The following is a 63,966-nucleotide window of genomic DNA, read 5'->3' as shown; positions in this document are numbered from 1 at the left end:
TGGATTTCAAGTTTGTTCCCAAGATGTTGACTTAGACTACACCAAGACTGACATGCATACTGGAAAATAGGTAATAAATACGAGCGATAAAACATAGACCGGCATGTATTTGGCAAATGAAAACGATGAGGATATAGTATGCCGAGAACACTACTAGTTTTCTTGCAAATATAGTCTACATGAGGAGCCCATGTTAGACAGTCGTCAATAATTATACCACGGTGCTAATGTTCATGGACAATTTCTATGGTCAATGAGCTGCCAGGACACGAGAGAGCTTGGAAGCTCAGGGCCCTACGCTATGCTTTCATGCTTTTTTGCCTAGCTCATCGTACATGTTATAAGAACTGATGGAATTGTCTTTTTCCGTTCATTGGCCACATCACTGTATTGCAAAAACGTTTCAATCGGTTTGAATATTATGAGTTAGGCAAAAGTATTTGCAGAATTTATTGCGGATTGTTGTTTCTCTAATAATCATCTACTTTTGTTTTGCTCCTTCTTTAATTTTTATCTCCTTATATTGTAAATCAACAAATTTTGGCCGATGAGAAATAGAAACCTCTCGATGCACGTTATTTCCGACGTGACGCGCAGTTTCACGTCAAATTTGAAATCGATCGGTATTTTTGCTCTCACATGCATCCATTGCTCAATCATGCATCATTTGCCTATATGACAAACGTTGGCCTGCGATTTACTTTGTCCGGTTGGTACCAAGCGGCGAAATCAGGGAAATTAAATCGCCAGCGAACATTAGTTGATTTTAATACAGGAATCGGATTTTCTGGCCTTTTTGTAGTAATACATCTACATTGACCTGTTGAGCCAATGACGACGCCGAATGCATGGTTGCCTGAGGAGCACATTACATAACTTTACAGTCTCCTAAAATACGTATTCTGTCCGACGGCAAAAGAGGCTGCAGGTTTAGTTTTTTGCGCGTCGACGGGATGTCTGCGACGCGAAAGTTCAGCTCGCGTTATTTGGCTCGCACGTCGAAAAAATCAACGCGAGTGACCTGCTGCTCACGTCCAAATTTGGACATTACATAACTTTACAGTCTCCTATATAAATACGTATCCTGTTCGACGGCAAAAGAGGCTGCAGATTTTGTTTTTCTGCGCGTCGACGGGATGTCTGTCCTGACGTTTACTGGGACCGGCGCTGACTCTGCCGATCACGGCGTTCTGGACTCGACGGGATGTCTGTGCTGACGTTTCCTGGGACCGCCTTAGACTCTGCCGATCACGGGCGTTCTGGACTCAACGGGATGTCTGTCCTGACGTTGCCTGGTACCGCCGGACTCTACCGACCACGGGCGTTCTGGAGTCGACGGGATCTCTCTTCCGACGTTTCCTGTGACCGGCACTGAATCGCTCGTTCACGCTTATTTTGGAGACGACGGGATCTCTCTTCCAAAGTATGTTTATGCTGACGCATCCTATCACCTTATCGGCGTCTATTCTAATTTAATTTCCTCCTCGTCTCCCTATTTCTTTCCAAATCCCACTCTACATCAGGGAGTCGTATGCATAATACGACGAATATTGGTACGGTACGGGACAGATACAGGAGCCCGCAAATATTGTGGACAGCTGTTATGTACAATCCTGTAGAGCCTTTGTAGTCACAGATACGGGACAGATACGGGACAGATACGGGATAGCGCCAGGCGTGACACAAACAAACAAACAAACAAACACACAAACAAACAAATACCAAATTAAAGCTGTGTGGACCCTGGCTAGCGCCAGACGTTACTGAAGTAACGTCTTCTGCATAGCTACGGGAATTAAAGCTGTGTGGACCCTGGCTAGCGCCAGACGTTACTGAAGTAACGTCTTCTGCATAGCTACGGGAACGAGAGAGCTTGGAAGCTCAGGGCCCTACGCTATGCTTTTATGCTTTTTTGCCTAGCTCATCGTACATGTTATAAGAACTGATGGAATTGTCTTTTTCCGTTCATTGGCCACATCACTGTATTGCAAAAACGTTTCAATCGGTTTCAATATTATGATTTAGGGAAAAGTATTTGCAGAATTTATTGCGGATTGTTGTTTCTCTAATAATCATCTACTTTTGTTTTGCTCCTTCTTTAATTTTTATCTCCTTATATTGTAAATCAACAAATTTTGGCCAATGAGAAATAGAATCCTCTCGATTAGAGATGTTAAGATGCACGTTATTTCCGACGTGACGCGCAGTTTCACGTCAAATTTGAAATCGATCGGTATTTTTGCTCTCACATGCATCCATTGCTCAATCATGCATCATTTGCCTATATGACAAACGTTGGCCTGCGATTTACTTTGTCCGGTTGGTACCAAGCGGCGAAATCAGCGAAATTAAATCGCCAGCGAACATTAGTTGATTTTAATACAGGAATCGGATTTTCTGGCTTTTTTCTAGTAATACATCTACATTGACCTGTTGAGCCAATGACGACGCCGATTGCATGGTTGCCTGTGGAGCACATTACATAACTTTACAGTCTCCTAAAATACGTATCCTGTCCGACGGCAAAAGAGGCTGCAGATTTAGTTTTTCCGCGCGTCGACGGGATGTCTGCGACGCGAAAGTTCAGCTCGCGTTATTTGGCTCGCACGTCGAAAAAATCAACGCGAGTTGCCTGCTGCTCACGTCGAAATTTGGACATTACATAACTTTACAGTCTCCTATATAAATACGTATCCTGTTCGACGGCAAAAGAGGCTGCAGATTTAGTTTTTCTGCGCGTCGACGGGATGTCTGTCCTGACGTTTACTGGGACCGGCGCTGACTCTGCCGATCACGGCGTTCTGGACTCGACGGGATGTCTGTGCTGACGTTTCCTGGGACCGCCTTAGACTCTGCCGATCACGGGCGTTCTGGACTCAACGGGATGTCTGTCCTGACGTTGCCTGGTACCGCCGGACTCTACCGACCACGGGCGTTCTGGAGTCGACGGGATCTCTCTTCCGACGTTTCCTGTGACCGGCACTGAATCGCTCGTTCACGCTTATTTTGGAAACGACGGGATCTCTCTTCCAAAGTATGTTTATGCTGACGCATCCTATCACCTTATCGGCGTCTATTCTAATTTAATTTCCTCCTCGTCTCCCTATTTCTTTCCAAATCCTACTCTACATCAGGGAGTCTTATGCATAATACGATGAATATTGGTACGGTACGGGACAGATACAGGAGCCCGCAAATATTGTGGACAGCTGTTATGTACAATCCTGTAGAGCCTTTGTAGTCACAGATACGGGACAGATACGGGACAGATACGGGATAGCGCCAGGCGTGACACAAACAAACACACAAACAAACAAATACCAAATTAAAGCTGTGTGGACCCTGGCTAGCGCCAGACGTTACTGAAGTAACGTTTTCTGCATAGCTACGGGAATAATATATATTACTTACTGCAATCATATTTCTGGAACTCGCACACAACCACATACGGGCGACTCTGGTCTCCGGGGTTCGCTGTACTCGAAAGAAGCTGTGGGGGGACAGTTACGCTACCAGGGTCTGATGTCCAGAACATTGTGTCCGATTCCACGCCGATCGCCTTGAAATGGTTGAGAACGCACGGTTTACTGTCCAAGGAAACAACCTTAGCATCTTTATGGTATGCAAGTTTTCTCCCTTGACAAATCTTTTGTGCGCTCGTGGCGTTGGCATATACTACGGGAAGTGCACTGATTTCGGTGCAGGCATCGTCACATTTGGTCGCTCCTACAATGAAAGGATTGAGAAAAATAGGGCACAGATGTGGTACCAGTAACAGAACACAAAAGTGAGAAATTGGACGGAGAAACATTCATCCTTAGAGATACACTCGGAGCATCTACAGATGATATTTCGACTGCAGAGAGGTACTCGGAGCACGACAGTAGCATTTCAGTGTTGGGGACCAGACTGGAGAGGTTTTTCTTCTACTGACTCTTGGGAACTTGGGTAATATACCGGTACATGTAAATCCACTCTCTCTCTCTCTCCATCATACCAGCCTGCCTGGTTCGAAAACACCACTGTACAACTCCAGAATAATTATTTACGTTTTTAGCACTGAGCATCGATCATTCATGACTGGATTCAGCTGGATCATTACCAGGATTGCAGTTGATGTTCTCAACAACCTGCCACCGCATTATATATGTATTAATACTTGAAACTGGTACGTCCTGAAGATCACTATCCCCAAGTACTTGAAACGAGAAGCCAGTGGAACACAGTTATCATCTCAACTCAGAGTTTCATTCAATCATCAGGAGCCTCCCCCCCCCCCCCGTACTTCCTCCGCCTAGGGCTTGCCAACCTTCAGACTTCCATGGATATGTAGCTCTCAACTCTGTCCAGGGGAATGACTGTCGTTCATTCATGTCAATGACTAGAAACTAATACGCATGCTTTCGAGGCCGACTATACAACTGGGATTATAAAATTGATATACATGCAGGCATCAGCTGACTTTTGACTGAATCAACATGCTTATCATCCATGTCCACAGTTTTCCAATTAAATCGGTGAATCGCAGGACTGACAACACACTGTTATTTCCCTTTAACTTGGCTACATAGGCATACATAGTGGGATGACCAAGATGTTTGCTAAACTTTGTTTTACTGCGCAAAATCCAAACGGAAATTTCTTCCCAATGACAAGGTAGCGAAGGGGGAAGAAGAAAGAGAGAGAAAAAAAACGATTGAGAAACAGAGTGTGCCAGGTTTAAGTCCGGCTTGGAAGCGGAAGGATTTTTTTAGGCGTTGTGACCCATGGAACTCGTGGCGTGGCACGAGGGAAATATGGACGCAGGGAATGAGATTTTCGGTCTTTGACCAATTGGATGGCGGGCTAGTCTACTCGGCTCCCACCGCTTTAGGAGCTGTACCTGCACCTTTAATCTTTGCAGGGTGGTGGCGTTCGAACGGATGCTGAAGACTCAGTCTAACTGCGTCTTAAGCGAACCGTGCATTTTTGTTTGGCTATGTAACCATTTTTGGTAGCAGCGTTGAGGCTTCCTGCAGCTTCATTCATAGGAAAACAGATTTCAGAACAGACTCGCTCTCTTGCCATTCACTCAACCATTTTGGGCGAAAGAAAAGTAGCAAAACACAGCGGCTGGTCGTCTCATAATAATTACTACGAGGTGAAATTTGAGGTCACAGCACGATCTTAAAACCCACCTTTGCATGTGTTGTTATGGTAATGGAAACCAAGTTTGCAAGTACATGTGAATGATGCAAATGTGTTTGCACAGGTTGCGGATGGAACGCAGGAGCTACCATTGTTGCATTCATTGATATCTGCAAGTAGACAGGCGCATAGACAAAATTGACAAACAATTAAAATCAACCACAACAACAACAACAACAACAACAACAACAACAACAAAAACAGCAACATACACTCTTCGCACATTCTCTGCACCACAACAATGCCCCACCAAATACTCTCGCTTCCTACCCCTCGCAGCGGTCAGCCCTCGTATGATTTATGCGGCTCTCGAACGTGGCACTTGCCAACTCCAAGGACTGCTGGCTGTCTAAATTCACCCCTGTACAAGGCCCTTCATGACTTTAATTGCTTGCCCATCCAGCTTCGCGAAATCCCTTCTCGAACTAATCCCTGCCCACCCAATTCTTCCGCACTATTTCTCCCCACTCACACTATTATTTCATGCGGGCTACTGGCTATCGTGAGAATAAAGATTTGAAACAACAACAACAACAACAACCATCTCACCTTCTCATAAATTTATCTCTTATTGGCGATGGTGGAATCGTGAGAATAAAGAATTCAAAAATTCAAACAGCGTGAGAATAAAAGATTTCAAACAACAACAACAACAACAACAACAACAACAACATCGACGACGACGACGACGACGACAACAACAACAACAACAACAACAACGACGGGAAACACGTCAATGCCTGCTTTTTCGATCTAAGCAAGGCCTTCGATCGTGTGTGGCATGCAGGCCTTCTAGCAAAACTCTCCCACTATGGTGTCCAGGGCAACGCCCTGGAGTGGTTCCGACGGTACCTGTTGGGGCGTCGGCAAAGGGTCCAGGTGGATGGCGACCTATCGCCTTTCCTCGAGATCCCTGCCGGCGTCCCTCAGGGATCTGTTCTTGGGCCGCTTCTATTCCTCGTCTACACCATAGACCTTCCACATGCATGTGAGAATCCCGGCACCACCTGTAGCCAGTTTGCAGATGACACCGCTCTGATTTCCATAGCGAGAACTCTTCAAGACTGCACCCGAAACCTACAACAGAGTGTCACAGCAGCTGGAGACTGGCTTCAAAGATGGCACCTGCTGGTTAACACAAAGAAAACAGTCATCCTCCCGTTCTACCACAATAACCGCCCCCCTGAACAGCTACCCCAGATCACCCTCAGGAATAGTCCGCTTACCGTAGCACAAAAACACAAACACCTCGGAATAATCTTTCAGCATGACCTCCGTTGGACGGAGCATGTTGAATACATAGTCAAAAAATCACTCAAGTCTTTCAATATTCTTTTTAGACTAAGGTCTACACTCACCAGTGATTCTTTATCTCACATCTATCAGACATACATACTACCTATATTCTCATATGCGAGCACTGCTCTCACACCGTTGTCCCACACTTCCCTTGACAGGCTAGAACGACTCCAGCGGAAAGCCGCCAGAATATGTCTCCACCTTCCCCTTTACACACACTTAGAACACTCCCACCTTTTGCATCGCATCAAATGGCCAACATTATTTTCACGTTTTAAAGTTAAACATATACTCTTCTCGCATTCTCTGCGCCACAATTATGCCCCACCACATATACTCTCGCTGCATACTGCTAGCAACGTGCAACCTTCGTATAATTTACGTCGCTCTCGTACTTGGCACTTGCCAACTCCGCGGACTGACCGCTGTCTCCATTCTCCCCTGTACAAGGCCCTTCATTACTTTAATTGCCTGCCCACCCAGCTTCGCGAAAACCCTTCTCGTACTCCCTTCAAATCCGAGATATCCCTGCTGTTGCACAACTCTGTATGCTCGTGTAGCGACCACCCCTGCCCGTACACTTAAGTACGCAACTCTGTATGCTCGTGTGGCGACCACCCCTGCCCGTACACTTAAGTAGTCATTAACCCCTAGGCCCTGCCCACCCAATTCTTCCTCACTCTTTCTCCTTTCTTACACTATTATCTCTTATTGGCCACTGGCTATCGTGAGAATAAAGATTTGAAACAACAACAACAACGTGAGAATAAAAGATTTCAAACAACAAACAACAAAAACTTGGTCGCCCTGTAACAAAACCTTAGGGTCTGTTGGAAATGCCCAAGGAAAAAAAATTATAATACAAAACAAAATTGAACTACGGCATTTGTTGTAGCGCTCACGTCAAAAAAAATAGTGAAGCGAACAGGGAAGGAGAGGTCTTTCAGCGCTATGGAACTCACCATCGCATTTCGTTTTGCCATCTCCGGTCAGACCAGGATTACACGCACAGGTGAATGAACCCACAGTGTTTGTGCAAACCGCTGATGAGAGACAGTTATGGCCGCCGCTGCTACACTCATCGATCTCTGCAGTAACATAAAAGGGAAAGGAATGGAACAAATATTGTAGCAGTGTTCGCATCGTGATCTCTTGTCTCGATCCCTAAGCATAGCCACAACACTCACACATGATTACTGGTTAGTAATCAAATGATTGGTCCCTTGATTCAACACGTTCGAATTGTTCCCTAATTTCGCGAGTTCTGCGTAACAATTGTTCATCACTTTCAAGTTTCCGCAGTTTGGCAAACAATGTGCAGGGATTTAACCCGCATAAAACGTAGCCGTATCATAGGTACAACACTGCTGGCTCTTGGTTCCACTTGGATCAAGCGAATGAATGGGTCAATACGGGATCTAGAAGTTTTCTGTCACAGTATTGTGACACATCGACCATTCATGACTGGCCGTTTTTATCGCTATGTCATGATAAAAAAACAATGAGGAATCCAGCCCCAAAGCCTGCACACAATACATAACACATGAATAATAAAGTTTAGTGACTGGGCGAGAGAGCTTGGAAGCTCAGGGCCCTACGCTATGCTTGTTTGCCTTGATGACCTAGACAAAAAAAGCATAGGGATGTTATAAATTCTTTAAAAAATTCCTTTTTTTAAAGACATACTGTAACCTGGGATTCGAACCCGCAGTATCGCGCGCCCTGCATGCATCCCCCGATACACTTAGCATACACACTAATTCTTCCAAGTTGCTTCACGTTATGATCTTGCATTTGAAAGCCCTCTTTGAATATGCATTGTGGCCAGCCGTCTTTGATGGTACGGTACGGTACGGGATAGGTACGGGACAGGTACGATCGAGGGTAATACGACACCGTCTACCGCCTTGATGACGGCAAAAAAAGCATAGGGATGTTATAAATTTTTCAATTCTCCTATTTTTTTTTTCAGGCATATCCTAGGATTCGAACCCGCACTATCGCCCTACATGCATTCCCCCATACACTTCGCATTCATACCCATTCTTCCAAGTTGCTTCACGTTATGATCTTGCGTTTGAAAGCCCTATTTGAATAGTGCGGCCAGCTGTATGTGGCCAGCTGTGTTTGATGGTACGGTACGGTACGGGACAGATACGGGATAGCGCCAGGCGTGACACAAACAAACAAACAAACACACAAATACCAAATTAAAGCTGTGTGGACCCTGGCTAGCGCCAGACGTTACTGAAGTAACGTCTTCTGCATAGCTACGGGAATTAAACCCTATTTGTCACTGACCCCTCTCAGTACAGGACACATGCCGACCTGCATGAAACTCCATGGCCGTGTTCACCCCACACTGTACGTAGCACACTGTGCTTTGCTAATGGCCGGCTCTCACTGACTGACTTTATACACGTCGTGTAATGAGCAGGGCGCTGGAGCTGTATTGCACGTTTGCAGGTTAAATTGACTTCGTGTGTGCATTGGATGGCTGTGGTGAGTCGGTCAAGGGTGAATTCAAGTGCGGCCAGAAAAGCCCCCACCTCCCAATACACTATTCCCCAACTATCGCCGAAGTCGCAATAACCTTTTCTTCTCATACAAATGATCGACCATTCATTTGTATGAGAAGAAAGGTTTGTTGCGACTTCGGCGGAAAATTTCGGTGGAAAATTAATTGATGTTATTTCTCGAATACCGACATCATCCTCAGGTGCCATTTCAACAATACTACAATGCACACGTAGCAGAGTTTGCGCTACCTGAAGCGCTATGAAACTCACCTACGCAAGTTTTGCCATCTCCGGAAAATCCAGCTTTACACGCACATGTGAATGAACCCTTGGTGTTTGTACATACTGCTGATGAATGACAGTCATGAGTAGAATTGACACATTCATTGAAATCTGATATCGAACAAGGAGAGGAAAGAAACGAACACCAGCTGAAAGATGCATACCACAGGGTGCAGAGCCCTGCTATTCGTGATAGCCAGGATCAGGCAAGAGCAAACCGGCAGTGTACAGGACAGGGATTGTCATGCAAACCTATCCCCTGTTTTGCCTCATTGATCTGCTCACCTCAACGAATATGAAATACCCTATTCTTTCCCAGTTGTCCTCTTGGCCGTCTTATTTCTCCTTCTCTGCTCACTTTGTATTCTCATATCCTCATCCGAACTGGACAGAAATGGAGACCCCCTCGATAGGCCTAAACGGCCTCTGAAGAATCCTTGAAATAGAATACATTATACATTTGTTTCACCAGGAGACTTTAAAAACGTCCTTTTCTATCAATGAGATTATCGCTTTAGGTGACAACTGACAGGTTTATGATCGAACTAGTGTCTTTGCAGAAATTGCTCCAAACAGGCTTGGAATACACTGCATTCTACTGTTTGGTCATGCTTATCTTCCTCCTCTACTTCCTTTCGCGTTTTGAAGTAGGATTGAGAAGGCACTATTGAGAAGTATTAAAGTAGTCGGCGAGCTGCTCTACTGTACGTTCACGAAAGCAATCATGTCAACTGTGTACATGTGTTGGTGATTTCCCGTTCCAAATGTCCAAGTTTTCTGTCTGATTGGAATGATACTAGCACCCAGCACATCCTTACGCATTTCCTTTGCGTGTGCCATAAGGTAGAGAACCTCATCTCCGTGTAGACATCAGGACCCAAAATAGGCAAAGCTACTCTCTAACCAGCAGAATCGTACTCATATTTGAGTCTCTAGATCCAGAAAGGGGGCTTATGTCCTTTTCGAGCAGTTTAACGAGAGAGCTTGGAAGCTCAGGGCCCTACGCTATGCTTTTTTGCCTTAATGACCTAGACAAAAAAAAGCATAGGGATGTTATAAAATTCTTTAAAGAATCCTTTTTTTTTAAGACATAACCTGGGATTCAAACCCGCACTATCGTGCGCCCTGCATGCATCCCCGATACACTTCGCATACATACTAATTCTTCTAAGTTGTTTCAGATTGTGATCTTGCATTTGAAATCCCTATTTGAAAATGCATTGTGGCCAGCCGTCTTTGATGGCACGGTACGGTAGGGGATAGGTACGGGACAGGTACGATCGAGGGTAATACGACACCGTCTCCCGTACCGTACCGTACCATCAAACACAGCTGGCCACATACAGCTGGCCGCAATATTCAAATAGGGCTTTCAAACGCAAGATCATAACATGAAGCAACTTGGAAGAATGGGTATGAATGCGAAGTGTATGGGGGGATGCATGTAGGGCGATAGTGCGGGTTTGAATCCCAGGATATGCCTGAAAAAAAAATAGGAGAATTTGAAAAATTTATAACATCCTATGCTTTTTTGCCGTCAGATACGGATAGCGCCAGGCGTGACACAAACAAACAAACAAACACACAAACAAATACCAAACGAGAGAGCTTGGAAGCTCAGGGCCCTGCGCTATGCTTTGTTGCCTAGCTCATCGTGCATGTTGTTGGAACTGATGGAAATGCTTTTTCCTTTGATTAGCTACATCATTGTATTGCAAAAACGTTTCAATCAGATACTGAAGTAATGTCTTCTGCATAGCTATGGGACCGGCGCTGACTCTGCCGATCCCGGGCGTTCTGGAGTCGACGGGATGTCTGTCCTGACGTTTCCTGGGACCGGCGCTGACTCTGCCGATCACGGTCGTCCTTCTTCTTCTTCTTATTATTATACTGACGGCAACTAACATCCATTCTGATTGCATTTACTCGTCTCCCTACTTCGTATTTCTTTCCAGAAAATCTCCCCTTACAGGAGGGATTCGTTTACATAATATGACTTCCTGCTATACATCTACATGACTGTATATAAGTACGTTATAATTATTATGCTATCAGCCTACATGCGATTCCCAGGCTGGTCGACAGGCGGGCCAGCCAGCCTGCTAGTGGGATCTCGGCCTCGCACACAAATCCACACAAAATGTTAATGCACTGAATGCATTCCCCCGATACACTTCGCATATATACTCATTCTCTTGATGGTACCGTACTCTTGATGGTACGGGACAGGTACGGGATAGCGCCAGGCATGTCGATGGCACACACAAACAAAAATATTGTGGCCAGCTGTCTTTGCTGGTACGGTACAGTACGGGACAGATACGGGATAGCGCCAGGCGTGACACAAACAAACAAACAAACAAACAAACAAACACACACACAAATACCAAATTAAAGCTGTGTGGACCCTGGCTAGCGCCAGACGTTACTGAAGTAACGTCTTCTGCATAGCTACGGGAATTAAAGCTGTGTGGACCCTGGCTAGCGCCAGACGTTACTGAAGTAACGTCTTCTGCATAGCTACGGGAATTAAGTTATCTATACCATGGCATTGCCATATACCCCAGGAGATCACTCTGAAAAAAAAGCTAGGTCTAAAATCCTTATTTTTCTCAGAGGTATGGGTGTTTCAAATAATATAATTTTAAACATCTCTTAATACGGAAAACTCAACTTTCAAATGCATTATTCTCAAAAAACGGCCAAAACGGCATAAGCCCCTTTTTCGGATCTAGAGGCTCTTTACTGATGGGAGAAAAGTAGACAGAGCAATGAGCGAAGGGAGATGTTTTGGGTGGTCAATATAGCTCACATTCACTCAGTTACACTCGGACACACACACACCTCAGACCTCAGACCTGCCCATCGCGGAAGCGATGATAGCGAACAGCTATGTTAGACATATCAACTTGTGCTGCTTGTACACACGCACACACGCACACACACGCGCGCACACACACTAGGCCCCAGCGGCAGATGCTAGCAAAATGTTGCCAAGATGCTTTTTGGGATGCTAGCTGACAACTCAGAAAGATGCTAGTTTGGATGCTAGACAACACGAATTATGCTACCTATTAATGGTAATGGTGAAACATTTGGGTTGAAAACGGTGTTCCGTGCTATTTATGAATTCTCACAAAGCAGGTATGTAAAAAGAATTTTTAAAGGTGCGATGTTGGCATCATGTTGCTATGGAAATATTTGCAATACAAAAGAGCAAATACCAAGAAGTACCAATGGCAATGTGGGTCTTGCTCGTGGCAACTTACTCGTGATGCAGAGGTAGACTTCCCCCCGCTTACTTTCTTACGCTTGTTATCACCTCCACTTTTACTGCTTCCCGTCAGTGACCGTTTCCTAGCCACTGCAGCTTCTTCAGCGACGGAAAGACGTTTCAATACGCGGTTTACCTCTTCGTCTTCAGACTCAGAGGAATTGCTGGGAACAAATTCTGGGGAGTCATCTGAATGCTGAGCAGAATCAGATAAGTCGCCACACTCCGCTTGATTGCTGTTCTCCATATTTCGCCTTCAAAATAACTACCGGCATCTCCACGGAAGTGGAAAGGCAGTTCTTGACCTGCCCGGTACGCGAACCGTACTATTTATTTATTTATTTTATCTCCACTCAAGGCAAAACGGCAATCCCTACACCATCGCAGACCACAGGCAACAGTGAACACGAGTCCGAGGCTGATGGCGAGTCGCTTTGGTGACGTTTCCAACCAAAGACTACATAAGGCTCAGTAATCCTAATACTAGTTTCATAGTGTAATCTAGACCGAATTCCACATCCAGAATGCCAAAATTGGCAAAAATGTATCGGATGCCGGTAAAAACTGCTGTTTATGCTAGCATCGTGTGGAGTCACAAAAAGGCCCTTTTATGCTACTTTGGGTGCTAGCATTTGCCGCTGGGGCCTAACACACACACACACACGCACACACACACAAACACACACACATGCGCACACACACACACGCACACACACACACGCACACACACACACCCATGCACACACACACACGCACACACAAAAACACTCACACACACATACACAAGAACACTCACACACACACACACATACACATACACACATACATGTCCACAGGCAAGCACACATGCATTCAAGCAAACACTGAACACTTGCATGCTCACACACACACACACACACACACACACACACACACACACACACACACACACACACACGTGTAAACATACCCCGCACAAAACGCGCATCAAAGAGATGAATGTGTGTGGTGAGAGGGAGGGGGGGGGGCAGGGCGGGGACAGCAGGCCTATCAACCAGTACGAATCAGCGAGAACCTTACCTTCACACTCTCCAATGTTTTTCCAAAAGCCAGTTTCCGAGAAGGTTTGGCATTCTTTGGTCAAATGAGTTGGTATATACTTAAACCCAGTTTTGCAAGAGACAGGTACTGCTTTCCAGTGATGTAATGTTACAATGTTAGACTCGGGGTCGACTTTGCATTCTGAATCAAAACAATAAATAAAAATAAAGAAAGAAATTATCGTGTCCGTTCCCGAAGGGAACTCACGACGGCCGCTAACACCCGGTAAACCCCGGTAAACCTTAGCGGCAGATGCAGCGCCTAACGGTGCCTAACAATGGTGCAGTGAAAAATTACATAATTTTTATTATTACTCAATCTGCGGACAGCATGCTGTTTCGTTCTTTGCAAACTCTTCAGCGCAGCACAGATTTATCATTAGTTTTTACGTACATGTATATCAAGGCCCTAGACCCAGACATAGATCTAGACCTTTGTCTCCCCTGTTCGTGCGCAGTCAAGCACGTGTAGATTGGTTCTCTACATCGCATTGTCAAACACTAGATGGTTAATTCTTGTTGACTACCCCGTTGCTTTCTCTCCCCTGTCCTCCAGCTCTCACCGACGCCATTCAGAGTAAGGAAAGCTGTGGACTCAGCACAGACTTCTGCAACACTTCAACGCGGGAATGCTTATAACAATAAATAATTGAACGAACAGAAAAAGCCCAAATACGAAGGACAGAGACACGCTTTACGGCAGCAATAAATATCAGTCCATATTTGGCCTGGAACACAACACTCAAGCATTCAACTAACATTACGCGTGGCGTAAAACAAACTCACCGTTACATGTTGCACCGTTCCCGTGGTAACCCATACGACACGTGCATGTATAAGACCCATAGGTGTTTGTGCATTTGGCGAATGGAGAACAGTTGTTAGCAGGGCTGATACATTCATTGATATCTGCAATACAAAGGGAGGGCAAAAGAAACGAAGGTGGTGGGACAATATGCACCCCGAGAAAGACAAAACGAGAGAGCTTGGAAGCTCAGGGCCCTACACTATGCTTTTTTGCCTTGATGACCTAGACAAAAAAGTAAGTAGTTGCAGACATCACGCAGCTACGTTACTTGTTTGACATGTATTTACTGTGTATTTTATTTACAAGTGTGAATTTTAACAATCAAAGCGAGAACTGAACAAAGGAGAAAGGAAGGAAAGACAACGTGATAACACATAACAGCAGTACATTACACCTAGAACATTAACGGCCAAGCTTGGCCGCACTAAACACGACACGTTACTTGAACAATTTCAACCCAATTATACTATCTTTCTGTACACACAAATTAGCCTTGTACAGACGCTGATAGATAGCTTCCAACACTTTTAACTGTAGTCCATAACCATGACGACCACGGCACAATACAGTGAACGAAGAGTCGGAATACGCACCGCAACAATCAGGACTAGCCAGCAGATGATTGTACACTGAAGACTTGCTACCACGAAACCTACGCACAACACTAACACTCTCACCGGCACTCTCACCATCACTCCCATCACTGCTCTCCGACTCACTGCTCCCTCCGCCGTCCGTTCCATCCTCCGCTTCTTCTGTACTCTCTCTGTCTCGTCCATCCCGCCTGACCGGGTCCATTGAACTCAACTCGGCCGTCCCCCCCGCAATCACGTCCCTCCTTTCGCCCTCGTCCGCTGAGTGCGTAGCTTCTGTTGTAGTTGGCTGTTGATCGTCTTGGTCTTTCAATTATGGGCTTGGATGGTGGATTAGTTGTGGTTGCTGTAGATTGCGTTGTTGGTGTTGGTCTGGGAGTTACTGATATGCAAGGTGGGTTTTTTTGAGTCGGCATTTGTAGTGTTAATGCAGCTGTCAGTGTTGCTCGCGGTCTGCCACTGGCGGTGGAGCTTGCCAGTGGCAGACCGCGAGCAACACTGACAGCTGCATTAACACTACAAATGCCGACTCAAAAAGACCCACCTTGCATATCAGTAACTCCCAGACCAACACCAACAACGCAATCTACAGCAACCACAACTAATCCACCATCCAAGCCCATAATTGAAAGACCAAGACGATCAACAGCCAACTACAACAGAAGCTACGCACTCAGCGGACGAGGGCGAAAGGAGGGACGTGATTGCGGGGGGACGGCCGAGTTGAGTTCAATGGACCCGGTCAGGCGGGATGGACGAGACAGAGAGAGTACAGAAGAAGCGGAGGATGGAACGGACGGCGGAGGGAGCAGTGAGTCGGAGAGCAGTGATGGGAGTGATGGTGAGAGTGCCGGTGAGAGTGTTAGTGTTGTGCGTAGGTTTCGTGGTAGCAAGTCTTCAGTGTACAATCATCTGCTGGCTAGTCCTGATTGTTGCGGTGCGTATTCCGACTCTTCGTTCACTGTATTGTACCGTGGTCGTCATGGTTATGGACTACAGTTAAAAGTGTTGGAAGCTATCTATCAGCGTCTGTACAAGGCTAATTTGTGTGTACAGAAAGATAGTATAATTGGGTTGAAATTGTTCAAGTAACGCGTCGTGTTTAGTGCGGCCAAGCTTGGCCGTTAATGTTCTAGGTGTAATGTACTGCTGTTATGTGTTATCACGTTGTCTTTCCTTCCTTTCTCCTTTGTTCAGTTCTCGCTTTGATTGTTAAAATTCACACTTGTAAATTTCACTGTTGTTGCTCTTAGTGTTATTTCTCTAACTTAGATTGTGTATTTTATAACAAAAATATTATTGAAAACCCATAATCGATTTTCTTGTTCCTATCATCAGTGGGAAAAAATACGGAACTAAGGATACAACCAAAGAAACTGAATTCTAACACCTTTCTATTTACAGTACTTAACTTCAGCTTCTTTGGTTGTATCCTTAGTTCCGTATTTTTTTCCCACTGATGATAGGAACAAGAAAATCGATTATGGGTTTTCAATAATATTTTTGTTATAAATACACAGTAAATACATGTCAAACAAGTAACGTAGTTGCGTGACGTCTGCGGCCTTCATCCTATTCATAGCTATATTAAAATAATAATAAACGTCATTATGCAGCTGTGTAAGCAGTAGATGCACAGTAGATGCACAGTGTGACTGACATGTACAGTGGCTTCCCATAATGTGCCCACTGACCACATGAGGGAAACTCCACTCAACCTCCGCATTTATGGATCATGCTTCGTCGGCCATGTTGGCTCCGCTGTCCGCATGGCCGATAAAATCGGTGCTGCACACCAGCCCGAAAAACAGGGCTCGGACTTCAATTGCCACCACAGTGAGTGTTCAATAGTAAAAAAAATAAAATAAAATAAATAAAAAACTGCCATGTTATCTCATCAGTGGAAATACACAAAAGAACACGGCGTAGGTGGAGCTTGACATCAGCCTGTTTTTACAACGTCCATGGGAAGCTACACAATTGCGATGCAAAACAGAGCCACTCAGATTGAGAGTTTCGCTGGCGTTGAGTGGCATGATAATCGTTTTTTAAGTGTTTAGAGAAATAAAGTTACTAAATACAATTCCCAGGAATACCAGCATACAAATACGCACGTGGCCTTACCATCGGTCCACGTAGGTGGGCATTCCTGACAGCAATGCGTCGTGCCGTTACAGGGGCTATCAGTGCACGGTTTCGAATTTGGGCACCCACCCACTCCATTCTGTGGATATGAAACGAAGAACGAGAAAGGAACTAAGTTAGAAGAGTAAAATGAACAGCGCAGGAAGTTGTCCGGTTACTGCCACTCGCATACGTCTTGCTACTTCTAACCGAATGTAGGGTATTATAGCAGGGCTTATTCCTGTAGAAGCAGAAGTCTATTCACATCAGATATTTCTATTCACACCAGGTATTTCTATGTATATCAACACTAAAACCAGGCTTATATGCTGACAGTGTATCTTAGGCTTCTATTCAAAACAGGCTTCTATGTGAGGCCGGCTTTAATACAAGACACTACAGTGATAATAATATCAAGAGAACGACCAGTGAAGAGGATAAAGGACCGGCGACCGTTCCTGCGTGTATGAAACGGTAACAGTATACAGGTATAGCAGATGTTCACTTACGTTACACGTGCAATCGCTGCCGAATGCACAGTTATCCGTGTACTGCCCGCCGTCTGGATAGGACTGTCCCATATAGCTGCACATCCCTGCAGCGATGGAATCAAATACATCACGAGTACGGTCACCCTGACCTAGCATTATAACAACAGCGAATCGTCGCTAGCACCTACATCTACTGGTGATCAATATTGCGGGTACCATCATCGTTACAATGGACGTGGTCGCTCTCTACCCAAGTATCCCTATCGCTGAAGGGGTGGAGGCGGTCGCTAGAGTCCTGCAGCAGCACACCGAGTCTGTCGACACATTTGGTTTCAGCGTGGAGCAGATCGAAGAGCTGTTAACCTTCTTTCTAACATCCAATTATTTCAGATTTGGTGAGGTCTACCACCAGAGGGAAGGCATCGCCATGGATAACAACCTGGCACCCCCGTTTGCGATTATCTTCAAGCATGACCTTGAAACCTCGCTGTTGCATTACGCACCTGGTGCCCCCGTACTCTACAATTGCTATATTGATGACATCTTTATGCTGTGGACACTGGGGGCCGCGCATCTCTGCCAACTTATTGCATTCCTCAACACCGCCAATGCGAACATCAAATTCACATATCAATCTTCGGAGGAAACTGGGTCGGTTGAATTTATGGACACAACTATTCATGTCTCCTCCGAGGGCGCAATATCATTCGAGCTGTTCTGCAAAGCTTGCCATAGTGGTTTCGTCTCAGATTTCAACTCGTGCATTCCGCAACAGCAAAATCTCGCCATCGCGTCTTCGGCATTCCTCCGCGCCTTTCCTCTGATCCTGTAGCCCGCCAGCAAAGTCCATCTTGTCGCCTGGCCGAGTCGCCTGCTTTGTTTCGCGCTCACACAAAGTCTCATTTAGGGTTCCCAGTAAAAAGGCAACATTGCCTGTTGGGAAATCCCTACCAAAATAAGAAAAAAATAATAATAATAATAATAATAAGTGAGCAAAAGGTTATTGACACATTAAATTCAACATTTTTCCTGACAACGTTATCGCGACTGCTCATGAACGAGCCAGACGACCTGCTAAAAAAAAGAAAGACAATCTATCCACGTTGAAGTTATCATTCAAAACGGATGCCATCCACTACAGAGCCCAACGTCTTCTGAACAAATACAACCTAAATGTGCAGATAATCTACAAGAATGCAAGGCTTTCCAACAGCGTCACTAAGCCCAGCCTCACTGGACCTTGCTGCCGTGAGTGGGTGGATCCCGCTGCCCCGAGGCGACGAGGAAGGCCTAAAGCCGCTTGCGTTGCATGCCAGTCGAGCGAGCTAGAATGCACAAGACGCAACGTGGTATATCGTCTGACCTGCAAATGCTCGGAAAAGTTTCTTGGGGAGACTGGCCATAGTGTAGCAACGCGAACAAAAGAACACAATGATAACTCACGCAACAAGACGTCTGGAAAAGCCCTCGGCGAGCACTACCGACTTCACCATGGCAGCGAGGTACTGCCGCTTGGTGAGTCGGCATTCACAGAGGTTCGCGTCCTTGCCACTGAGTCGGATCGGGCCAGGAGGAGAATACGCGAAGCAATACAAATTCGCGACACGAGCCCCAGCATAAACAATAACGCAGGGTGGAACCTCCTGTGAAGTCTCCGGTGAAGTATTGCAGATATTTCTGGCCCTGATACTAAAGTAATGCCTTGTACATATTTCTGGCCCTGATACTTTTTGGCCCTGATACTCGCTTTTCCTGGATAGTGGTGGTTTTGCACCCCATGCACTGTTACTACTACTGTTGTTGCTAGCATCTGCAATTACATGTATGCACGGACCTACTGTACAATCATGTACATTCTGTTTGGTGCCTGTACCGGTGCCATATTTAGAGTTGTCGCGTATTGTGTTATTTCTACACCAGTTTATTTGTGATGTTTTGTCTTTTTTTCTCTCTCCTAATAGTGCATGCAAGTGTGATAAATTATCAGTTCGCAGCGCTCCTCATTTATTAACCCATCCTAACCGGTGTGCCCACTTCATTCCTTATGATGGTTATTTCAGAGCCGAAACGTTGAAATAAAATATTTTTCTGGTGAAAAGCAGTGATTTGAGTGTGAGCCAGTGTTGCTCACAAACCAATTTTTTACTTATGAAGCTGCGTGATGCGTCCTACAAGATTTTAAATATCAATTGTGTAAGCTTAATATGTGGATGGTGGCACAATGCACACAGGATTGACCTCAAGATCCTGCCAACCTATGTGCAAGGTGGTACAATTTCCGGTCCAGTCTGCAGACGTTCTGGAGAATTGTGTTTGCCTAGGAAATCCTGAGCTTACCTCCAATATGGAAAGACACTGCCATTGATGGAAAAGCAACTGAGCCCGAAGCCGCGCGGCTGGAAACGCGGATCTGATATTGGCGACTCAGGGCGAGGTCGACATAATGTGATACCGTGCTCTCGGACGTGTTGACCGCTGCCAATATATGTTTTGAGTCGCCAATTTCGACTTGCAGATCGGGCGATCCTTCAATAGTTGGTAGAGAAATGGTCACCATGGCTTGTGTGTTGTTGCGGACGTCCGTCGCCGAAATGAGGTACGGAAAGTTGGGAAAGCGGTAGGTTGGATGCCCTGAGGTTCATAGACAACACAAGAGAAGAGAGCAATGCATAGAATATGAACATGATGGACACAATTTTCTGATGATGATCATTTTCACTTTTGACCTATAGCTACAGGCCTACTGCATCTGATCATTTCAACTCATCTCCCTCAGCTAGTCTTTTCACTCGCGTCATCCATAGTCTATCGCCATACAACACCACATTGTGAAGTATGGCTAGTGCCGTGTGTGTCTTTTTGCCAACCATTTTTTTTCATCTTCTACAAAATATGCGAGAATGAGGGCAACACCGTCCGATATCTGCCCAAAAGGCGTAAGCCGGGAGAACAGAGTATTATAATATCAAGAGTACATAACTCCCAGAGTGTGCAACGCCTGATCCAGCTCTGCATAGGGTCTTGGTCGAGCGTAATCGGATCTTTGCATCATAATACCGTACACATCTGAGGGGAACCCGGGGAATTTCGGGTACTCTCGGATCAAAAACACCGGTGCCCTGCCTCGAGACCGGCCTTGCGCTGGTGTGGAGTGTACGCATGATATCAGAAGATCCGATTACGCTCGGCCAAGACCCAATGCAGAGTTGGATCAGGTGTTGCACATTCCTGGGGGTTATGTACTCTTGGTAATATTCATGAGCTGGAAACACATCGTGATAGGCTGAGAAGATTCAATCCGACCCTATGCAGAGTTGGATCATGTGTTGCACATTCTTGGGGTTATGTACTCTTGATAAAATTCATGAGCTGGAAACACATCGCGATAGGCTGAGAAGATTCAATCCGTTTGTTATTTTTCCCATCTTGATCGGTAGTATAGTTGCCACATCACGTCCCCCCCCCCCCCCTCCAGTTCAAGGGTGTGTTGCACGCGTATTGTCTTACTGTAGCATGACAGCAACCCCCTTCCCCTGTCTTGAATAGTACTAGAAGTATGTAGTAATCCTGATGCTCTGATACATGCCGAGGCTAGCTGTATGCTCAGTCTCCGGCTAGCTGTATGCTCAGTCTCCGGCTAGCTGTATGCTCAGTCTCCGGCTAGCTGTATGCTCAGTCTCCGGCTAGCTGTATGCCCAGTCTCCGGCTAGCTGTATGCCCAGTCTCCGGCTAGCTGTATGCTCAGTCTCCGGCTAGCTGTATGCCCAGTCTCCGGCTAGCTGTATGCTCAGTCTCCGGCTAGCTGTATGCTCAGTCTCCGGCTAGCTGTATGCTCAGTCTCCGGCTAGCTGTATGCTCAGTCTCCGGCTAGCTGTATGCTCAGTCTCCGGCTAGCTGTATGCTCAGTCTCCGGCTAGCTGTATGCCCAGTCTCCGGCTAGCTGTATGCTCAGTCTCCGGCTAGCTGTATGCTCAGTCTCCGGCTAGCTGTATGCTCAGTCTCCGGCTAGCTGTATGCCCAGTCTCCGGCTAGCTGTATGCCCAGTCTCCGGCTAGCTGTATGCCCAGTCTCTACATTCTTGATCTTATCTTCTTTTTCTTTTTTTTTCCTTTCTCTTTTCTTTAAAATGCCAGAAGTAGTCTTCGTATAAGGAGGCAGATATGCCTGTTTGTTGTACGACTTTAAATAAATCCAACCAACGAACCAAGCATCACATTACTGCCGTACAATTTCCGCCAAGTGGTTCATTGGCACAAGTGTCCCTTCGGGGCACACTCTCCCATACGTTTCATACTGCCACAGTCAGTCGAGTATGAACTATGGCTAACATAATGCATGTCTGTTGGAACAAAGTTTTCAGTCCAACAAGCACGTCCTGGAAGCATTTCCTCACAAATGACAGTATTGATCATGAAAAAAAATGTGAATGGAACAATAGTTATTTCTAGCAATTTGCTTCACGTGAAAGCTAACCTGTTGGGGGCGCGCCGATGGTTACAACAGAGATCGTGTAGAGCTGTGGTGTTTTCATGTTGAGCCGTGATCGGAAGTACGTCCCCTTGTGCTTGTCGGCCATGACAACACTAAACGGTAGGCCATTGAGTTGCGCTGTGAAGTTGCTCGTCTCTACCCACCTGCCTATGCATTCGTCGTAATACTCCACCTCGAATTGCAGGGCCTGGATGGAGTACGTGGAGGATATGCTGGTCACGTTGGGATTGTGAACCATAACGTCTAAATCGCGGGATACAAGAGCAAGACACATGACGGTTTTAACGCACACATACCGACACAGCTATACGCACTAACTCGCACGCACACAACACACACACACACACACACACACAGATACATAAGCACGCACACGCACATTCAGACACATATGGACACAACCATATCCACTAACTCGCGTACACATACACGCACACACACTCACGCACGCACACACACACACACACACACACACACAGACACACACACACACACACAAACAAACAATGGTCACGTGCGTCTCTCATTCCGAGAGTGCGGAACGCTTCGGATGAAACAATTCTTAGAAAAGAGAGCAATTGGCTACTGAAAAACGTTGAGAGGCAGTTCTATATGAGGCTTGAGCTCTATTAGCTATGAGTACTACGTGTATTTGTTCACTCACATCTGCTTCTCTTTGTCCGGCCCCGTCTCAGTTCGTGCCTCTTATAATGTTTTCTATTTAGCCATTTTGCATTGCGTCTACCTGCTGCCATGGCTGCCTATTGCCCCCTCCCTCCATGTTGGCCTCTATTCCCTCTGGCCACTAGCAGGTGAAATAAATAAATGAATAAATCGGACGTAGCACTTTGTAATTGCATGCATGAGCACACGAATAGCACAGCAAAATGCATGCACATGCATATAATTATGGTGTTTGGGCGCCTGCTCAATCTGGGCCGCGGAGGTCGAAGGCGCGATGGGCCTGCTCCATGCCATCCATACAGCAACTCCAACCCAGCGCAGTGTCAGTGGTCACCAATTATGGTGTTTAACGTCAACCATGACGGCTACAATGGCCAACCAGACCACAACGAAGTTGGGGCCAAAGAGAAAGTTTATTTCTTTCACGTGAAAATATATACAGGGGCCATTTTTATAAAAAATGATTTATGTATACAAAAATGCATGTACGGGGTCACTACACCCACAAACATGCACAAAACAATGTCCCAACGCGGATTCCCATATGAACGCAAACCTGCCATCACGCAGCCCAGGTAGTCAAAGAACTCGAGCCACGATGATACGCAAAGGTGAGCAGAAGAACCCAAAGTCAACGCCTGCTCACGTAGCTCAGGTCGGACAGCAATAACACGACTTACATTTGCAGCTACTTGATGTTGGTCCTTGCAGACATGTTTCTCCCGACTTGCAGCCTGGACTGCAGGGGTCTTGAAAACCTTCCACAGTAACACAATGATCAGGGCAGGTAAAGAGACACGTGTGACCGCCCTGGAAGACGCCGCCCAAAATTAAAATTATGTACACACATACCATAAATCCATTTCTGTGCGATAAAAAAAAAACCCAAAGGGGTTAAATCCTGCATCTGCTGCTAGGCTTTACCGGGTGCCAGCGGGCCTTTTGAGTTGCCTTCGGGAACGGACAAGATAATTTACTTTTACTCTGGAAAATGCTAAATTGGCAGCACACTGGAACTCATCGCGCTGATCGTTCTCCATTCTTTTAAATAGTGCGATGTAGTGCGACACGGTGAGAGGCTGGAGCACAAAGTGCTACATCTGAGCGGAAAATGTTGACAAATAAAATGAGGTAGACCTCCTTACCTGTTACAGTGGCGTATGTAAAATTCAACAGAAGAAGCATCCAAACGGATGTCTGTATCGCCACCCTCATCGTTATCCGTGACTGCAGACAAGAACAGAATAGTGTTCAACAATACTGAGAATATTCACTGGCTGGAGGGAAGGATACAAACAGAAAAGGCTGAAGGAAAATTGACTGTCACCACCAGGACTCGAACCAGGGAACTTCGCTTGAGGCCAGCGATGCTCCTACCACAGAGCTGGAATCCCAGCAGAGACCGTTCAACACCCTGTTTAGACTTCGTAACTCACATTTCCCGTGAATCCACAGAGGCTGGTGGGATACTGAAAAATCAAATGGATCATCTTCCTCCTGTTTAGCTTGATATGGAACGCGTGCGATTTGTGCGCCTGGAGCACTATGTTTTCAATGTCTATCACAGGTGGGCACCATTCCAAAAAGGGGACCGTGTTTTAAATACTGGTACAAAAACGTCATCCAGCAATAAAGCAAAGAAAGAAAGAGCCTAAAGTTTAGCACAATTCACTAGCACGATATCAAAATCAAAATATTTGCTGGGTTAGAAGGTGGGATCAGAAAAAAAAGAAAAAAAACCGGATTCAACAGAAACTGCAACAGGAACTACGATTGTGATCATGAAACAACCAGTGAAGTGACATCGGCAAGACAAGTAGCAAAATAACACCAAACCTGCACATGCTGGAGAGGGGATGGTGGGCATTACTCAAGAGAGGGCTCTAATCGTGCGAGCACGATTGAATAATTATATCCAAAGCCACCCTCCACCCCTCTACCGCTGACGATTCCCATTACTGGTCGCTACAGAGCTGGAGTTGATGAGAATGAACACCTGACCCACATGGTTCCGCATCTGCCTGACCGTATAGTAACTTATAAGTATTGAATGTGGTTCACATTATGTCACTACATGTAAAATCTTTCTCCAACAGTACGAGTATCTACATGGAAAGGATACGGGAGGACTAGAGCGTGAAAAGTGGCTATTTCTGCTGGTTTTTTTTTTGTTTTTTTTTAGGTTTTGGCCAGTCGGCTACTATTGCGTCGCCTTGGGGGTTAGACAAGGGGACGTAACCATGTAGGGGCATGCGACGGCCCTTCGGCCCATCTGCTGGTTTGCCTTCCACTGCTATTGAAATGCGTTCGTGTTACTTCGGCATTTGGAGAGAGCTTTGCAAAGCTGTGTTTGGCCTACCTAGCCCTTCTTCGTAGTATTTATGTCTATAATTAATTATTGATTATTAATTTTATGTTGTGTGCGTGTGTGTGTGTGTGTTTGGTGTGCGTGCGTACCGGTATGTGTGTATGTGTGTGTGTGTTTTGTTTGTGTGTGTTGTGTGTGTATGTATGTGTATGTATGTATGCGTATGTGTGTAGGTGTGTGTATGGCTGTTTGCATTTGGGTATGTACGTGTGTATGTGTGTGACTGCCCTTCACCACTTTCGTGTGATCTGTTGTGTGTGTGTACACACACACACACACACACACACACACACACACACACACACACACACACACACACACACACACACACACACACACACACACACACACACACACACACACACATGCACATAATGCCTTCCTAGGGGCGTGCACAAACGAACAAGGGAAAAATTAATCGCTTCTACCAAAAACGAATCGGAGTTTGTCTCTTGTGGATTGGTTGTGAGATTGAAGTTGGTAATAGCACCGAAGCTGTACGGATGATTGGTTCATATGGTGATACTTACACGCTTGGGAATATGTATTGGTTAGGCTTCTTGAAATTGCTTTCTTGTAGTAGACTTTATAATTATTACCACTAATCTTTTTTTGCAACGTTTAATGTCCGCCTTGGCCAATCCACTTACTCTAGCTTGCCTAACAGGTACAATGTTCCTTTTGAAATTGGTGACTAAGGGCCTGGTCAGACTGCGCCAAAATTTGGTTTCCTGACGAAAACAGAAAAGCGTCCAGAATTAGAATCGCGATCACACTACACATGTGGGAAGAATGAAAATTCAAACTTCATTTCGAGCGTCAAGTGGTAATCTCCACGAACTACCTCAAATTCCTTCACCTTGGGGATCGCCAACACCTTCAGTGCAATCCTTGCAACCATCCTTATGAGTCTTGTTGTCGTCCATGGCCAATTAGCTCCTCGATATCGAGATGAAAAAGTAAGTGAATATCAGCGTCAATGGCGTATCAGCGCCAAACTCCTGTTGGAGCGGAAAAGCGTGGTCCGTTCTTGCTTTTTTTGGAGCGTCAACTCCCGCTTTTGCCGCTCTGGCGGCAAGTTACTATGGAGATTCGCATTATAATCCTAGGATTATTTCGATTTTGCCGCAGTCTGACCAGGCCCTAACAGAAGTGACCTGGCTGTAACAGCACTGTGAAGAAAGTGACGGAACAGTGAGGTGTGACGAGTAGGAGGGTGGGGGGAGGCATTAGGGAGGTTTAGTTCCCACGTAACGGAAACGCGTACGTGGGTGATCCACGTAAAGTGGATGAAGGGCACCCACGTTGCAATGTTGTGTTTAGTCACACGGAACAAACAAAAGCATGAAGCGAAAGGCCAAAACCTGGTCAAAGACGAAGCTACCCCGGCCTAAGAAGCTCATCCAATATTTTGATTTCGTGCTTCGGAAACTTATTCAGCTGAGCACCCTCACAGCTCGCACAATGCGCTCCATTCTGATTTTCACCCACGTTCTGGCGGAACGTGGGTGAGCCTCCATACACGGTATGTCGTGAATCAGAAAACGTCTGTACGTGGGTCACTGAGTATCACGTGGTGCACCCACGTAAAGTACCCACGGATTACGTGGGACTAAGGGGCCTATTATATGTGCAACTCCAGCCCGGGCTGGAGCGAGCGGGCCAGCCCGCCAAGGGTGTTTACATGTGCAAAGCCGGGCTGGTCGCCCGCCCGCAGTGAGTTTATATGCACTGAGCACACGCCAGCCCGTTGTGAGTATGCAGCAAACCCACTACGACTGTAGTGTGCTGCCCCGGGCTGAAACGCAGGGCTGCAAGCCATACTCAGGTTATAAACCTAACAACTTTTTTTCTCACACATTGTATTCTTCTGCTGATTTATTTTCGTGCTGTGGCACATGTTTGGTGTGTTGTATCACCTCGTTTCTTTTCCCTGTTTTTCACATTTTTAGCTGTCCATATCAAAGTATTTTGCAAGTAGTTCCCCTTCCATTTTAATGTAAATCCTGCATGTCGACAAATAAACAGTGCTCACTGCACGTCCTTCTTGTTGCTGTACAAAAAGCTTCATAGATTTTCAAGACAATATCGGGAATCCTCTTTATAACTTCCCTCAAAAGGTAAAAGTACCTATTTTGTAGTATGAACGCAGTGTCGACACTATAATAATACAACTCTGGCCCGGGCTGGTCTGTTTATATGTGCTTTTTCTGGCCCGCCTAGCCGGGATCCCGGGTGCCTCGAGGCGGGATGCCGCCTCGCCGGGCCAGCCCGCTTGCCATGTAAACGCACCACACAGGGCCGTAGCAGGCGGTCCGGCAGGTCCGGCAGCTGCCGGACCAATATTCGGCCAAAAAAAAAAAAAAAAAAAAAAAAAAAAAAAAAAAAAAAAAAAGCAGGAGCTCACACATGTAAGCAGCTCAGGATGTCCACCCATGATATGTGCAATAAGTAAAAGTAGTACATGGTAATAGCAAGAGGATATACTTTGAAGTTTGAACTCTAGTAGTATTCATGTACATGACTGTCATGTACATGACATTGTTGCGAATACCATGTACATAGATCCATGTGGGTGTTGTCCTGTACTTTATGACCTCCTGCCATTCCTCCATTGCAATGTCCTTTCTCCTCCTCCAAGGGACCAAAGGTCCATTTTTGGTTCTTTTATCACATTCATTTAGATACTGTTGCTATGCCTTCATAGGCTTAACAAGTTCTGTTTGGACGGACACAACATGCTCGGATGCCCTTTTCCCTGACTCATGCAGAACATCCTTCTTCCTTTTCTCGCCCTATGTCACTCTGCATGGTCACAATTACATGCATGTACATACACGTACAATCATGTACATTTTGTACCTGTACACCGGCATATGTCACGGTAGGACTACTACTAGGAGTGTGGGCTCGGGGGGGGGGGGGGGGCATCGAGGTCGGATCTTGCCGGACCAACCAAAATGGGGCTGCTACGGGCCTGCCACAGGTTTTGTGTGGATTTGTGGACAACCCCGAGATCCCGTTGCAGGCGGGCTGGCCCGCCTGTCGACCAGCCCGGGCTGGAGCTGCACATATAATCACCCCCTAAACCTCCCTATTATTCACTCCAACAGATACTGAATATACATTCTCTGGAACACAAAGCTTCTTGGCATCTGATCTCTATAAACAATGGAACAAGTCCGCGTCCTCGAAATGAACCCACGCCTATCCGTGGCCTACCAGTCTTATATACATGCTTTAGAACTTACATTTGTCATCAGCCGACTTCCACTGAATATCTCTGCCACTATCCTCTACCAGAAACAAACACTGCCTTTGTGGGTCTCACTTGTGAACTGTCAGATAACAATGCCATGTAACCTGCTTGTAGGTGATACTTTGTGTGGCAGTCAAGTTTATGTAGACCCTACACTGATACTACGCCTTGTCTTTCACTGAAGTGAGTACGCTGGCCGCCACAAGTATTCCTTCGCCTTGGAAAGGTTAAAGGTCCATATGCCCGTACATGTGCCTGTAAATGTTCATGTACATAACACATGGACCCCAGGCAACGATATGATGTAGTACGTTGTAGGTGAACCCCAGGGGAACTTTTGTACCATTATCCTTCAATGCGACGGACCCCACGATAGGCGGTCAGCCTTTGGGTCATCCTTATAAAGTTATTATTTAGAAAAGCGATCCTGTCAGCTTTTCTATTATTGTGTTCACATGGCGCTACCTAACGACACCGCTATTCAGACACGTTGTCTACGTAGCTACGTAAGTTTCTACGTAAGATGCTCGGTACCTGGTCCTGGACCAGGGAGCTACTGCATGGCTCCTAGATCCTACCGTCGCGCGGCCGGCTGGCCGCATGCGTGGGCATTGCAGACTTTTTGTTGTTGCCTTTTCGGATGTGCATGCACGAGGAACTTCCTTCTTTGGAACTGCTTCTTGCATGAGCTGTTTCGGATATTTCGTCTCCTGGCCTGGCTTATTTCGTTTCGGCGCTGCTGAGACCTGCTTTCGCGGAATATTACTCAATGACAGGTGAGTTGACCTGTTCCCTTTGATTCATTTGCTTGTGTTGACTCTTTCATTTACGAAAAGTGTGCTGATTTTGGGCGGAATGCAATAAATAATGGAAAAGCTGACAGGATCTCCTTGCTAAATTTAGCTTTTCCGCTGCCGAGGCCTCCTTTTACGGAATACTCAATGACAGTTGATCTCTGAGTTGACCAGTTTCCTTCGATTCATTTGCTTATGCTCACCCTTTCATTTACGGAAACGTGTGCTGATTTTATTCGGATTTAGATCCATTTCTATCTCTTTGTCCTTGTCTACAGTGTGCGAAGAACGCGAGTTCACCTTCTTGACGGTAAGGCTTATGTTAGATGTGTTGTCGAATTACTCATATTCATTGCACATTAGTACGTTACAAGTAAGGCACTGGTCAGTGGCATACTATCGTTGGCATTTCCCAATCTGGAGGAAAGGTTCAAGGACTCATTGACCGAGTTTGCCAAAATGAATTCGCATATCAAGGAACATCTCCATTGTGGAGAGGTTCAGTAACTTGTTTGCTTCATACGAAACAAGCCAATGGGTGCAGTCTCGTCTCGTGAAAATCTCGTACTTGTATGATTGGATTTGTTTACTCGAGTCTGGGCTGTTTGATTTGTGAGTACCGCCGAGATTGCACTGCCCCAAATAAAGTTTCGTGCCGCCAAAGCAAGAATTACGATCTGCAATCTGTTTGTAGTACCTGCAAGAATGTGCAGTACATGTATCGTACTTTCTCTGTTGCTGTTTCAGTTGCCGTCATGTTGCTAAAGAAAGGTTCAGAGTCGGTGTGGCTTAGAATCTTTCGCTGTAGAAGAAATCTATTCGTATGTCTATTGGAGAAATAATTGTATTCACTGGTTATAAAATAGGTTAAGACAAACTCACAGAATAAATACCATCGGTCCCTTGGTGTTGGTCCTAAAGAGGTTCGACTGGATATCATTCATACTCACCAAAAGATGTGTAAGATTTTATTATCATGGAGTGCCTTGTTTATCTCTCAGTATCAGTACCTCCAACCATAGCCTTGACCCTTTTATCCTCAGGATCAGTGCAGTTGTTGGAACGAGGTGTCGGACTCAGCAATGTATTTGTTTACATTTTAATACATGTTTATTGTTCCTCCTTTGCTGTGTTGTTTTAGAAAATCGTGGACTAACAGTTTGAAGTCATTGAACTACTTCCAAAAGTTGTATCGACATGAACAGGATTACGATTTCAGTGCAATATGATGCTGGATGACCTTATCACGATAACCCATGATTATAAACCATTATAAACACAGAATCAACAAAAACATCTGCGACACGCACCTGGCGCATGGCTACATTTCTCAAATAAATCTGATCGAGGGTGGGGAAATCTGAAATATCTGAAAGGCAAGACAAATTTATGACAGTCATGAAATTCTGCAACAGCAACATTCACAGAATGACCTCCGTATAAAAACCACCACTACTCACATGTTTCCCCGCAGAAGAACATGCATTATGCTAGTGCCATTTTCTGCAAGAAAAGGCTTGCACATCAATGCGTATAATACGGTATTGCTATGATCAAGAGTACATAAACCTCTTGATATGATGTGAAGGCCATCATTTACATAATTATTGATATTCCATTGATTGGTGACAGAAAAAACAAAAGAAATTATAGCAATAAAAACTGCTTTATGGCAGTTTTCTAAAAAAAGTTATTGTGTTCTAGTCCATGGACCCCGTCTAAAAAGTAAGAAATTACCGAAATGTGATAGCTGAAAATTAAAATTTCACACAAAACCTCACAATAATCACACACAGAATTAAAGGCTACATGTAGAAGACCTTTCCCCTCGTGATCCTCTTTCCTATGCATGCATGTTGCCAATTGTTGGTGCAGTACAAGTTAAAGTTGAAAGCAGCATTTCAATTGTTGTGATTATTGTGAGGTTTTGTGTGAAATTTTAATTTTCAGCTATCACATTTCGGTAATTTCTTACTTTTTAGACGGGGTCCATGGACTAGAACACAATAACTTTTTTTAGAAAACTGCCATAAAGCAGTTTTTATTGCTATAATTATTATTAGACACCCTTAGCAAACAACGGTAACGCTATTTTTTACGGTACTCGTACCTTGATCACCCAAATAGCGTTGAAGCTGCAGCGCATAAACGTTATGGGGGCTGATTTATCGTTGTGACCAACGGTACGTGTTTTGGCCAAATATTGCATAGTCCGTACGCATTTCACCTTGTATCGCGTATATGGTGACAAAAATAGTTGTACCGCGCGAAATCAAAGCTACTCTCGTGGCAACAGCGTACTAAAAATAGCGTGCATCTTGCTAAAGGTCGAACCCAAATCACGGTATTTTCCCCCTTACGATAATACCAAGAGTAGATAAACAAGAGTGTGCAACTCCGGATCTCTCCTGCACAATCTGCAGATACCCCGCGCCCACGGCGGAATTTTTTGTTTACGTCACCTTTTTTCAGAGAAACGCGGCTTTGCCGCAGAGCAGTGTGAGAGCACGTGCTGGGCACCGACCTTGCAGTGTAAAGCCCAGCCAAGTGCACGAGGGAAAACTCTCCAAAAGGCTCGCAGCGCGTGCGTCGTCGAAAAGATTACGTCAACAAAAAATTCCGCCGTGGGCCAACCCATGCGGAGTTGCACACTCTTGTTTATCTACTCTTGATAATACCGTTACAACATAACGTTTTTTGCTAAGGGTGTCTATTATTAAACTACGAGTGCAAGCAAGAGTACATTATAGCAATAAAAACTGCTTAATGGCAGTTTTCTAAAAAAAGTTATTGTGTTCTATTCCATGGACCCCGTCTAAAAAGTAAGAAATTAACGAAATGTGATAGCCGAAAATTAAAATTTCACACAAAACCTCACAATAATCACAACACTTGAGGATCTTAGTTTTAAAAAAATACTGCTTTCAACACGTGTTTAGTCTGACCAAGAGTCCATCTTGGTCTGACACTTCACGGGTGACTTGTACGAGTACTGCGCCAACATGCATGAATAGGAAAGAGGACCACGAGGGGAAAAGGTCTTCTCACTTTTCATCCTGTGTGTGATTATTGTGAGGTTTTGTGTGAAATTTTAATTTTCGGCTATCCCATTTCGTTAATTTCTTACTTTTTAGACGGGGTCCATGGAATAGAACACAATAACTTTTTTTAGTAATGTACTCTTGCTTGCACTCGTAGTTTAATAATAGGGAGGTTTCGCTCTACGGAATTACGTATGAAAATAACGTATGAACTGCACGGAATTTTCATACGTAAAAATCAGAGCTGTTGGGTTTCGCTCTACGTGATTTCTCCACGACTGCTCAACATGCGTTGTTGCTTTGGAGATGCGTTGGCTGCATGCGCCCACCGTATGCACCATGAACCGAAACCCCGTTTTCCATTATATTTTGCACGTGGTGTACAGTGTGTGTACCTTGTCACTTGTGTTTCGCGCGGCTTGAATGTTGCCATGGACAAATGCGGAATATGCGAAAAAATATTTCAAAAAGTCCTACGGAGGACCCAACGTAGGAAAGAGCTTTCCTACGGAAATCCGTAGAGAGGTTTACGTATGAAAGTTGCCCTCGCTCCCCGGCGCGTACGACATACGGATTTTCATACGTAATTACGTAGAGCGAAACCTCCCTATTAATAACTTTATAAGGATGACCCAAAGGCTGACCGCCTATCGTGGGGTCCGTCGCATTGAAGGATAATGGTACAAAAGTTCCCCTGGGGTTCACCTACAACGTACTACATCATATCGTTGCCTGGGGTCCATGTGTTATGTACATGAACATTTACAGGCACATGTACGGGCATATGGACCTTTAACCTTTCCAAGGCGAAGGAATACTTTCTTACTTTTTAGACGGGGTCCATGGACTAGAACACAATAACTTTTTTTAGAAAACTGCCATAAGGGGTCGTCCACAATTATCGAACTTTTTTCACGAAACGAAATAATTTCGTTATGGGGTGGGAGGGGGTTGACCAATTTCGTTTCAGAAAAGTTCGATACATGTACATGGCCATAGGAGCAGTTACACACTTGCGGGTTTTGTTGTATATGCATGTATATGTCAACAATTTTTACGTTCCGAGGGGGAGGGAGGGAGGGGTTGGGTCTAAACTAAAATAATTCGTTTGGTGAAAAAAGTTCGATATTTGCGGACGGCCCCTAAAGCAGTTTTTATTGCTATAATTTCTTTTGTTTTTTTAGCTAAGGATATTATCAAGACTACAATATTATATCTGTAGACAAGGGTCCATAAACAAGAGTGTGCAACTGTGATCTCTTTTCTATGGGCCAGATGCGCGGCGCGCTGCCTTCATTACATCATTCAGCTGCAGTCCGCGCACTGCGGAAAATCAAACACCGCACTTTCCCTCTGATCTGAAATGAACTTTCGTACGGAACTGGAGTTCACGGCCTTCACGCGCCAGAATTCAGAGATCGCGTAGATACTGGTTTATGCACTCTTGATAATTATTATATAAGGCCACACTGAAGAAGGTCTGTGGTTCGACTCACCCGACCGACCGTACATTTTTCAGCCCGACCGTAACTTTTTTTCGGCGGGCTGTCGTGTTACTGACGTACGTGGACTGAACACGTCCACGTCTACGTGCTGTGCAGCGTGAGTCTGCGGACGCAGGCGGCTCCTTTTGGACTTGACTTGTACTAAGTTGTAGTTGTACTGCAGTGCAGTGCAGTGAGTGGTACGACTGCTGCCTTGTGCTGGTAGTAGAGTCTACTCGATACGACCACCGGCAGACTGGCGAGACTTATTTTAAAGGACGGCCTTCTGTTTTGGGATGAAGGACAGACGAGATTGCACTTTCCTCGTGTATTGGGAACGATATTTCACCTGTACCGGTAAGTTGCTGCTCCATGCGTGCAAGCACAGGAAGCGTCGATGGAAAAAGCCCATGTATTCGTGCACGCCGACACCAAACTAGCAATACATGTACATGTACCGGTACATTGTACAATTTGTACTTCGATTGAGTTCGAAGTAGTTCCCGAACTTAAGGAGGCTCCGAACAGTTGCGCAGCGCAGTGTAAAAAGGGCACCTCCGAAATCTGTTTTTTGCAGCGAGATTCGAAAAATGTTGTGTTCCATGCGGAAATAAGCTGTTGTTCAGAAAGAAGTTTTTTGATTTCTCTGTGCTCGCAGTTGTTCCAGGATGTAGTTCTACTCGTTACAGTGTTTCTGTAGCCGTGGCTGTTTCTACGCTGGAAAGAATCACTGGCCATGGCTAATGCTAAACAAAGGCAGTTCCTGCGCTGCTTGATTTTTTGTGAAAACTTTGTTGAAGCGGTACGATGTGGCCACGAAGAACAAATATATTACTGACGAAGAAGGGTGAGAAAAGCAGGCTGAAGTCAGTGAAGACATCGATGTCGAACGTAGTGATACTAGTACTGGCACTGGAATTTAGCATGGACTACCTGTGGAGCGTGAAGTGGCTGTCCACTCGCTGGTAAGTGGACCCACTTGCAGCTCCAGTCGCACGAGTGCCGTTTGAAACTGTTTCTGTGGATCCTAGAGTATCCTGAGCTCAGTGGACGACGCATCTCAGAGCTGCTGAACTTGGGCTACTGTCCCTGTAGGAATGAGGTTCGTGTCAACCACTGTACTGCACTGATGGTGTAAGGAAAACGCTGGCCAGAGGCTTGTGTTCTGAACCAGGGACGAACTTCTAAATCCTGCTTTTGTAAAAATGGGGATGCCACAACTAAGATGTGCACACTCAGGTGTGTATTGGGTAAATGCCTGTGGTTGATTATTTTGAATCCTTTTCTATGCGCAAGTACATGCGTTTGTGTGTGTGTGTGTACGCGCGCATGTGTGTGTGTGTGTGTGTGTGTATGCGCGCATGTGTGTGTGTGTACGCGCGCATGTGTGTGTGTGTACTCGCGCGCGCGAGTGTGTGTGTGTACGCGCGCGCATGCGCGTGTGTGTGTGCAAGCTGTTGAAAGGTGTAATCCGAGCACAAGTTGCTATGTCTAACGTAGTTTGTTCGCTATCCTCGCTTCAGCGTTGGGCAGGTGTACGAGTGTGTGTGTACGCACGTGTGTGTGTGCGCGCGTGCTCGTGCCCGCATGTGTGGGTTCGCACGCAATGTTGATCTGGGTTATGCACATGTCCCCACGAGTGCACTGTGTGCATGTGCATGCAAAATGTCTGTGTACATGTATGTGTGTATGCACGTGCATGTGTGCGTGCGTGTGCAAAGCTAGGTGTGGAAGGGGGGGGGGGGGCTCACGGTGCTGGTTCTGTATGCCTCTCTGGTGTCCGCAAGGACAGTGTGGTAATGGCTTTACAGTACAGGAGTTGCATGTGAATGCGCATTTGTGAACCGTATTTGAGACACAAAAAGAATTGCCGAGAGAGCATGACAGTACATTACATGTATATCGTATATGTGCACGCCAGCGTGTGTAGATGCATATTGCCCTTCATGCGATGTTTTTCTGGAGTCTGCTGCTATCAACGCAAGTGACAACCAGCAAATGCACGCCCAGTGCAGTGGCTGGTCTTCAGGCTTTTATTTACACTAAGCCCTGCTATGGACTAGTAGTGTTACAATGATGCGTGCATGAGAGTGCGTGCATGTGGGTGGGTGTTTATGTGCGTGCGCACGCGTGTGAGTGTTTAGTGTGCCTTATTTTGAATGCCTGCTTTCACATTATTCATGTGCCAGTTTCATGGTCGAGGTTGTTATGAAACCTCGCTGCCTTACATGTACATGTACACTACTCGTATATCAATGTGATAGGACTGAAGGCTACATGACATACATGTACATGTAATGATACATGTACCTTTCCAAGCACAGACTGTCTGGTTTGTCCAAAGGAGGTTGCAGCATGAAAATAACTTCTTCTAAAATAATATTACCATACTACCATGTCATTGGTAGTGATATTTAGTCAAGAAGGCTAGAATGGTCAGATTTTCTAAAAATGCTATTTTCAGAATTGGCCTAAAAATACCATATTTTGATACCTATATTGTTTGGTAGGGGCCTAAAGTGCCTGGTGACACCATCAAAACTGTCCATTATCGGTTTCCTTTGGGCTCAAGGATCACAGAAAGCCACAAAAATCAATATGTCCATGGACAAAATGTTGCAGGCTGAACCATTTCACAATTCAGCACCCGATGGAAATTTCGGTACCCGTAATTTCGAAAAAGTGGCTCCCCAAGGGCAAAACCAAGACGCAGTCTATCTTGTGTAGCCAAGATACCTCCAAATGTGGTTCTTAAAAATATGATGAAGAAAATGCTTAGTATCCTCCTTCCAGGAGGCTTCTTTGGGTCAAAAACCAAATTTTTTTACCATTTTTTTACCGAAAATCAAGAAATTGTACACTCACTAAATACACCAAAATACCTCTTATATGCCTGGTGACCCTACCTAAAAACTATACCAAATTGAAGAAGAGACATCACTCCACCATTCTATGCATAAAAAACAGGGTGTCCATGGACCTTTTATTTTTACTTCTTTAGGTGGGAGCCTCCTTAAGGCAGTTCACATTCGACGCAACGCCGACGGTACGGGACGTAAGGGCTTGTCGGGAGGGCTGGGGTGAGCTGTAAAATCCTGTACGATTGGTACGACACGACATGCAGCAGTCGTTGCGACGTTCAACGTCGAACGGCGCGAGTCATAAGGCACGGTCCGTGACGGGGTGACTTTCGGACCTAATTAATTATTTCTCGTTTTTCGGGACTTCTTTTCCATTATTTCTCCTTGAAAGAAGCGGAATCAAGTTCACAATACCAGTTTCTCATGAAGACCAAAAAATTAGCCCTGAAAGTTGTGGCATTCAATAATAGCCCCAAGAAATGATAGAATAGTTCGTCTGTCACGCTTCTGAACTATCCCTAAATACAATAGGTGACATGAGATTTTATGTTGCTAAAATTCAACTCAAGTCGTGCTAGCCATTCTGTGACTTATCATGGGAAGCGCAGTGTTCGAAATGCTAAAAATTTCCAAGTACGAATCGGGAGTAGTCGGCGCACGACGCCGTCTCCTGTTCACACTCGAATTGCAGCCGTTGTTGAACTAAAAAAAAAATGGGCTTTCGGCTTTTACTCCGATGATCAAATTAACCGGTGCTAAATACTACTAGGGAAGATGTCTGTATTTCCTCGCAAAAAATGGGGAGTGCGGCTTATACTCCTGAGAGTACGGTATATCAGATCCACTCTGATTTAGCCACCCGCTCTAGTAGCAAGTATTACCTTCACTGGGGCAGATATGAATGCAGTTGGATCCCGGGACGGATACCTTGATGCAGTCAATTCCTTTCCTGCACCTTCTCCTCGACCACTTACTGAGGTGTGGGGAGCCCATACGTGGGATCATTTCCAATTCCACTCATAATTTGAGGATTTCAGTTGGTGTCAGCGGTCGGGTAGTTCAATAGCCAATCGAGTCATCTTTCCAAGATTCCTTTCAGGCTCTCTCCCCTCTCCCGGGGAAACCCAAGTGACTAGTTTTTGGCAGTGAGCATGTGTGTGTGTGTGTGTGTTTGTGTGTGTGTGTGTGTGTGTGTGTGTGTGTGTGTGTGTGTGTATGTGTGTGTGTGTGTGTGTGTGTGTGTGTGTGTGTGTGTGTGTGTGTTTGTGTGTGTGTGTGTGTGTGTGTGTGTGTGTGTGTGTGTGTGTGTGTGTGTGTGTGTGTGTGTGTGTGTGTGTGTGTGTGTGTGTGTGTGTGTGTGTGTGTGTGTGTGTGTGTGTGTGTGTGTGTGTGTGTGTGTGTGTGTGTGTGTGTGTGTGTGTGTGTGTGTGTGTGTGTGTGTGTGTGTGTGTGTGTGTGTGTGTGTGTGTGTGTGTGTGTGTGTGTGTGTGTGTGTGTGTGTGTGTGTGTGTGTGTGTGTGTGTGTGTGTGTGTGTGTGTGTGTGTGTGTGTGTGTGTGTGTGTGTGTGTGTGTGTGTGTGTGTGTGTGTGTGTGTGTGTGTGTGTGTGTGTGTGTGTGTGTGTGTGTGTGTGTGTGTGTGTGTGTGTGTGTGTGTGTGTGTGTGTGTGTGTGTGTGTGTGTGTGTGTGTGTGTGTGTGTGTGTGTGTGTGTGTGTGTGTGTGTGTGTGTGTGTGTGTGTGTGTGTGTGTGTGTGTGTGTGTGTGTGTGTGTGTGTGTGTGTGTGTGTGTGTGTGTGTGTGTGTGTGTGTGTGTGTGTGTGTGTGTGTGTGTGTGTGTGTGTGTGTGTGTGTGTGTGTGTGTGTGTGTGTGTGTGTGTGTGTGTGTGTGTGTGTGTGTGTGTGTGTGTGTGTGTGTGTGTGTGTGTGTGTGTGTGTGTGTGTGTGTGTGTGTGTGTGTGTGTGTGTGTGTGTGTGTGTGTGTGTGTGTGTGTGTGTGTGTGTGTGTGTGTGTGTGTGTGTGTGTGTGTGTGTGTGTGTGTGTGTGTGTGTGTGTGTGTGTGTGTTCACAAGAACATTTGTAAACTGACTACATTAATTAACATCGTTAGGTGGAGGGAGGCAAAATACTAGTACTATTACATGATCTTCACTTTCGTTTTTCTCTTGTTGTTTCTTGTATTTAGACTGCAAGCGCAAAGCGGGTGATCACATAACCAGCATATCAGATGATGGAAATGTCACATGTGAACCAGGGTATGTGTACAATCATCCTCAGCCAGTCTGCCAGGGAACTACAGGGGTTCAAGCATGTACCTGCGGCTTTGGTAAGTTTGGTAGAGCGTAGTGCAGTGCTGTAGTAATCACGCTGTGATGTAATGCAGTGCTGTGTCAATCACGCTATGATGTAGTACAGTGCTGTATCAATCACCCTTTGATGTAATGCAGTGCTATATCAATCACGCTATGATGTAATGCAGGGCTGTATCGATCACGCTATGATGTAATGCAGTGCTGTATCAAATCACGCTATGATGTAATGCAGGGCTGTATCGATCACGCTATGATGTACATATAGTGCAGTGCTGTATCAATCACGCTACGATGTAATGCAGTGCTGTATCAATCACGCTACGATGCAGTGCAGTGCTGTATCAATCACGCTATGATGTAGTGCAGTGCTGTATCAATCACGCTATGATGTAATGCAGTGCTGTATCAATCACGCTATGATGTGATGCAGTGCTGTATCAATCACGCTATGATGCAGTGCAGTGCTGTATCAATCACGCTATGATGTAGTGCAGTGCTGTATCAATCACGCTATGATGTAATGCAGTGCTGTATCAATCGCGTTATGATGTAGTGCAGTGCTGTATCAATCACGCTATGATGTAGTGCAGTGCTGTGATTCACACGTTTACTTTGTGGGTAACCAGCATCTAGACTAGTTTATCTCATTGTTGTCTGATGATGGGCTGGCGCATGAAAGTTACAACAAACCTTTTCTTCCTCTACTTCTTGCTAGTATGTAGTATGATGGGTGTTTTTCACGTGACTATATTCGTGCTTTTCTCCTTGCAGAATTCGTCAAGTACCACTACTGCGCTAAAACAGGTGTGGTGCTCAGGCGAACACGTGATCACAAGATCTACAGCCATCCGAAGAGCGTGGCTCTGTGTACCAACGCAGCCACCAGCATTCTCAGCCAGAAGGCGTTTGCCAGCGGATGCACAGCGGGCATAGTAAGCCAGGACATCCTAGCCTGGGTGGGTGGCAGCGCGGTCAGCGGTTATCTGTCCGACACCCGGGAACTTGTGATCAGCGTCAACGACACGGCTGTGAAGCGCTACGCCGTGTGCGAATAGACCAATCCCGAAAAGATTGTCTGGGTTCGAAAGGGGGCATGTCAACTGAGAGTACACTGTACAACACATACATGGCACTACCTGATCAGCATGCGGCACAGGACGTGTTTGATAGTTCGCGTGTGAATGCGAGGGTAAGTACACGGTTTTCTCGTTAGTTGCATGCAAGAGAGACGATGCGACAGAAAGCAAAGCCCTTTGTAGTTTTCTCTCTCGCACTGGTAATGGTCTGCTGTTGGAGTGGAAATGCTAAGACATAATTCTTGTTCCGCTCTTCTGTGTAGTGTGAAGAGGTCAACGAACATGTAGAGCTCACTTTGATGAAGTAGGCAAGGCTGTGAGCGCTGTGGCTCAAAGCGATAGGCCCTAAATCTTACGAGATATTTCGAGTGCTATTGTTTGTTGCGAGCGCTTCGTCTTCGATGAGTCCCTGCCTCTTTCCTGGCAGCTGCCCTCCTATAGGATCAACCACGAAGTGACTGTACTCATCTGCAGCCGATCAATGTTATATTGCACAAGAAGATATCGTTTTCGCCAAGCCAGTGCCCCGCCAAAGACCATCGCCGTGTCACACCGTCGGAACGAGTTCATGATGAGAAACATCATTCGCGCGAGCGTGATGAAGAACTATTTCGAAAGACAACATAGTCTTTACCCCCGGGACGACAACTATGTGCACGTCCTGCAAGGGGAGAATGTCACCAGCGCCATCAACGAAGACGACGGCAGTATTTCGGAAACCTGGAGTCAGCGGAGGTCGTCAAGCTCCTCCGCGACCCGGTACATGTACAGTATAGGTGACATGTCGACACGAGCGTGCGGAAACACTGCATACACTGTAGTAATGTTGCGAGAGTTTGCGGAAGGAGTCCAAGTCGGGAAATCCATCAGCTCCAAAAGCTACCTGTAGAGTGTAGGTGGGCGATGAGACTCCAGCTTCAGACTACAACAGTCAGGACTTGTAAATAGTTGAACTTTGTGAAACAGCAGATCGAGAAGTAAGTTAGCTGAAATCGTAGCTGTTGCAGTATGTCGGCGCTATGTAGCCTGCATTTTTTACGGAGAGTCGATCGCCACGCGAATGTTTCTCTCCTCACCGAGAGCTATCTGGCCTCCAAACTCCGTCAGGGTCTGCCTAAGGTACCGAAGGTCCTTTGACTAGCTGCTGGCAGGACTCCATCAAATCCTTTAGCTTCAGCTCGGCGAGCAAAAGTCTCTCTCTCCTCCGCCATGAGCTGACACACACAAACTGAATACAAAACGATGCACTTCACACGTGCTGGCTTGCACGCGTGCCCCCTTTCACGAACCCAGACAATCTTTTCGGGATTGGTCTATTCAGTAAGTCTTCCTGCAGCTTGATAAGCCAATGTAATGTGTTCTAACATAATACTCTGGCTGTTTGCAAGCATGACTTGCGCGGGGCTACACGTAAAAAAATCATGGTTCGCGTGAGAGTCGGTTTCTCTATATAGAGGCCGAGTTTTCCGCATCCGTAGGAACGCCACCACCCTTCAAGGATCAAGGCGCAGATGCAGCTCCTAATGCGGTGGGAGGTGAGTAGATCAGCTCACCAGCATGTGGTCAAAGACCGAGAATCCCATTCACTGCATCCATGTTTTCCTCGTGTTTTCCTCATGCCAGGCCACGAGTTCCCAATTAAGTGTGGGTCGCAGCACGGCTACGCGTTTGACATCATCAAATATACCGTCCTGTTCAATGAAATCCAGTTACGTTAGGCCGCGGTCACACATGAAAAGCTTGCACCGCTTTTGCGGAGGCGGAAAGCGGAACTACCGCAGCCGCTTTGGTGGACCACACCATGCAGCGGTCACACATACATGTAGACTACTGTGCTCCTCAACGCTACGCTTTGGCGGAGAGAATGCAAATGCAGCACGTCCTATGAAATTTTAGATGTTCTTGTCCGAGTTGAAGCGACCTTCGCTTGTACAAGTAGAGCTATCGTGGATCGCTGACAGGCTAGGCTGCTGAATGTCTCCTGTCAAGTACACTCGTGGATTTGGGGCGCATTCACTGCGGCCCAGTACAGGTGTATTTTGAATATTACTAGTTTGGTTTACATCAATATCAAATTCAAATAGTGGATAGTAGGGTGTCGTTGCCTCCTTCTTGTCCGAGTTGAAGCGACCTTCGCTTGTACAAGTAGAGCTATCGTGCATCGCTGACAGGCTGCTGAATGTCTCCTGTCAAGTACACTCGTGGATTCGGGGCACATTCACTGCGGCCCAGCACGGGTGTATTTGATATTAGTTTAGTTTACATCAATATCAAATTCAAATTGTTTTATAGCAGGGTGTCGTTGCTTCCTCCATGATCCATCATCGACCCAGCGACTGCGTGGATGCCTGCAGTTGCAGTGAGGGTGTGGCAGAGTACTCTACTACTCCCTGGTTGCAGTCCTAGTGTTGCATACTCTGGTGGACGTATTGCTTGGAGAGAGTTGGAGATCGTCCGCGATCGGGGCCAATGAGTTGGGAGACGGATTCCCTCACCAATTATCCACTCATAGCGATGCAGTATTGTTTGCGAGATCTCCAGAACGTACAGTTCATTGGCAAAGAAGAACAATATGAAAACTGAATACCAAGCGGCAACCAAACAACACCAGAACTCAGTGCAGAAGTAGCACACCAAACTCCAAAGCCATCACCAAGCAGGTTCCGCCAAAGCGGATCCGCGAAAGCGGAGGGTCCGCTCGCATTTTTTTGGCGTAGCGAAATCCAAACTTTCCGCCAAAGCGTAACTTACGCCTCCGCCGTTGCCGAGGCAACGGCGGAAGCGTAAGTTACGCTTTGGCGGAACCGCCAAAAAAAGTGCATGTGTGACCGAGGCCTTACTGGCATTTGCGCCAATTTTGCACCACAGCCCAGAATTCGCTAACACCCTTGTTGCAGTGCGATTTCCTGTCATTTCGTGGAGACAACTCTAGAACTTAGAAGACTGTATTCGCTTATTAGTTTCAACCATACTCTCAAATCAACAAGAAACAACCCAGAACAACGATCGCCAAATCGCTGTCCTCAGCAAAACATGCCCGCGTGCGTGCATTTGGCTTGCGCCGCATGCATGCACACAACGTACATGGCACAGAGAGAAAATGCAGGGCACAGAAAAGCGAAGGACTAAAGGGACCCTCACTTAATTTTTTGCCGACTACCCGCCAAAAAACACATTTCGACACGCGTGTGTGCTGGACGTCTGCGCTTGCACGACAAGACGTGTGAGCTGGCTGACAAGTGAGAGCCAGGGAGTCGTCAAGTACCGGCATTTGACGCCTCCCGGCCTGGTGAGAGCATGCATGCATGCATGTCCAGCTGTTGTGGATCTATTGTGGATCTACACGAGGTTTGTTTTGATGTTCTGATACTTGTTGTAATGGTTAGTGATCTTGCAAACTGTTACTGTGACTTTTCCAAGTCCTACTGATATACCTTGTGAAATCAGATGCCCTGTAGTAGTCTTGGTGGAAGCAGACTGGAATGCGTTGAATTCGTAGCTTCTGAAATTGAAATTTATTTTTTCTGGAGTGACACTGACAAGCGATGGCATTGGCGACAGGAGAACTTTGCTTCCTTCCAGGAGAGCTGCATCGCAGTCGGATCCTGTCCATGCACATGCGATCATGCTGTGTTGTAGACAGTGGAGAGCTGATTTTCACCCGAGAAAATAGTTTTGAACATTCATGAAGAGGATGTTGCTGTAGCTAGCTGACAGACATAACCTGTGGCAGTGGTGTATGGAATCAGCATGCAAGGTCTGTAGCAACTTGATCATGGCAGAGAACGAGCTGAAGCGAGATGTGAAGGGTGCCATGCAGCTTACACTTGTGCATGTTCTACGTTACTCTGCGGCGAGGAACTACACACGCACTCACTACTGCTCTCGCAAGGTGATTGGCTTCTCTCCAGTGATTCAGGCCGCGTCAAAGCATGGATCCACTGCACTTTGTCGCGTAACACATCAACATGCCTGTTGACGTACACTGGAAAAGATACGACTCCACGATGAGGACCTGTGTAGCAACTTGATCATGGCAGAGAAGGAGCTGAAGCAACTTCCATTGGCGCATGTTTTTTAGTTTTAACAGTACTCCACGATGAGGAACAGCACACGCACTCTCTACTGCTCTTGCCAGGTGATTGGCTTCTCTCCCGTGATACAGGCTGCCGCAATGCATGACTTATCTGCACATCAATACGCCTGACGTAGATATAACTGGAAAAAGGTGTCACTCCACGATGAGGAGCACACAGCACTCGTGAAGGCTTGTACAGAGTGAGGGGCTTCTCCCCAGTGATGCAGGCTACCTTGAAGCATGATGAGCTACGTGAAAAATACCGCGCGGTGTGTTGAAGCGAGGCATGGAGCATGCCAATCAGCTTGCACTGGTGATTGTTTTACTCAACAATGATGAACTGCACGTGGCATTTGATAGGGCTTGTGCAGGGTGAGTGTCTTCTCTCCAGTGATGCAGGCCACCTTGAAGCGTGAATCCACTGCATCTCTCTCTCTCTCTCTCTCCAAATTCTTTGGTAATGCAGCCTTTCACCAACATTGTCCGGTTGCACGCCTACTGTCACTCAAACAGGACCAATGGATGCAACATGTGCCTAGCAGATACACTGTTGATCATGAACAACTCCAATAACACCCCCCCCCCCTTACCATTGTCTTCAATACACATCCAACTAGAACTTGAAGTATATTAGTCGAAGCTGCTGGTATAGTCTCTACTTCTTGATGCTACCCACTCTCTTTTTCTGTCTGTCTTTCTCTTTCTGTGTATGTATGTGTGTGGGTGTGTGCGTCTCCCTCTCTCTCTCTCTCTCTCTCTCTCACGCACACACACACTCACAAAGCATGGATCCACTGCACTTTGTCGTTGAACATCTCAACACGCATGTTGACGTACACTCTCTCTCTCTTCTCTCTCTCTCTCTCTCTCTCTCTCTTCTCTCTCTCTCTCTCTCTCTCTCTCTCTCTCTCTCTCTCTCTCTCTCTCTCTCTCTCTCTCTCTCACACACACACACACACACACTCACAATGCATGGATCCACTGCACTTTGTCGTTGAACATCTCAACATGCATGTTGACGTACATTCACTCTCTCTCTCTCTCTCTCTCTCTCTCTCTCTCTTCTCTGTCTCTGTGCGTGTGTGTGTGTCTCTCTCTCTCTCTCGCACACTCACTCACAAAGCATGGATCCACTGCACTTTGTCGTTGAACATCTCAACACGCGTGTTGACATACACTATCTCTCTGCGTCTTTTGATTTCTGTGTCGCTCTTTCTCTTTTTCTCTCAACCTGTGGATCTACAATGTACTTTGCTGTAATAAATTCTTTTGAAGTTCTGTCCTTATTTGACTGGATTATTGATCGCGTATTGATCAAGCTCGGCACGAAGTATTGGCTCGCTTTCTCACATACTTCATCTCTTTTTCTGTCTGTCTCTCCATCTCTCTTTCTGTGTGTGTGTGTGTGTCTCTCTCTCACTCTCTGTTGACGTACACTGTATCTCTCTTTATCTATCTCTGTGTCTCTCTTTGTCTGTCAGTTTCGCTCTCTCTCTCTCTAACACACAGGCACACGCTCTTTCTCTCTTTCAGTTTCTCTTCTTTTGTTGCTTTCTCATGAACACTAGCACACACACACACTCTCAACATTGATCACTTATTCCCATCATGCATTTTTGGGTTTCGTTGTGATAGAACATTGTACTACTAGTACTACTGATATACAACACTATTCTCATGCAACTGGAGGGTATATATTCGGGTGCTATTTGTTGTTGTGGCTAAGAGTGCATTTGTGCGGCCGGCTAGTTCCAGCATGCAAGGTGTTACATTTGCTACACGGTGGTCTTACAAGCACAGAGAACCATATGTTCTAACTTTCCTTGATACAACTATGAACCGAAGCACAACTGCTGCAAACATTAACTGCCCATTTAGGCAAGATTGCAACAACTAAAAGTAGAAGAAGTAAGTAAGACTAGCGTCCTTCCAGCTCCAGGACAGTATGAACAGGCAACAACATAAATATTAACAGCATTGCATCGTACATGCATGTAGCCATGCAGAAATAATTGTACATTTAGTTGTGAATGCAAATCCAAGGCGGAAAGCAGTCAGGCGTAATAGATGCCAGCTATAGAAACCAGATCTGTGACGCATGTCACATGCATTCATGATGATCAATGCATCGTGGTTCACCACCATTGAACACAGTAGTACATGTAAATTACACAGAAATAGGAGATTAAATCTAACATATCTCCCTCGTGAAAGAAAAGTGATAAATATCACATGAGTGAGTAAAAGACGAAGACAACAAGAAGAAAAACATGACAAAAACAACGGCAATTGAATATGAAAACTCGGATGGAAGAAAAGGACCAAGGACCTACAAGACGTGCTAGAGCTGATAGCCAGTTTGTTGTAGAACGTCAGTACTGTTGGTCAGTTTGGTGCAATGTTATAATTATTGTTATTGCATGAGCTGATTGTCAGGTAACTGGTGGTGTTAGTGGACAGTATAGCATAACGTGTAGTTCTTTGGTCTTTTTTTCTTTACTATGAATACCGGTATGAAAACAATCACAGTTCGCTCAGTACTTGCACCTTTAACTTCCAGTGGCTCAAGATGATGAACTGCATGCTTGTGTACCTTGTGGTCCAGTTGTCTTGAAGTCGGGAAGTGGTGGCATTGCTGGTGTTGCTGTTTTGATAATTATGGCCCTTGCGGCAAAGAACGCACTTGGCCTGATGCCTCCAGGTGGCCTGCATCACTGGAGAGAAGCCACTCACCCGGCACAAGCCTCCACGAGTGCTGTGTGCTCCTCATCGTGAAGTGATACCTTTCCCTGTGAACGTCAACAGGCGTGTTGATGTGTTCGACGACAAAGTGCAGTGGATCCATGCGTTGAGGGGGCTGGATCACTGGAGAGAAGCCAATCATCTTGCGAGAGCAGTAGCGAGTGCGTGTGCAGTTCAGCTCCTTCTCTGCATGATCAAGTTGCTACAGACCTTGCAAGCTGATTTCATACACCACTGCCGCAGGCTATGTCTGTCAGCTAGCTACAGCAACAATATCCTCTTCGGCCTCATTTCCTCTGTGCTGCGCTGATGAGTTCAAAAAGAACGAAACAGCATGCTGTCCACAGATTGAATGTTCAAAACTATTTTCTTGGGTGAAAATCAGCTCTCCACTGTCTACAACACAGCATGATCGCATGTGCATGGACAGGATCCGACTGCGATGCAGCTCTGCTGGAAGGAAGCAAAGTTCTCCTGTCGCCAATGCCATCTCTTGTCAGTGTCACTCCAGAAAAAATAAATTTCAATTTCAGAAGCTACGAATTCAACGCATTCCAGTCTGCCTCCACCAAGACTACTTCAGGGCATCTGATTTCACAAGGTTTATCAGTAGGACTTGGAAAAGTCACAGTAACAGTTTGCAAGATCACTAGCCATTACAACAAGTATCAGAACATCAAAACAAACCTCGTGTAGATCCACAACCCATCGATCTACAAAATACATGTAGGTTCCCTTTCCCGCCAGCTGGACATGCATGCATGCATGCTCTCACCAGGCCGGGAGTTGTCAAACGCCGGTACTTGACGACTCCCTGGCTCTCACTTGTCAACCAGCTCACACTGTTGTCAATTCGCACACCAGACAATCAGAGATACCCGTTTATGAGAGTTGGTAAAGTATATATTATCTCACGACGAGGACAGAATTATTCGACATCAACATTAGGGAGTGGATTCGGCTTCTGACTAGATTATCGAAGTTTGGTTATCTTAGAGTGAACTAGAATAGAATGTACGGTACAATGCATGAGCGCGCCCATTTAGCTGGGCGCGTATATTATGTGTATAGCCCGACTATGTACACTATAAAGGGATGTAATTAGATCAAATGTACGGTGGGTTTTATGTGCAGGGGCAGAAGGAGGGAAAACGGGCTACAAATGTGTACGGTATTAATTATAAGGGTTGGTTCACATATCGCCGGTACGCGCCGGGAGTCAACGGGAGTGGGCCTCTTGCAACCTCTCCCGGCGCATTACGATTATGTGAACCATTGCAGTCGTAACAAAATCATACGGTAAAATATCGCAAGGGACCGCCGGCAAAGTTGGACAGTGCCCAACTCTTGCGATCTGCCCCGGCGCCGATCCCGTACAATTTTGACCAAAAGTGGTTTGTGAACCGTTCGCGCCGGTGATCGCCGGCTGCCGGGAGCCAGACTTTGTCAAAATATCAAACCAATACGTGTCCTAAATTTTCCTAATTGAAGCTAGAGATCAGGTCCGTTCGCCATTCTTGTAGTCGCTTCAAGGTGGCAAATAAGTCAGCATACCAGCCCGTCCTTCTCGGATGATCTGCTTGATTATTGTGCAACTTATGAGACAAATACAATTGAAACAAATAAAAAATATGATGGATACATTGGCAAGTTCTTGTGACTTCACCAACGTTTACAAGCATAATTTCGACACAATCGCTTACTAGACTGCAATGAAGTGTGTAGAAGTATTTTCATGATCTCCAGTAAAAGGTAGCACCGAGTGGCCATCACCGAAAGACCTTGAACTACTGAAGAAACAAAGAATTCAAGCTTCAATTGGCAAAGCTGTCGTAGCATTTGGGCACATTCTGTACTACTTTGTAGTAGATTTGGTACTCGAACCGTATGCGCAACGGATCGGGAGCTGGCTCACCGCCGATGTCTTGCGGCGCCGATTTTGCTTATGTGAACCAACCCTAACATGCAGGGGCAGCGGGGAAATGGGTCAAATATGGTTATAAGTGTGTACGTACGAACTACTGCATGCAAGGCTAGGGATAGGGGTAGGGGATAATGGGTCAAATATGGTTATGAAGTGTGTACAAACTAATGCATGCAGGGCCAGGGGTAGGGGGTAATGGAATGTGTACGAACTACTGCATGCAGGGGTAGGGGGTAATGGAGTGCGTATGAACTACAGCATGCAGGGGTAGGGGGTAGTGGAGTGCGTATGAATTACTGCATGCAAGGGTAGGGGTAGGGGTAGGGGGTAATGGAATGTGTACGAATTACTGCATGCAGGGTTAGGGGTAATGGAATCATGCCGGGGTCGGGATCCAAATATGGGTGTGCGTATAACATTACCTCCCCCCGTGGGGAACAAAAATCGTGTCCCCACGATCTAGGAACGAAAAATTGATAATACTACAAATGAGGCATGCATTCTAACTAGCACACATATACGGACATGTAAACTACTACGCACATACGAGTCTGACATGCACGCATTCCGCAGACACCCGCATGTACAAACAGAACACGTGTAAGGCAAGTGAATGACAGAAAGAGAGGTAGAGAGAAGAAAGAGGGAACCAAAAGAAGAGTAGGCGCAAGCAGAGAAGATCAGGAGTCGCACAACTCAGAACGAACACAAAACAAAACACAACCACAAGTACACAACAAGAATGCAAAAGCTGTTGGGGGAAACTCAACAGCGAGGACGAACACTCAGCTGGAGGCGTGGAAACTCAACAGCGAGGACGAACACTCAGCTGGAGGCGTGGAAACAAAGGGGCTAAACTCCACAGCGAGGACGAACACTCAGCTGGAGATGAAAAGCAAAGGGGCTTAATTAAATGATTGTAGGAAGGGTAAATAGAGGGAACTTTGGAAGTTGGGAAATCGCAAAGTCTGAATGAAAAAAATATATAAACCGTGACAGTTGGAATTGATAGGGTCAGTTGGCGTGAAAAATATTTAGAGGGGGAAAGAGGGAAAAGGGCGTGGAGGATTCAAAGCATCTCGACACGGATGGAAAAGGGGGAAGGGGCGTGGAGGATTTCTAAACATCTCGACACAAATGGGAAAGGGCGTGGAGGATTCAAAGCATCTCGACACGGATGGAAAGGGGGAAAGGGCGTCGAGGATGCAAAACCTCTCGACATAGCAAACGTGTATGAAGAACAAATATTACCACACAGGGAAAATAGGAGGGGAAACACAGTCAAGGGTTGTACTCTTCATCGGACCAGTCGGCCTCTGAAACCAGTTCTGAATCCTGGTTGAATCGATCGAACCGGCCAGACGGGTTCGACGGTGGCGGTGGTGGTGGTGTAGGTGTGGTCGGTGGGGGCGTGGTCGGTGGGGGTGGTATCGCCCGGGGTCGGGCCCGCTGTTGAAGGCGAGCTGCGGCCCGTCGCCGAGACCTGGCGATGAAAGCGGGGGTTCGACAGCGGCGGGTATGGCGGGTCTGGCGGCGTCGCTCAATTGTCCGTCGAGCATCCTCCGGTGGCATTAATGGGCGTGGTGGTGTTGTGTGCTGGGAAGGGTGTGGTGGTAGTAGTTGATGTTGTATTTGTTGTTGAAGGTGTTGTCGAAGATTTGGTTGGTGGTGATGTCGGGGGCGATGTTGGTGGTGGAGTCGGGGGTGATGTTGGTGGTGTTGCTGGTAGTGTTGCTGGTAGTGATGTCGGTGGTGATGCGATGAAGGAGGGGGTTGGTCGAGTTGCAGGGTGATGGTCCTGCACACCACGCGCAACCGAAACCAACAGAGAGAAAAACAAACACGCCACACCGGACACCACAGCAGACACACCAACATCCACAGGTCAAACTCGACAGCGAGGACGAACACTCGGCTGGAGATTAAAACTTAAGATGACGGAGGGGACTTCGACAGCGAGGACGAACACTCGGCTGGAGATTACTTAAAAAAAATGACTGAGGGAAACTGCGACAGCGAGGACGAACACTCGGCTGGAGATTAGTTTAAAAAAATTTGCCTGAGGGGAAACTGCGACAGCGAGGACGAACACTCAGCTGGAGGTTTCAGAATAAGGGTGTGAACGAAGAGGGCAGGCGGGGAATGGTGACTCCCGCCATTATGGGGGCTGGAGGTGGGTTAACCGGGGCGTCCACAGGGGGAAGGTTTACAGGTCCAAAAATACGCTTTAATCTATTCCTGTGGACGGTCATAACGGTGGTGCGGCGGGCTGAATGGACACCAAGCCGCTTAATGGTATAAACCAGGGGGGAATGAACTACAGAAACTTGCCATAGACCATCCCAATACCGGAACAACTTAGGACTGTCACCAGCCTGGGGGTGTCGGTAAAGCCAAACAAACTGTCCTACTTTCAAGGTATCGGCATTGGCCTTCAGATCATAGTTGGTCTTAGCACGGCGGTGGCCAACATCCAAATGTTCTCTGACTAACCTATAGGCCGCCTCTAAACGTTCCCTCAAACGGATAACATAGGAGGTGGGGCTGAAAGTGACAGGTGTAGGGTCTGGGGTGGGGCATAACAAATCTAGGGGCAGGCGGGCCTCCCTTCCGAACAGTAAGAAGAATGGGGTATAGTGAGTGGAATTATGCACACTCGTATTGTAGGCCAGTTGTGCCAGCGGCAACCGTTCATCCCAAGAATCACAATCAGCTGAATCAATGAAAGCTCGGAGCATGACTTGAATCGTGCGGTTAGCGCGTTCAATCATGCCATCACACATTGGGTGGTACGGGGTTGTCCGAGTCTTTTTCACATCAAACCGTTTGCACAATTCTAGAAACAGCTGTGAGCAAAATTGTGATCCTTGGTCGGAATGGATTTTCTCAGGAGCACCGAAACGTACAAAAATTCGCTCAACTAAGGCCACGGCAACGGTTTGGGCAGTAATATTGGGTAATGGAATGATCTCAAGCCATTTGGTAAAGTAATCCCCAATGACGAGAATATACTTATTATTATTGGAAGTGGAAGGTAAGGGTCCCATAATGTCCAGTGCAATGGTTTCGAACGGCTCGCCAGCTTTTACGTGAGACATGCCCGCTCGAGGCAGTGGCCGAGGGTTCTTACACACTGCACAGACATTACAGTTGCGGCAATACAAAGCCACACTAGTTGACATATTGGGCCAGTAGCACGTTAAACGTAAGCGGGCTAGGGTCCTATCGACTCCAAAATGACCAGAGGAGGGGTGGTCATGGGCTAAGGCAAGTACCCGGTCACGTAAGGAGGTAGGGACAACCAGTTGTTTGTAAGACTCCCTATCCAGAGTTGCATCAATAGTACGGTAAAGAATGTTATTGGAAATAGTAAGTTTGCTTTGTTGGGTTAACAAAGTACGGACAATATTTGAATCCCCCTGGAGAATAACTGCACAAGGTTCATCATTTTCGGTACTTCGGGCATCTTGTAAGCGTTTGACGACTAAACTGATGTCGGGGTCATCTGCTACGGCGTTCTGCCAGAGATCGGAGTCACTGTCATCTAGATCTACAGTTACGGCACGCACGTGGGCATCCGAAAGAACCTCATCGGCCGTGGATAAAATCGCACCTGCCGGTTGATCAAAGTCTATTCGGGAAAGAGCATCAGCGTTTGCGTGCCGGGCACCAGGGCGGTGTTCAATTTGAAAATCATACTCTGCCAAATGCTCATTCCATCGCGCTACTTGACCTTCGGGAGATGTAAAAGTTTTAAGCCAGGTTAAAGCAGAGTGGTCTGTACGCAACAGAAAGTGGCTGCTCAGAAGGTAAGTACGGAAATGGTGGGTGGCCCAGACAATTGCTAACAATTCACGGCGGGTAACCGAGTAGTTGCACTCCGTCTTGGAAAGGGACCTACTAGCAAATGCAATGGGGCGTTCCAAACCAGCACTGTCAATTTGTGAAAGAACAGCACCGAGGCCAAAATTGGAAGCATCAGTGTCCAGAATGAAAGGTTGAGTAAAATTGGGAAATGCCAATACAGGTGCTTGAATAACGTTCTGTCTCAACGCCTCAAAAGCCTCCTGTCGTTCGGTATTCCACACGAACTTAGCACTTTTCTTGGTCAATGCAACAAGTGGGGCAGCTTTTTCAGCATAGTTCTCAATGAAACGGCGGTAATAGCCAGTGAAGCCAAGAAAAACACGAATGCCTTTAACTGTGGTGGGGGGCTTCCAAGAAACAACAGGGGCAAACTTCTCAGGGTTAGCAGCAATGCCCTGTGATGAGACTAGAAAACCAAGGTAGGGTACGGTCTGTCTCAAAAGCTTGCATTTACGGGGCTTCAACTTCAACCCAGCTCGACGTAAAGCGGACAAGACTTTACGGAGACGGTCAAGGTGTTCGTCAAAGGTACTAGAAAAAATGATGACATCATCTAGATAAATCAGACAGGCGTCAAAGGTCAAGCCGCGGAGGGTTGCATTCATGAGTCGCTGAAAAGTGGCAGGAGCATTGGTCAGGCCAAAGGGCATTCGCGTGAATTGGAATAAGCCATCGGGTGTGCTGAAAGCAGTCTTCTCTTTAGAATCTTCGGCCATTGGCACTTGCCAATACCCAGCTTGGAGATCTAAAGTACTGAAAAAGTGGGCGCCCCAAAGATGATCTAGGGTATCATCTATCCTTGGGAGAGGATGGGCATCCTTCAGTGTCACTGCATTCAGCTTCCGATAGTCTACGCAAAATCGGGTAGAACCATCAGACTTGGCTACTAAAACCACTGGACTAGACCAAGGGGAGGCACTGGGCTCTACTACATCATTATCTAACATGTCTTGCACGTGTTTCCGTACTTCATTTGCCTTGGTAGGGGCCAAACGTCTCGGGGCTTGATTGATGGGACGGGAATCACCAACATCAATCGTGTGAGCTGTTGCAGTAGTGCAACCAATCTCCGAGTCGTTTTGGGCAATGACATCCGCAAACTCGTTCAAGACATGTTTTAGTTGGGTCAACTGGTGCTCAGAGGCGGAGCAGCCAGAAAAATCAAATAATGTTGAAACGTCTACCGATTGTTGTGGGGAAGTATGTACGTTATTACAAAAATGGTGTTCCGGTGGACGAGGGCTCTGGAAGAAGTCATCCCCAGTACTATCCCCAGTAGCAATCGGAGTGGAAGGGTGGTAATTAACAAATTCTGGGGGTCTTGTACCGTGGAACTGGACTCCAGAGTTACTAATTACACTATCCGGGGTCTCATTACGGGGAGAAAATGTTCTTTCCTCGGAGGATACAGTGGCAGATGTTGATGGGTTTGCCGCTCCTTCCACAGGGAAACCTGTGGGCGAAAAATCGTCCAACTCAGCGAATGAAAAAGATTCCATTCCATGCCAAGTGGCGATGGGATGATGCTCACGCAAAACTATCGGGGAATCTGACGGATTTAGTAAACGAACAGGAACTTCACCGGCAACACTCGACTTGACCAAGGTAGAACCTACTAGTACAGAACTGCAATTAGAGGAGGGCATTCTCTCAACCAAGCCAGTCGAGTAAGAACATGCAATTCTGCCTATGGCAATTACTTCTGAACGAGCTGGGATGCTCACAAGCTCATTCAAAATTACATCGCTACCTTGAACTGGAGACTGTGGCTCCACAGTTCTGCGGGGAAAATGCACCAGCTCATGCAAAGTGTCAGCAGTGTCCTGACCTGGAGACCGCGGCTCTACAGTTCTACGGGGGATGTACGGTACTAGAGGAGTCGAACTTCCACTCCAGCTCAACGTACAATTACTCATGTTCAAAATTATGCCATATTTAACTAGTACGTCTGCACCTAATAAGAAGTCTTCATGTAAATGAGGGACTACGATGGCTGAAAATTCCAAGGGGGTGTTGGTCTGGTCTAGCTGCAATGAAAAGGTAACGGCTCCCGAAAATTCCATGGGGCGGCCCTCTGCAGAATATAGACGCCTTACACCTAATAACTCTTCAACACTGTGGTAATCCGGAAAAACATCAGACTGCTTAAGGACACTTTCGCTAACTAGGGAAACAGCGGCACCCGTATCAATTAGAATACGGCGTATGTGAACAGGGGTAATTGAATTATCAGCTGTATTGGAGAACTCAAAAGTACCGGATACGTAAAATCCGTTAGAACGTGCAGAAACATTAGGGATGGTCAAGTCGAGGTATTCCTCATCGTCAGATAAGTCATCGTGAAAACCAGCTTTTTCAGCAAGTAACACGGGCGTGGTATCAAAATTGCTTTCCATCATTACTTGGACCGGAGACCAGAAAGGCAAAACAGGCGTTTCGTCTAAATTCTCGGCCATGAATAATTGAACAGCGGAGTCGAGCGGCAAAACGGGTGTTACATCCGTATTTTCATCCATCAACATCTGTAGGGCATTAAGACTATTCTGGGGGGTGTTGTAAACAGGACGTGGAGGCACAACTGGAAGAAGGGGTTCATCCTCATCTTCTTCAACATCATGCAAAAGGGGGACATGTGCCTCCAAGTCATCATCACAACACTCTAAATACTTAGAATAAAGGGCTTCCCGCGGAGATTCATCCACAAGCACTTCATAACCAACAGGTGAGTCCTCGTCATACCCAGAATGAAAATCAGCATCACTCAAGGGCACAGCGGACTGCAACAAACCATCAGCCTTACTTTTAAAATTATTGGGACAATTAGAATCCTTATCAGACGGGAAAACTGACAAGCTTTCATTACTAGAATACTTATGTGTAGCGGAGTCATCGGCAGGAACTTCAAATGGAGTAGAATAATCACAGTTACGGACAAGCTTTGAAGAATCTGCCTCAGTAACTAGTTTAAATGGCTATTATGGAAACGGGTGGGGTGGGAAGATGGGCCAGGAGGACGATACCCATTCCTGTTGTCCCTAAACTCAACTCGACTGTTATGTGGACGGGGACCATGACGAGGAGGACCATACCCGGAACCTTGTTTATTTCGGGGTGGAGGGGGACCATAAGCCATCCCTTGATCGGGACGAGCAGCATAGGATGCATCATGATCAAAATTACGGGGAGGACCATGTGGCATAGGGTGATCGTGATAACCCGACTCAAAAGAAGGTGGACCCGGGACTGAGCCACGAGGAGGGTCATAACGCCTAGCATAATTATCGTGATAGGGGGGCTGATAACCAGACTCAAAGGAAGGTGGGCCCTGGACTGAGCCACGGGGAGGGTCATAACGCCTAGCATAATTATCATGATGGGAGGTCTGGTAACCAGACTCAAAAGAAGGTAGGCCCTGGACTGAGCCGCGGGACGGGCCTGTGCCATAAGAGCGGGCAGAATTAGAGGTAGGTTCATTATGGGAAGAATCGTACTGGGGTTTACGGCCTTTATGGGGATCACCATTAAAAGTACTAACAGGGACAGACAGGCGAGTCTCGAGTTTCTCTACTGCCAAACAGAGACGGGTGAGCGTATCAGGTTCATTATTGTACTGCTGTGCACGGGAGGTACTACTATTACCCTTTGAACCAGACCCAGGGGGACGCTCATCTCGTACAGAAGACACAGCTGCACTGTACGGATCATGACTATGATTACGCTCATGTCTGGCAGAGGCATCAGCAAATGAATGTGCTTCCAAATACAGAGCCCTACGCAGTGCATCCTGCATGGTTTCAGGTTGGCTATCTCTAACCCTTGCACGCAATGACTCGCCCAAAGCCTGAATGAAAGATTCCATGGCATAATCATCCCTCTCTAGTACTCCTGCTCTGGGATAAGCCCTGGCTGTCAACAGACGAATGTCATCGGCTAAAGTCGACAACGATTCCCCATGTTGGCGGCGTTTCGTACGTAGCTGGGTTCTACGGACGTACTGGGCTTCGGCTGGCATGTATCGCTCAGTAAGGATTTTGCGAAGGGTGTCATACTGCCCACATTCTACCACTGTTAAACTTAATAGAAAACGTGCAGCACTGTCACGAAGTGACCTCTTTAACAATACAAGTTTGCAGTGAAGTTTGCGTGCAGCATCTTCATCCTTCGCCTCCAGAGCAGTCAGAAAGGGGTTATGAGAAACGGGAGTCCCAACATCTGAACCACGACCAAGGGGACCCGGACACTGATAGTCTTTAGTGGGGAGGGAGGCATCTGGCTTACTACTACTGGCACTAGACTTGGACTTTGTATCATCAGCATAATGAATCTTTGGTGTTGGAATATCGTCAGGTGCGTAAGGACCGTCCGAACAAGCTTCAGAGTACCGAGTATAAAATGTAGCCTCTTTAGGTGGGGCCGGGGTAGACGTAACAGGAGATGGTGTAACCGTATAGTGTGAACCAGATGCTTCCCCTCGGGTTCTTATGGGGGCTGGACGGACAGGCCGAGCCAGAACGGTAGTATCATCCCAACCATTGGCATCACAAGCATTATCGAAATCTAATAAGAATGAAATAGAGGTTGCGACTTCGGCGATGATTTTGTTTAGGAATTGGGTTTGCTCCCACACTGGAGCTCGCGCTATTCCGCCGAAGTCGCAACCTCTATTTCGTACTGTTGTGCCCAGCGCGGGCGTGCGACTAGGTGGTTTGGAGGTGACAGCGTTGTGAATGACCGAGGGTCCTCTTCGTCTGTTCTCACCGTCCAGGAGCGATAACTGACTCACGCTGCTATCTGGTGTTCACGAGGTGTTTTTCGCGCTGGAAACGGAGTGTCTCTGTAAGTTTGTATCCCTGGTGATGTTTGTGCCTGGACAGCACTATATAAGTGGTGCTCTTCAGGCACAATCTTCCTCAGCCTACTCAAGCTCAACTGATGAGGGGTGAATTCCCCGAAACACTGTGTATTGAGCAGGGAGTGGTGCTTTCTTGCAGGTTTGCCGAGTCGAAGGTTCGATGGACTTCTCGTGTTCTCTGGATGGCAGTCGTGAGTCAGTCAAGTGTCAAGTCGTCGGCGGAATAGCGCGAGCTCCAGTGTGGGAGCAAACCCAATTCCTAATAAGAATGCTTCGAAATCCTCGTTCTCTTTGCCTGAGAATGGACGGGGCATTATCCAAGAAGATTGACTTGACATATTGAATAGTTTTTTTTTTTTTTTTTTTTCAAGATCAAATATGGAAGACCGAACAGGTTCGTACTAAGTATGCTACACTAGACAGTAAGGCTGATAAGTCTGATGCACCCGAAACACCACAAAAGGACACCAATTAACACAAAAGGAAAACGAACAAGAACACAACGGTAGGCAGAAGCACTTATGACTAATATGATACACAAGCTTATCGAAGTTACTCACGCGGGGAAGTGAAAGGCACCGGGAATATTCATTACAGAGTCGTTGGTAGTCGGTAGAGCGGAGGGAGTGGGTAATTAGAGCCAAAGTTGGGCGCCAATGTTCTCAGTCGGTAGAGCATGAGACTCTTAATCTCAGGGTCGTGGGTTCGAGCCCCACGTTGGGCGCCAATGTTGTCAATTCGCACACCAGACAATCAGAGATACCCGTTTATGAGAGTTGGTAAAGTATATATTATCTCACGACGAGGACAGAATTATTCGACATCAACATTAGGGAGTGGATTCGGCTTCTGACTAGATTATCGAAGTTTGGTTATCTTAGAGTGAACTAGAATAGAATGTACGGTACAATGCATGAGCGCGCCCATTTAGCTGGGCGCGTATATTATGTGTATAGCCCGACTATGTACACTATAAAGGGATGTAATTAGATCAAATGTACGGTGGGTTTTATGTGCAGGGGCAGAAGGAGGGAAAACGGGCTACAAATGTGTACGGTATTAATTATAACATGCAGGGGCAGCGGGGAAATGGGTCAAATATGGTTATAAGTGTGTACGTACGAACTACTGCATGCAAGGCTAGGGATAGGGGTAGGGGATAATGGGTCAAATATGGTTATGAAGTGTGTACAAACTAATGCATGCAGGGCCAGGGGTAGGGGGTAATGGAATGTGTACGAACTACTGCATGCAGGGGTAGGGGGTAATGGAGTGCGTATAAACTACTGCATGCAGGGGTAGGGGGTAATGGAATGTGTACGAATTACTGCATGCAGGGCTAGGGGTAGGGGGTAATGGAGTGCGTATGAACTACAGCATGCAGGGGTAGGGGTAGGGGGTAGTGGAGTGCGTATGAATTACTGCATGCAAGGGTAGGGGTAGGGGTAGGGGGTAATGGAATGTGTACGAATTACTGCATGCAGGGTTAGGGGTAATGGAATCATGCCGGGGTCGGGATCCAAATATGGGTGTGCGTATAACAACACGTCTTGTCGTGCACGCGCAGACGTCCAGCACACACGCGTGTCGAAATGTGTTTTTTGGCGGGTAGTCGGCAAAAAATTAAGTGAGGGTCCCTTTAGAGTTTAGTCCTTCGCCACAGAAAATGCATGAATCATCGTAGCCATAGAGATACTAAATATGGCGACTGCCAAAGTCCGCAGCGTGGAGTGCAGGTGCAACGAAAGAAAAGCCAGAATATTTGAATGCAGAACAAACAGAAACTGACATAATCTGCTGAAGTGAACGGATGAGGAATAATAGATTACAGAGGCGAAGCGTTGTCTGTCAGGGGGTGCTTGTGCCAAGCGACAGGGTGACAGAACACCCTGTCAGCGAGAGTAAGTTCTACAACATAGAATAAATCGCAGCGGAGTTGCCGCGGAAAGCGATAATACAATGAATCGAGTAAGTACATTGTCACTGCTTAGTTTGTCAACAATTCTACTTTTATACAGTGAAACCTGTCTAAGGGGTAAGGGGGTGATTATATGTGCAGCTCCAGCCCGGGCTGGTCGACAGACGGGCCAGCCCGCCTGCAACGAGATCTCGGGGTTGTACACAAATCCACACAAAACCTGTGGTGTGTTTACATGGCAAGCGGGCTGGCCCAGCGAGGCGGGATCCCGCCCCAATGCACCCGGGATCCCGCCCGAGGCACCCGGGATCCCGGCTAGGCGGGCCAGAAAAAGCACATATAAACAGACCAGCCCGAGCCAGAGTTGTATTATTATGGTGTCGACACTGCGTGCATACTACAAAATAGGTACTTTTACCTTTTGATCGAAGTTGTAAAGAGGATTCCCGATATTGTCTTGAAACTCTATGAAGCTTTTTGTACAGCAACAATAAGGACGTGCAGTGAGCACTGTTTATTTGTCGACATGCAGGATTTACATTAAAATGGAAGGGGAACTACTTGCAAAATACTTTGATATGGACAGCTAAAAATGTGAAAAACAGGAAAAAGAAACGAGGTGATACAACACACCAAACAAGTTACATGCGCCACAGTGCGAAAAGAAATCAGCAGAAGTATACATTGTGTGAGAAAAAAAGTTGTTAGGTTTATAACCTGAGTAGTGCTTGCAGCCCTGCGTTTCAGCCCGGGGCAGCACACTACAGTCGTAGTGTGTTTGCTGCATACTCACAACGGGCTGGCGTGTGCTCAGCGCATATAAACTCACTGCGGGCTGGCGACCAGCCCGGCCTTGCACATGTAAACGCCCTTGGCGGGCTGGCCCGCTCGCTCCAGCCCGGGCTGGAGTTGCACATATAATAGGCCCCTAAGAGGAATGCTCAGGGGACCTTCAAAAATATGGTCTCTGTTGCCAGGTGGTCTCCTTATCCAGGGTCAATTGACTGGAAATAGCATCCCTTGGTCCTGGCTCCAGTGGTCTTTAGGACAGGTGGTCGCCTTATCCGAGTGGTCGCCTTGACAGGTTTTACTGTAATGCACAAACCACAAGATGTTCCGCTCGTGAACATGTCGTGGCACTATGTACGAGCACGCATAGCAATTACTGTATCGTAAAATGTGTCTTGACGTAAACACATCGTACTGCTCGTAGATGTAGCAAACGAGAGAGCTTGGAAGCTCAGGGCCCTACGCTATGCTTTTTTGCTTTGGTGACCTAGGCAAAAAAAGAAAAGTAAATTTATCATTTCTATACAAAAGAGAAAGACCAAGGAACTACAAGATCCACAGCCCCCCCCCCCCCCCCCCCCTCCTCGTGAGCTTATCCATTCGATCCCTAACTCACATTTTTCACTACAAGGTTTTGTTTTTTGTTTTCCGTTGCCTACATGATCTTGCAAGTCCTCTTTTCCGCACCTAATTTCAGTTGCCGGCTAATACAGGCCAAGCATCCCGGGATGATCGCCGAATTACTCGAGGGCAGGAACAGCGGCTACTGCAAGTGCCTTTCCTTCCTGGACCTTCCGGTCGTCACATTTGTGGGAAGTGGGGGTGAAACGAGTATCTATTTTGACCAACCGATCACTCGTTCATAATATTCGATCGAGTATCCGATTATTTCGAGTATTTTATCAAAATTCAAAAGCGCTAGATTTGCGAGTTCTCGACCAATTCGGAAGAAATTATCTGTGAACATAGAACAAAAGTCACCAACGTCTTGTACAGAGTGTAAAGTAACGATTTTCATCAGTACTTTCATATCTCAGAACGTTACTTGCCGTGGTGAACGCATCGTCCAAGTCTTAAAATACTGACTCAAACCATGAATAACGCATGCATACCAGTGGACCAGCGGTACAACAAAAGTTTTAAAAAAATACAATGCCAATCGTAAAAAAATGTTTAAAAAAACGATCGAGTGCAAAATTTCGAATACTCGCTCGTTTGAAATTTTCGAACGAATACTCGAATATTCGAACTAATCGTTTCACCCCTAGTGGGAAGCACTCTTTGGAATGCCCTCCCCAGGGATATTCGCCTCCACAGTGCGGCTTTTGCCTTTAAACTGGCTCTGAACAGAATTAATTGTAACTTGTAACCAGTGTTAATCGTGCTCCTTTCTTGCCTACACATTACTGCATGTTTTCTCTGTGTGTTCTGCACTGCATGCTTACACATACACACGCCCATTTGAATTATATACATACTTTGTGCTTTGGCATAATCATGTTATGATTCTTTGTAATATTTCCTTCTCTCATAAGATTATATTCGTTCTCAGCAGGAACCGGAGGTTTTTCCTCTGGTGAGAAGGCAGACTGAATGATTGCCTGTGCTCTAAACGAATTCAAATAAAAGAAACAAACAGGTTACGCTATACTGTCCACTAACACCACCAGTTACTAAACAATCAGCTCATGCGATAACATTGCACGACACTGACCGATCATTATCATTTCTCCTTTTTTTCCCAGACATAACCTGGGATTCGAACCCGCACTATCGCCCTGCGTGCATCCCCCATACACTTCGCATACGTACTAATTCTTCCTAGTTGCTTCACGTTATGATCTTGCATTTGAAAGCCCTATTTGAATATCGTGGCTAGCTGTTTGTGGCCAGCTGTCTTTGATGGTACGGTACGGTACGAGACAGATACGGGAGGCAGCAAATATTGTGGCCAGCTGTTTGTGGCCAGCTGTGTTTGATGGTACGGTACGGTACGGAACAGATACGGGATAGCGCCAGACGTGACACAAACACACAAACAAACAAATACCAAATTAAAGCTCTGTGGACCCTGACTAGCGCCAGGCGTTACTGAAGTAACGTCTTCTGCATATCTACGGGAATTAAAGCTGTGTGGACCCTGGCTAACGCCAGACGTTACTGAAGTAACGTCTTCTGCATAGCTACGGGAACAGACAGATACGGGACAGATACAGGACAGATACGGGATAGCTCCAGGCATGACACAAACACACAAACAAACAAATACCAAATTAAAGCTGTGTGGACTCTGGCTAGCGCCAGACGTTACTGAAGTAACGTCTTCTGCATATCTACGGGAATAATGCACTCATGATGTAATTGTAAAACACCAACGAATTCTAACACACATACTTCGAAGTAACAAAAAATATCACACTTGTGAAATGCATATCAGTAATACACACTGCACCAAGATTAGCATGTCCTTCTGACAATACTGCACCTGCAGCATGTCCTTCTGACAATACTGCACCTGCAGCATGTCCTTCTGACAATACTGCCCTTGCAGCATGTGACAGTTCTGCACATAATTCGAAAATACAATACACTAATAGTATTAACGTGCAACGTGTGACAATACGCGACAGTTCTAAAGAATATTGTTCAAGAGCGCAGCCTCCTGTCCAATCACACTCGTAAATCTCGCACACTCCCTCCTTGACAACATGACAACTGACACTCGTAAATCTCGCACAGATCATAACTTCAGTTCTACTCACTCAATATTCATTATCTTGGGCTTTGTTAGATATTGCATGCGTCTTCACCTTGTACATTGTCTCTGATTGGACAGCTGCACTTTCGATGCATTTCTAGTATTTATTGCTACTGTGTGTTACCGTCGGACAACATTACGATGTATTGTTACATGTACGTTCTATGTCAAGTCAACCCTGTTCCCATTCGTTTCAGTCTAGTTCTATACTTACTGCCATGACTTGTCCAGTTTATGGTTATACAGTCTTCTTCTTTTCCTGTCGTATTGCTTTCTTTTACCGGAGACTTCTACGGTATGTCTCTATTCGCCTCCACGATGTCCTTATCCTGACACTAGCATTTTCTGCGTCGCGTACGGCTGGTGGGAATATCTACCCCAGCCGTCGTGATGTAGACGCTTCCTCATCATTACTACTTGGAGGACAACCACGAGTTCGAGTACCCCTGATACTGATGATAATGATTCTTACTGAAGTATGACGAGAATTGTTTCCGAGTGGAAAGACACTGAGTGTCTATGTGTAATAACTAAATGAGCTCAACGAAGAGCCAAAACGTCCTTTAGGATTCTACTACTACTAGTACGGGCAGAACCCGAGTAGGATCTCTAAAAGGCTTTGTGGAAGTGGAACGATACCCAGGAGAGAATGAATGAATTGACGGCATTATGTACTGGATGGAATTATGGAACAATGTATGGCAAAGAGGTGATGAAACAGCTCAAAGAAGAACAGCTAAAAACAACAGTGCCTTACAGTGATGAGTCGGGGAAGTGAACTGCCTGAAAAGGGAAAAAAATACAAGATCCACCAGGACTCGAACCCGGGATTTTGCTTTCTAGGGCGTTCACTTGCCCGACTGATCCTTTGAAATTTGAAGTTTTCCCAATCCTTTTTAAAAGACTTTTTTTAATTCTCTGTTCTCCATCTCATCACTTCCCCTATTCAGACTGCACACGCAAAGCCGGTGATCACATTATCCGCGTATCCGCTGACGGAACTGTCCAATGTGA

The 63,966-nt window shown here is 46.2% G+C and overlaps 2 protein-coding genes across 2 annotated transcripts in view; one reads left to right on the top strand and one right to left on the bottom strand.

Moving 5' to 3' along the window:
- Window positions 1-3,411: 3,411 nt before the first annotated feature.
- On the bottom strand, window positions 3,412-28,528 carry LOC135824995 (uncharacterized; the record flags this gene model as incomplete). The annotated part of the gene is given in 13 exon segments (XM_065337731.1): window positions 3,412-3,726; window positions 5,178-5,297; window positions 7,449-7,574; window positions 9,276-9,398; window positions 13,621-13,782; window positions 14,427-14,549; window positions 17,166-17,265; window positions 17,675-17,760; window positions 19,994-20,287; window positions 22,130-22,390; window positions 23,512-23,589; window positions 23,977-24,058; window positions 28,451-28,528. Coding segments are annotated over 13 exon segments (1,879 nt in total), but the record flags the coding sequence as incomplete, so codon positions are not given.
- Window positions 28,529-63,638: 35,110 nt separating this feature from the next.
- The window catches only part of LOC135824283 (uncharacterized), a 14,626-nt gene continuing 14,298 nt past the window's right edge, over window positions 63,639-63,966 (top strand). The window contains exons 1-2 of the mRNA XM_065337015.1: window positions 63,639-63,648; window positions 63,903-63,966. The exon at window positions 63,903-63,966 is cut by the window's right edge and continues 71 nt beyond it. Coding sequence (XP_065193087.1) covers window positions 63,639-63,648; window positions 63,903-63,966 — 74 coding nt within the window. The remainder of the gene's footprint in view (window positions 63,649-63,902) is intronic.

Source organism: Sycon ciliatum, chromosome 9 (genome assembly GCF_964019385.1).
Source record: "Sycon ciliatum chromosome 9, ocSycCili1.1, whole genome shotgun sequence".
In the NCBI taxonomy this organism is placed as follows: Eukaryota; Metazoa; Porifera; class Calcarea; order Leucosolenida; family Sycettidae; genus Sycon; species Sycon ciliatum.
Note: the sequence above shows the minus strand (reverse complement) of the source record. Positions and strands in the feature narration are given on the sequence as shown.